Source organism: Populus trichocarpa, chromosome 4 (genome assembly GCF_000002775.5).
Source record: "Populus trichocarpa isolate Nisqually-1 chromosome 4, P.trichocarpa_v4.1, whole genome shotgun sequence".
NCBI classification, from domain to species: Eukaryota; Viridiplantae; Streptophyta; class Magnoliopsida; order Malpighiales; family Salicaceae; genus Populus; species Populus trichocarpa.
The window spans coordinates 14,699,424-14,771,512 of record NC_037288.2 but is presented as its reverse complement, the minus strand read 5'-3'; the positions used below and the strand labels follow the sequence as shown (position 1 = coordinate 14,771,512).

General features: G+C 31.7%; 2 protein-coding genes and 2 non-coding genes across 6 annotated transcripts; 3 read left to right on the top strand and 1 right to left on the bottom strand.

Moving 5' to 3' along the window:
• The first annotated feature begins 32,168 nt into the window (after positions 1 to 32,168).
• LOC7472566 (ubiquitin carboxyl-terminal hydrolase 2) lies at positions 32,169 to 37,029 on the top strand. 3 transcript variants are annotated; one of them, XM_024598661.2, is made up of 7 exons: positions 32,169 to 32,507; positions 32,655 to 32,696; positions 32,803 to 32,875; positions 33,755 to 33,801; positions 35,760 to 35,806; positions 35,907 to 36,009; positions 36,089 to 37,029. In XM_024598661.2, the coding sequence occupies exons 3-7, from the start codon at positions 32,845 to 32,847 to the stop codon at positions 36,863 to 36,865; spliced, it is 1,005 nt and encodes a 334-aa protein (XP_024454429.1). In that variant the 5' UTR covers positions 32,169 to 32,507; positions 32,655 to 32,696; positions 32,803 to 32,844; the 3' UTR covers positions 36,866 to 37,029. The 3 variants fall into 3 exon arrangements, with proteins under 3 accessions (XP_024454429.1, XP_024454428.1, XP_002305992.1); XM_024598660.2 differs by having other exon boundaries at positions 32,655 to 32,726; XM_002305956.4 differs by lacking the exon at positions 32,655 to 32,696 and having other exon boundaries at positions 32,173 to 32,507.
• Positions 37,030 to 56,957: 19,928 nt separating this feature from the next.
• On the top strand, positions 56,958 to 57,047 carry LOC112327381 (small nucleolar RNA U54). The gene has a single exon (XR_002981599.1). It is a non-coding gene; the product is annotated as a small nucleolar RNA U54 (small nucleolar RNA).
• Positions 57,048 to 57,138: 91 nt separating this feature from the next.
• On the top strand, positions 57,139 to 57,234 carry LOC112327382 (small nucleolar RNA R64/Z200 family). Its single transcript, XR_002981600.2, has one exon. It is a non-coding gene; the product is annotated as a small nucleolar RNA R64/Z200 family (small nucleolar RNA).
• A 6,056-nt stretch (positions 57,235 to 63,290) lies between these two features.
• Positions 63,291 to 67,339, bottom strand: LOC7494077 (beta-glucuronosyltransferase GlcAT14B). The gene is made up of 4 exons (XM_002305293.4): positions 66,534 to 67,339; positions 66,362 to 66,437; positions 66,162 to 66,277; positions 63,291 to 64,298 (listed from the first exon to the last, which is right to left on the bottom strand). Exons 1-4 carry the CDS (start codon positions 67,111 to 67,113, stop codon positions 63,784 to 63,786), a joined length of 1,287 nt encoding a protein of 428 aa, XP_002305329.1. The 5' UTR covers positions 67,114 to 67,339; the 3' UTR covers positions 63,291 to 63,783.
• Positions 67,340 to 72,089: the final 4,750 nt, after the last annotated feature.

Genomic DNA, 72,089 nt, shown 5'->3' with positions numbered 1-72,089 from the left:
ATATTAGAATATAGGACGAGATACAGACAGAAGAAGAGACGGGGAGTGGGGAAGAATCTTGATCAGCTTCGGTTATTTAGGTGGTTGATTTTTAAAAAAAATTTATTTGAAAATGTATTTAAATAATATTTTTTTAATTATTTTTAATATTAATATATAAAAAAATTAAAAAATATAAAAAATATAATTATAAGCAAGGTTGTTAAAATCGCAATTTTGACACGGCACGAAAAATACAGAACAAACTCGGATCGTAAAAACATATTGTAAAATTGTTATGAATTTTAAAATAGATATGGAAATGAATTAAATTAACAATTTTAATTATTTTGCCTTTACAAGAATCATTCTTTGCTCCAGTTAATTTCATGGCAGACCCTTTGTATTTCTTAGTTTTCTGTCTTGTATTGATTCTAGCTGCAACTGCCCATAATCTTCAATCCAGTGAAGAAGGATACATCTCTCTAGTATTATCCAGCAAAGGAGTTGACTTTGCTGAAGATGTACTGATAAACAAGGCAGTATCCACCATAATCCCACTTCAACTACCTGATATTAAAAAGTCTGTCAAATCCCACTGATTGGTAAAGTACATTTTTAGCGTCGATAATCGATATTTCTTCTTCAAATGTTGAAACTAGAAACCCGGGTTCTGTCAAAAGAAACCACCCTATTTGTCTCTTCTGCTCTGTAAATGCCAATAGATGGTCGACACTTGTCATCAACATTGCATTTTTATCTTCTGCGGGTAAACTCGTTCAATCGATGATGAAATCATGATTTTATATGATTTCACCTGATTTCAAAGATTTTACTTGATTTTAACCCGATTTTATCTATTTCCGAGTTTTATGAACGATTTAGCACGTAAAATCTATATTGAATCATAAAATTATATGATTTTACAAGTTGAATCGCGATTTTAACAATCTTAATTGTAAGTAAAAAAAAGGTCTTTTCATATGTTTTCCCAAACATTAATATGATTAAAGTTGGTCTATTCTTTAATGCAATTAAAAGTTCTTCTTGGTTTTGATATAGACCAATCCCCATGACACTAATTACTTTCATTCCGCTAGTAAGAAAAATTCTAATGTGAATTTAAAACTTGAACCGAATGTTTTTTATGTGCCAGTAAATGGCAATATTATTATAATGCTATATTTTCTTAACCTAAATACCAAATAAAAAAAATATAAAAAATAAATATAAATTAAGATACTTGATCTTGTTCCGCAAGAAACCATCAAAGATTTTTTATTTATTTATATGACAATTATATATATATATATATATATAAAAGAAGAACAATAATTTAAATTTAATTTAAAAAGTAATTTGATAGTATAAAGCTTCCTCCTATTAATATCTACTACCTTAGAAAAAAAAACATATTTTTTTGGTTTTCCATGTCATTCATTTAATATAATCCAAAAGCAATTACCATCAAAATAAAAATAAATAAATAAATTTGAAGGCTTTAAAATAAGGATTAAAAAATATTTTTCCAATTAAAACTTTTTTATCTCATTAGATATTGTGGGTCAACATGGAGGCTCTTGACCTAACTTTTAAATCGTATTAGAGCTGAACTAATATAATCCAATTAATTTGATAGGTCAAATCGTGACCAGATTAATTTGGTGAAATTTAGTCAAATTTTGTTTTGATCTAGTCAAAACTAGGTTTGACAAAAAAAAAATAGTAGATGTTATCATTTTAATTTTTTATAAATAATAACATGACAATGCTCGAAGTGAACTCGAGTCTTAAGGTATGGCTCGACTGACTTGGTCATCCAAGCCAAAACTTAGTGCCCGTTTGGTAACATGGCTGCGGGTGAGGTTCACTCACAACCACACATAATACCGTTTGGTTAAGAAGAAGAAAGTGCATTATGGTGGTAGGACCCACTAAAAACAAAGATGGTGCCGCAAGTTTTGTAAAAGCAGCATTTTGCTGCTTCTCGTGGGGGAGGAACCACAACAGTGGAGCATAGCTCTACTGTTCAGTGAATAGTGGAGCCATGCTCCATTGTCGCACCGTTCACGTGAATAGTTGTTTTTAAAAAAAAAAAAAAAACCAGTACGAGTGAATTAATTCACTCGCACTGTTCACGTGAAAAGTTTAGTTTTTTTTTCCAAAAAACCAGTGCAGTTAATTGATTTCACTCGCACTGTTCACGTGAATGTGAACAGTAATATTGTTTTTGTTTTTTTAAAAAATTAGTTTAAGGTGAATTAAATTTACTCGTACTGTAATCTCAATTTTATTCTTGATAATATTTTACCTAATTTTATTGCACGCTCAAAAAATCATGGAAACTGTAGTTCTTAAACGTAATGAAATTATATTTTTTTAAAAAAAAATTGAGTTTTACTCGAAAAACTAGTATTTAATATTATTTAATAACACTACATAAATTAGAAGGATATCGCATGATGACGTAGCATTTATGGAATTTGATCGCAATTCCAATTATGTTCTTGCTGGGTCCGACCCAGTTAAAAAAAATTCAGTTTTTATTTTCATTTTAATTGTGTTTTATTTGAAAAATTAGAAGGAGATCGCTTGATGACGTAACAAAAAATTCAGTTTTTTTTGTTGTGCGCTTAAGAAACCATGGAAAATATAGTCCTTGTTGGATAGATTTCGTATGTGATGACATTGTATATAGTTTAATGGAATAATAAAAAATATTTGATATCAATATTATTTATTTCATGATGTAATAATAGTAGTTAAATCTACAATATTTAAATTAAAAATTATTAATATATATATATATTAATTATTTTATAACCTCAATTTGAAAAGTATTTTTTTAACCAAACACATTAAACTACTTTTTGTTCAACCTCAATTTCAACCATAGTTTTAACCAAACATATATTTTTTCAAACCAACCTCAACTAAAAGTACTTTTTATAAAACAACTTTTTTAAAACCACAACCACAACAGCAACCTCAATACCAAACACACATTTGCTTTAAAAAATAATAATTGGAAAAATTATCTCGACATCCTATAGATTGGTCAAAATTACACTTACCTATCTAATATTGGAAAATTATGTTTTGCATGCTAGATATATATAAATTCAAAAATCAATAAAAAAAACCCAACTAATATATATATATATATATATATATATATATATATATATATATATATATATATATATATGAGGTAGTTTGGTTTATATATACTAGATACATGCCCGTGATCCGCTGCAACATTTTTTTTTCTGTTATTACATTGAACTAGGTTAATGTTTGTGCTAAAGATGTAAGATAATATAAACTTTAACAACTAATAATGTAAAGAGAAATTAACACAAACCATAAGCAGTAAGATAGATAGAAAAGTTTTAAGATGTAGAGGAATGAATACAAAACCATGAGAGCGATAGTGAAATCCAAAAAAAAAAAAAATTCAAAGTTTGTCCATTGCAATTTTTGAAGTCCACGTAACATGGGTTCAACATGCTTGTTAGACCCAAGATGCTGGACTCAAGTAGCTTGGGGCTGGCATGGGTTCAACATGCTTGTTAGACCCAAGATGTTAGACCCATGTCGTTTGGATCTGATTTGGTTGCTAGACCAATGGCGTTTAGACCTGGTGTGGTTGTTAGATCTAAAAATCTTATTATTTTCATTATTATTAATATAATTATTAATAAATTTGAAAAAAAAATATTATTACTGTTGAAAAAACCATAAATTTGATTTGAAGGGTAAAATAAAAAATTATTATTATTATTATTTTCATTATTATTAATATAATTATTAATAAATTTGAAAACAAAATTATTACTATTGAAAAAAACCATAAAGTTGATTTCAAGTGTAAAATTAAAAACTATAACAACTTTGAAAAAAGAGCCAAGGGAAAAAAAAAAGAAATCAAAAGTAGAAGAACTAAATTGAAAAAAAACATAATGTATACAAATTAGAATTGAAGGGCTAAATTGTAAACAAATAAAACTCACACAAAAGAGAAAAATGACTGAAATAATAAATCAAAACAAATAGGATGGATTCTGAAACACCAACTAAAAATAGGGACGAATTTAGGAGGACTGAAACTAAAAAGGAATAAAAACAAAATAAGAAATTAAAAGAATGAGGACTGAAATGAAAAATAAAATATATAAGAAATTGTAATTGAAGGACAAAATTGAAAAAAAAAACAAAAATTCTATAAAAGGAATAAGGATGAAATAAGAAATTTAAAGTATAAGGACTGAAATTGACAAACAACAAATAAAGCGGATAATTATGCACTTTCGTTGTCAAGAGAGAGAAAAGAAAGAAAAAACACAAACAATTGATCACTGGTGGCAATCCAACCATTATCCATTTACACGAACCACAACATGTGTAAGAAGGAATGGCTACGTATCCAGGGAGACAACGGATAAACATATTTGATCACCGGGCGGCGTCACACGCGCCACTTGAATGACACAGATGCCGCCTACTCGCTAATGCGTGTGGAACACGCGCTAGCAGCTTTTTGATTAAAAAATTACAAATAAAACATGAAAATACCAAAAAACTCCCCAGGGCCCTCTTAATTACACAAAATACCAATGTAAAAATATCAAAATACCTCCAAAGGCAAAGCATCTTTTTTGTCTTTTCTGAGGATAAAAGCATTATTTTACTATACATGGAAATTAGAAAAACCCGATATACCCTTGTTCAACAACCCATCTTTTTTTTTATCTTAGGGGCAAAGAAATATTTTTACTGTTACAAATATTGTGAAAAGTCAAGAAAGTCATTGATCAACAGTTAAGAATATTTTTACTGTGTTAAAAATTTTGGTATGGTTCTCAGACCCATGTCGTTTGGGTCTGGCGTGGTTACCAGACTCATGGCGCTTGGGTCTAGCTTGGTTGCGAGACCCGTGATGCTTGGGTCTGGTATGGGTGCTTGGGCTTGGCGTGTTTGCTAGACCCAAGACGCTCGGCCCTGGTGCTTAGGATTTGCATAATTTTCATGAGCAAGGCAAAGATAATGGTTTTGTTGAGGACCAAAATGCTCATGCTAATATGTTGAATGGTCTTATGACATTTAACTATTAATTCCTTGTGAACTTCTGGCGTATTCTTAAGAAAAAGCAACAAATACCTCTACCAAACACTGGTGAATTGCTATGTTGATACCAATTGTTCTTTGCAAATTCAACATTAGTCTTGCAAAATATCATAAAAGTAAGGTAATGATTTATCCATATTGAGCTAATGAATGCCAACAAAAGAGTTTCTAGATCATGGTAAAAACAAAGTAGTGTTAAGGCGAATAACGAATTAAAAATTCCTTTCCAAAAGTCAGGGTCAATCCATTTCGAGCTAGTTTCCTTGCGTGAATCAGGGAAGTCAGGCTAGTACGACGAACCTGTGAACTAGGTTATGGACTCCATTGGGATTATAATTTGTTTTTTTTTAATCTATTTTTTCTTAACTACATGATAACAAAAATAAATAATTGCAAAATCAAACACTAACTCAATACCAAGATGTTTTTTTAAATCACGATAACCTCATAAAAGGCAAAACGAAACCAATTATAAAACTGAATTCTCAATTAATCTAATATTTAAGAATGAATATAACATCGAATGATGAATTATCACAATTATTATTATAACAATTATTATTCTTATCGTTATTATTATCATTACTAATATTGTCACTATTATTACAGCTACTACCATTACTACTATCATCAATAAGTAATATCATAATTGTTATTAGTATTATTATCGTGATCACTATCACTATCATTATTATCGTTGTTATTATCATTGCTATTATTATTATTATTGTTGTTGTTGTTGTTGTTGTTGTTGTTTATACTATTGTTATAATTATTATCATTGCCACTATAACTAATATTATCATTATTTTTATTTTTATTACTATCATCATTATTATTATTACTGTTATAACCACAATTATTGTTGTTGTTGTTATTACTATTACTATTACTATTACTATCACAATCACATTTACTATTAAATACTACTACTACTACTACTAGTATTATTATTATTTTCATTATTATTAATATATTTATTCATAAATTGAAAAACAAATATTATTACTATTGAAAAAAAACTAAATTTAATTTCAATGGTAAAATTAAAAACTATAAGAACTTTGAAAAAGAGCAAGGGAAAAAAATAAGAAATCAAAAGTAAAAGAACCGAATTGAAAAATATAATATACACAAATTAGAATTGAAAAGATAAATTGTAAACAAATAAAACTCACACAAAAGAGAAAATGACCGAAATAAAAAATCAAAACAAAGAGGATGGATTTTGAAACACCAACAAAAAATAGGCACGAATTTAGGAGAACTTAAACTAGAAAGGAATAAAAACAAAATAATAAATTAAAAGAATGGGGACTAAAATGAAAAACAAAACATATAAGAAATTGTAATTGAAGGACAAAATTGAAAAAAAAAAACTTCTATAAAAGGAATAAGGATGAAATAAAAAATTCAAAGAATGAGGACTGAAATTGACAAATAACAAACAAAGAGGAAAATTATGCACTTTAGTTGTCAGGAGAGAGAAAAGAAAGAAAAAACGCAAACAATCAATCACTAATAACAATTCAACCATTATCCGTCTACACGCACCACACCATGTGAAAAAAGAAACGGCTACGCATCTAGGGAGACGGCGGATAGACATAATTGGCCACTGAGTAGCGTCACACGCGCCACCCACTCCCTGGTGTGTGTTCAACAACTTTTTGATAAAAAATTATAAAACATGAAAATACCAAAATGCCCCCATGACCCTCTTAATTACACAAATTACCAATGTGAAAATACCAAAATACCCCCCAAAGGCAAGCTTTTTTTTTGTTTTTTATGAGGATAAAAGCATTATTTCACTATACATGGAAATTGAAAAAACCTGAAATACCCTTGTCCAACAACCCATCTTTTTTTTTTATCTTGGGGGTAAAAAAATATTTTTATTGTTACGAGTATTGTGAAAAGCCAAGAAAGGCGCCCTTAGTAAACCATTCTAAATTTTATTGACTCTAGAGATAAAATAGTATTTTTACTGTGTTAAAATTTTTAAAAAGATGCATACACCCTCAAACAATCTTCTAATAATAATTGAGCTAGAGAAATAGATTCAAATACCTCTAAATCCAGGGCTTAACTTTAAATCACTCAAGGATAAAGGGGTAATTTTACTGTAACAATCCACAAGAGCTACAAAGAATTCCCCATGCCATTTAACTTTCTTTTTTTTAATTATATTAGAGATTTTTAGCCCCCCCCCCCCCCCCCCCCCCAATCCTAGCTACCAGTTACTGTTACAACAACTAGCAAAGTCACTGCCATTATCTTCCACTTCTTGACCCAAATCAATTCCACCCGAAACTAACAACTCTCCTTCAGTTTTGGTTTCTGCATCCTACATTTTTTAATTGAGAGAAATAATAATGAAATCAAAGAATATTTAAAGATAAGATTTTAATGTTTACGAGTTTATCCCATAATTAATTCAAACTCATTAAAATCAATCTTTCTATCGAAATTCAAATCTGCAGCCTTCAACATCTTCTGGGTCTGCTCCGTATCCCAGCATGTTCTCTTACTTCGCTGTAACATTTATGTTGCCTTTTTTGTTTAAAATCTTAACTTCTTCTCTTACTCCTCCTGATCTTGAATTATTCTTCTCTTACTTCCCTGAAAACTGGAAATGGCAATCCTTGGAGCTTCAACCACTTTGCTCAACAATCAGGCTTCGCACCTTGTCACATTCATACAGACCTCGCCTCCGATGTTCATGTCCACACCCATTATAGTAGGCCTCATCAGACCCAAAGTAATCAGAAAATGACTTGGTCGAAGTGCACCAAAACATGAGGGGCAGTGCTAAACCCTAACATCCATGCTTTATTTGGGCAAATATCTTAAAGACTTTTTGCAACAATTGATAGCATTCTAAACCATTTCCATTCATTCAACTTTACTTCAAGATTTGGCCATTCGGCCCAACCCAACTGAATATGATGGATGTGTTCATTTTTAGGGTTGGTTTAATTTCTGTAAATTGATTTTTAGGGTTAGGGTTAAGATTTAAATAGGAGAGGAGCAAAGATTGAAGGTGGTGGCTAAGGTTTTTTTTAATTTAATAGTAAAATTATAATATTTAATATAAAAGCTCTTTAGTTATTAAATGAAAAATAATTGTATTTTTGTAAATAATCATATATTTTTTATTGATTTTTTTAGAATGTTACGTGTGAGTGCTTACAAAATTCAAGATGTAAATGGTAATTTTTAAAATGTAGTTTTAACTAAATTATAGTTTACTAGGGATAATTTTTTCAAAATATTTTAAAATTATGTTTATCTAATATTTTTATTATAAAAGAAAGTACACATTTTGTATATGATTTTAGACAAAGATAGAATGGGCTAAAATTGACTAGCAAAGAGCGGCGACCTTATTATATGGACCAAATTAAGCACACTCACTAACATTTTGTTCCTTCTCTTTCAATTTCTTGTAAATTTTCTCAATAAATAAATTAAATGGAAAATTAAGCCTTAATTGTTTCAGAAATTACAGAAAAATCCTCCATCAATAAAAAATTTCAAATTGATTGGAATGACCAAAATAACTTTATTTATTATATCATAATAACAATCAAATAACAATGCAAACCTTCTTTATCTTAGATTTATGACTTTTCTATCTCCATAATCAAAACAATCGCTCTCTTCTGTAAATATCATTTCCTTCATATGACCAAAAAACCCTAACTTTCTTCATCTATGTCATTTTATTCAATTCAACCAAATTTCTTAAATTCATATTTAAATCTTCAAATCCATCCGAGCCCTATAATTCTCCCAAAATCTAGGGGGTTTTCTCTATTTTCTTATCTCTCAAAGGTTGTGTAAACCCCCACATAAACATAGAACCAAATGTATAAATAACCTAACAAGTAATAGAAACTCGGGAATGAAAAGAAAAATGACTAAGCGATATAAATAATAGAGAATATTATATGAAATGGAGAGAATGATCTCTATGATTAAATATAAAAGTATGGATGTACATGAACTATAATTTTAATTTAAAATTCATAATGACAGCGAAACCATTAATGAGTTTTGATGGATAAAAGAATAAGAAAAATAAGAAAATGATATCAAATAATTAAATAGATAATAAATAATAAACTATAAGAAAGGATAGTATATATATAAAAAAGAGAAGAGTGAAGGTGTAAGCACTAGTTAAAAAATTACTAACATTACTGTGAAATGATAATAAACTTGACGAATAAACAAAAGTGGAAAATATAAAATAAATATATTTTGATGTAATAAAATAAATTTGAGTGTTAAAAGAAATAATTGAGATGATTTATATAAGAATTAAACAAGAAAATTCAGATTTTTTTAAGAAAAATAACAAATCAACCAATCTTACGCTATTATACATAACTTTCAATCCGATTGTCAGATTGGACTGAAATTTTGCATAGAATCTCATGACATGCTTACCCACCTTAGGTTAGAATTTTAGGCAAATCAAAGTTTGGAAAGGCTTCATAACTTAGGTTGGAACCAGGTAGTTTACATGAAAAATACAAGGGACATTAAATAAAAGGCAAAAGTATAAATAATAATGAAATCAACATCTAAAGGTTATTTCTAGTAGCCATGGACATTCTTTTAGAGAGAGGAAACTTCTCTCCTTCAGTTTTCTCAAAATTTCCCTAGGAAATTCACTAAAAATGAGAGATTAAGTGAGATAATAGATGAAAAGAGGGAAAAGAAGGATTTTTAAGCTAGGGTTTGTGAGAAATAGTGATAGAAAGTTTCAGCTATTCATTCGTTGAATCTTGCCTTAAATGCTAGCCCCAAATCCCATTTGGTTTAATTTCTATTTCAAATAGGTTTGCCATTCGTTTTTTGATAAACAATATGGGAATTTCTAGCACCAATAACAGTTTTTAAGAGGTTTAATTCTAGGGTTTTGATTTTCGAACCGAAACCCTTTTTGAGCAAAATCATGTAACTTTGTCAATCATCAAGAGTTTTGTACTATTGATTCTTAATCTAGGAAGGTTTGCGAACAAGAATATGCCCTTTTTGTTCGAAATCCACTCTGGATTGAGAATTACATTTTGAGGGAAGACGAAGAATATTCGTCTATTTGTTTTTGTTTTTTCTGTTTTGATCCATCTCTGTTCTAAAACTTTAATGTTTTTGTGTTTTTTGATCCTTTTGATTCGTTTTCGTTTCCTTTCTATTTTTTGGTTTGTTTCTGGGTTGACTCAGTCGGGCCAACCCAACTAGATCAACCCAACCATATCAATCTAACTAGGTCAACCCCAATTGAGTCAACCCGTTCGAGTTGACCAAGTTCCTTTAATATATATATATATATATATATATATATATATATAATAGAAAAACAGAAAAGCCCTCTTGCTTTTCTGTTTCCTTCCTCTCTTTGTTTCTTTTTTTTTTTCATTAATTTTTCTTAAGCCTTTTAGAAGAAAAAGAAAAAGAAAAAACAATAAAATAATTTTTTGTATGTTGCATACGACCAAGTATCTTAAAAATACAAAGAAAATCATATTGCGTAGTATTTCCATACGAAAATTCAAAATACATATTTGCATGATGTATTTTAAGATTTAATAATCAGTTTATTAAATTCATGAGAATTTAGCCAATATTTCAATAAATCACTTTTTTTAATTCATGAGAATTAATAGCTGAAATTCCTGGTATAGAATGCTGAATCTACAAGTGAGGCTGGTATTTGAAATATCGGAGTTGACTAGAAAATTTTTAGAATTATTCTAAATATTCATCAATTTTAATTGGGAGTATTTTTCACTGTAATACACAAATTATGAAGAGCTTTTTCCTAAGAATGTATTTGGGTACACGAGTCCATAATAAATTCTTAAATACCATATTTATTCATATGAGTAAAGCTTTATCTTAAACCACAGATATACTACCAACTAGAAAGCTATCAAAACCCCTAAACCACACAAAACCACAAAGAAGCTTCATCTTAAACCACATATATACTACCAACTAGAAAGCTATCAAAACCCCTAAACCACACAAAACCACAAAGCAACTTACCTCATGTAGGGTGCGCTAGGGTACTAATACCTTCTCTAACCACAACCAGTCTCTCACCCTTGAATATCTGATAAGACTAATATACTCGGGTTTCCTAGCGACCCTAAACCAAACAACTAGTAGGTGACTCCAAATGACCCCTTTCTAATCCTCGTCTTTCACCCACGTGTGAAAAAATGACTACTTCAACTACGAACATATTTGTTTGATAATTTTGGACTGAGCTTTGTGTTTTGTGTGGTTTATGTATTTGCAATGTGTTTAAATTTCCATGCTTTGTTTTGTTTGTTTCGTTTCTATTTACGCATAACATGTTTTTAGCTTGTGCATGCATAAATATTAATTGTAAACACACATTTCATACATCTTTCACTACTCTAAGATACATGTGGAAACTTCAGGTTAGGTGGGGGAGTAACGATTTACCCTATGACTTTTAGTCAGGATTTAAGTTTGCGAAATCATCCAACTCTTTGTTAAGTGCTTGGACTGGTAGTTATTGGTACATAAGCCATCCCATTACCTATCGAGCCCCTATATTGCCTTCATGAGGGTGATCACTAGGACAACAAGAGACCATTTTAAGCCTATATAATGCCTTTTCCTATCTCATATAGAGAAACTAGAACCTATCCATATTATGTATCTCTTTTAAATAAACCTTGTTGTATTAGGACATACTTAACCCTAAGCATCTCGCCTTGTAGGATTCCAGATTGATAGCATAACCTACATTAAGAAAATGACTTATGTCGAATATGGGTTGGAATCTGAATCCCTACAATTGTTAGAAGGGGATTGTCTGAGACTAAATAACAGTAAATTGCCACCCATCAAAAGCACAAGTAGCTCCGAAAACGACCTGAAAAAGCTCCTCTCATATGTAAGAAACATATGCGAAGATGAATTTTCTAAGAAATTTAGGAGATTGGTGCAAATCACAAAGGTGCCTATTCAGAATTTAGCCATTAAAGCTCTTTTGTATTTTTAGAACCTCAAGTACCGTTGTTTTACCTTTGGGGACATAGATATGTGCCTCCACCTTGGACGAGTATAGCTTACTCACAGAGTTCCCTAGAGATCTATACAGGATTTATTTCCACCAAAAACCCAACAACGTGTTTACTAGATTGGCTAAATTGACCAAGATCCCATATCTGCACAAAATGTTAGAGAAAAGTACAGGTGGTTTAAAGTGGAAGATAATAGAATAAGTTTTTGAAGGATGAAGGGGTAACCATATATTCACTGAAGAAAATAGCAGAATACTCACCTTGGGAATCTTCGGTCTGGTGTTGTTTCTAAATTTAACCAGAGTAATCAGTTTAGAGGCAACCATAGCTTTCATTGAATACGAAAATAATCGGATAAATCCCACCACGATAATACTGGCAGAAACAATCTTGACACTCAATCATTGTGGGAAGGTTGGCAAAGGGGCAATAAGGTATTGTGAACAACTGTTATACATATAATTGATCAGCCATATAGAAACCAATAACCCATTATTTACAATTTCTGGTGGTTTATTCATAAACCATTAGAAATAGTTAAAGAAGAAGAGTGGAAAGACCCGAACAAAGAAAAATGAAAAGCAAAACTCCAAAAGATCTCGTAAAGAAAAGTCAAATGGAAAGCTCCATGGATGAGAGCAACAAATTGCTTGATGAGTTGTGGGCAAAGATAGTGAGTACCTTTGGTTAGGATAACCAGGTACATCAGTTATACGCTTGTTTTGGTTGCCAGACAGTTTGAGGAACAACCAAACTATTATAATTTTCCAGGTTATTTAAAGAGAAGTCCACTTTGGAGGTCATGGAAAGCATCAAACAAGACTGGAAGCTGCTAGTGTTGATAACAAAAAAAAAGAATCAGATGGTTTGAGGGATCCAGTCATTACCGAAACGTACCCGAAATGGAGAAGTATATCATTGGTCACTATCCCTATTAATCCTGAATTTGAAGCCGAGACTTTGCAAGCTGCTGAACTAAGTAAGAGGAAGAGGGTTAACAATGAGGAAGAGTTAAGAGAACAGCTGGAGAAGTTCCAAGTACAATTAGGCTCCAGTAGAACCTCAAGAATTTCTCTCAAAGAACAACTCATTACCGAAAAGAAATTGAGGAAGTTTGTGGAACATCAGATAATGGAAAAGGATTAGAGAATTGTGTCTTTGGAGAGGCAACTAAAAGAGGAAAGAATAGCAAAAAACCAAGCTGAGAAGGTGCAAGAAGAATTAGGAGCAAGTTGGATGCAAACTAATGCTAAATTTGAGACATTAAGGACCAATTTCGATGATTGCCAAGAAAAGGCCGACTTGTTTTCAAAGGTCCAAGCAGAGTTAGAAAGCCGAAATGAGCAATACGAGCTGTTATATAAGATACATATGATGCTTGAGGGTGAGCTAGCTAAAGCAAGAACAAAAGGAAATGTTGTTAAGAACTCCCAAATTGAAGAGATCAACTTGATAAAAAGAAAGCTTGACAAGGTAAAGATCAAAATAAAACAACTGGAAGAGAAGAATGGGTTGCTGGAACACCACGATCAGATGATCGATACCAATAACCATTAACTGACCAAGAGCAATATGATACTCTTAGAAAAGATAAGCAACACGAACGAGCAGATCGAACGAGCTTCCATCTACGTTAGAAAGGTCCGTTTTAATGCTCGGCAAGTAGGAAGAGATTTTCATCGATATCAGCAAAGTATAGCCAAAACTGATTTTCTTAGGGATATAGGGAATAAAGGCTTTGCTTTTTCCCCGGTAAATAATGATGAATAAATGTAATAACTAAGATCGGATATTAATGAAAGGGCTTGGACCAACCTTTTTGAAAACTATATTGTATTAGTGAGTATAAATGAAAGGGCTTGGACCCAACCTTTTAAATAGTATACCGTATTAATGAGTACAAACTTATTGAGCATCAACTTGGGATAAATTCCCTCGACGACTATGAAAAGATCAAAAAACTCACCCAAATAGCGACCATATATCAGTTCGAAAACTTGTATAACCCACCTCAAAACATACATCATACATAACAACGCATCTATGTGCATTTGTATTAATGAGTCTTGAAATATATCCAAAACAGGCATTCAAAATATAGGTCCCCTTGTCAAGGTCTATAACACAAGGCTTCGTAAAAAGATTGAGAATGAAGAAAGGGCCCACTTCGAGGCTCACTACCAGAAAAAGTTGGACACTGTCAAAAGTAACATGGCTCGAATGACTAGCTTGCTCGAGCAACTCCTGTGAGAGCAATTAAGGGAAGGGACATCCAGTTAACAACCGACTCTGCCAAAACCATTGGCAACCCCAATCATCATGGACCCATAAAATCTAGAGATAAATGTTGTAGCCAGACCACAAGGAATGACGAGTATTCTGATGGCTCGCCCGACTACACCTGCTCAAATGCTAACCACCTAGACTTAACTATGGGAGAATCCAACATGATTAAAGCTTCTGGTCACCATGAACAAGATAAGTGGGTTGCTTGGGAAGAAAGGTTAAGGGCAGTCGAGGGTTTCAACGTCTATGATCTGATCAAGGCAGTTGTCATATGCCTGGTACCAAATGTAGTAGTACCCAAGAAGTTTAGGGTACCGGACTTTATCAAGTACACAAGGTTGAAATGCCCTAATACACCTATAAGGTCATATTCTAATAAGATGGCGGAAGTTGTACACGATGACAAGTTACTCATACAATTCTTCCAAGATAGCTTCACGGGTTCTGGCATTTGTATTCATGAGTTTTAAAATATGCCCAAAATAGGCATTCAAAATATAGGTCCCCTTGTCAAGGTCTACAAGACAAGGCTTTGCAAAAAGATTGAAAATGAAGAAAGGGCCCACTTCAAGGCTCATTACCAGAAAGAGTTGGACGATGTCAAAAGTAACATGGCTCGAATGACTAGCTTGCTCAAGCAACTCCCGCGAGCATAATCAGGGGAAGGGACATCCAGTTAACAACCAACTCTTCCACAACCATTGGTAACCCCATTCATCATGGACCCATAAAATCTAGAAACAAATCTCGTCGCTAGACCACAAAGAATGATGAGCATTCTAATGGCTTGCTCGACTACACCTGCTTAAATGCCAACCACCATAGACTTGACTATAGGAGAATCCTATAGGATTAAAGCTTTTAGTCACCACAAATAGGATAAGTGGGCTGCTTGGGAAGAAAGGTTGAGGGCAGTCGAGGGTGTCAACGTCTATGACCCGGTCAGGGCAATTGACGTATATCTGGTACCAAATATAGTAGTGCCCAAGAAGTTTAGGGTACCAGACTTTGTCAAGTACACAAGGTTGGAATGCCTTAATATATATCTAAGGCCATATTGCAACAAGAGGGCGAAAGTCATACACGATGACAAATTGCTTACACACTTCTTCCAAGATAGCTTGACGAGTTCCACGCTAAGTTGGTACATGATTTTAGATAATGCTAGGATCAAGAAATGGAGCGACCTCGCAAATGCCTTCTTGAGGCAATACAAATTCAACATTGACATTTCTCCAGACCGAACAAGTTTAATGATAATGGATAAAAGCAACAAAAAGACAGTGAGAGAATATGCTCACAAACGGAAGAACAAGGTATTACATGTGCAACCATCTTTGTTGGAGAAAGAAATGGTGACTCTGTTCACCAACACTTTCAAATCTCCATACTATGAGTACTTGATGGGAAGCTTTGCTCAGCATTTATGTGATGTTGTTGTTATCGCTAAAAGGATAGAGAAAGGAGTAAGGGCTGACAAAATATCAAAACCCACCGAGAAAAATAGGGTTTGTAGGGAGAAAGAAAGATGTTAAAGTAAGCAATATAGAAGGAAGGTATAAGGGTAAGAGGGATTTCCAAGCCCGAAGCTATCACAACCAAGGCTACCAAGCCCAACCTCCTAAAATACCTAACATCAATTTCGCCAAGTCCTACCCAACCAACCAGCCCACCTACCTCATAGAAAACCAATTTGAAATTAACCAAAGTAGCTAAGAACAACTCCCGCCTTTACCGATGCCCTTGAAAGAAATGTATGTAAAACTACTAAGTATAGGTCATATAACCCCCTTCCTTTTCCACCGCTTAAACCCCTTTTCCTAATTTGGTATAAACCATAACTAGTTTACGAATACCATGCTGAAAATTCAGGTCACAATATTGATACTTGCTTTGCGTAAAAAAAAAGCATTTATAGTTATTCAAAGCAGGGTGGATAACCTTCGAGGATACACCCAACATCAATTCCAACTTGTTACCCAAACATGCTTCTAGTAGTGGGGGGGTGAATGTAGTAGAATGTGGAGAAAAAAAGCAGGTTCCCAAAGCAACCATGGATAGGCTATATGACATGTTGATGCAAGCCGGTTACTTACCAACAGGAAGCATAACAAGAAAGGGAAATCATTTTTGTAGGTTCCATGAGGCCATAGGACACAGTATTAAAGAATGTGGAAAGTTTCACCAAAAGGTGGCACAAATGATGACTCTTGGTCTTCTACGGATTGGAGAGAGGGAAATAGATGATTTTGTTAGCATGATAAGTTTCCAAGGAGGGAAAGCGAAAGTGTGTAGAATCTAGCCCACTAAAATCAGACCCCCAAAACTCGTCCTGACAAGGCCTTTTATTACCTATAATAAAAACTATAGTGTGTTACCACATCATTATGAAAGCTCCTCTCCACTTTTGCAAACCAAGATTGACGAATTAACTCAGAGTGGCAGGTGTTTTACACCTGAAGAATTGGAGAAAAAATAAAGGGCCAAAGGCAAGGAAGTTATGGAAACTGCTAAGGATATGAAGGTAAACAAACCAATAAGTGAGGAGGAGGCGAGTGATTTCTGAGCTCTAGCGAGTACAGCGTGGTAGAATAGTTGAAGAAAACCCCTGCTAAGATATCTCTCATGTCTCTTATCTTGAGTTCTGAGCTCCATCGCAACGCCCTGTAAAAAGTTCTGAACGAGGCATATGTCCCTCAAGACATGACCCAACAGACCATGAAGCATTTGGTTGGAAGAATCCAAGCGACCAACTATCTGTACTTCACTGAAGACAAGCTTGACACTAGAGGTCACAACAATCCTCTATACATTACAGTAAGATGCTAAGATTGCACCTTCGATAAGGTATTGGTGGATAATGGCTCAACTTTGAACATACTCCCAAAATATATAATGGACGAAATGTTGGTTGATTCAACACACATATTGCCAAGCACTATAACAACTAGAGCCCGTCTCCAAGACAAGTGGTAGGGACCATTGAAATAGATTTTTTCATCGGCCCACAAGCATTCCTAGTAATTATGCAAGTAATGGACATTCACTCATCATACAACATGTTACTAAGAAGGCCTTGGATACACATTGTTGCCGTTGTAACTTCCTCTTTGCACCAATGTCTGAAGTACATTGTTAACGGTGACAGTTAGGGCTGAAAAAACACTAGCAATGATATAGAAAGTGGTAGTACGTTATATAGAGGTCGAAGGGAGCAAGGATAGGAATCTTCATGCCTTTGAAATTGTTAACATGAACTAGGTTCTAGAAAATTTGGTGCTAAGAAAGTCAATAATTTTTATAGCCGTAAAGATGGCGGCTAGGTATTTCTTGAAACATCAGCTTTCTTTCTAGTACAACCCTGTCACTAGAAATCTGGAAAGGATAAGCTCGATAAGATGGAAAGTTGGAAACCAAAGATTTGGGCTTGACTTTAAGCCCAATAACAAAGATTACAAAAGAACCACCAATATCAGCTGAGAGAAGAGATTTGCTAGGCTAGAAAGAAGAGAGCCAAAAGAAGAAAAGATCACCATTCCCCCGATCCATATAAAATTTCCTAAAACTGCCTATATAGGTCACTTAAAAGACACAATGGATGTCCCTACCTGAGGCCTCGCTGCTTTGGGTATCAACACATTGGAGCGAGATGATGGTAAGGAAAAAGCCATAATGAAATAGCAAGAGAGGAATAATTGCTACCCTAACTGACTGTCTATACCATAGAGAAGATGCTTGCAATGGCCTTTGTATGGAAGTTGGCGAATGGTGAAAGATTCCTGAATTGGAAGACTCGGGAAGCTCTTATAGTCTTCAAAAAGTAAATGGCAATATTTTGTGCTTTGCTTTATGTTTTTTTTTTATGTTTTTATTTGTTTTGTTGTTTTCATACCAAGTTGGTCATCTAAGCTCAAGATACCAACAAATTGGGTTCACTGTGTTTGAGCATTTCCTTTTTATCAATGAGATCGTACTTCATTTCACTTCTTTTATCTGTCTATTTTTTTTTCAAAAAAACATGCATTTTCACCTTCCGTTATCAGGAAATATGAAAGCAGACCATCCACAAAATCATTAATACATTACACTGAGAATGAACAACCAAATTTTAATGAACACCAAAAGAAAAAAAAAGGAGGTCGAAGAACACCAAAAGAAAAAAAACTGAAGAAAAATATAGAGAAGTAGAGAGAAAGAAAAAAAGAGAGAAAAGAAAAGAAACTTAGGTTAAAGGGAAAGGGTCTTACCTAGAACATTTCCCAGGCTCCGACTTTGATCCAAGGAGGTTTGAAAATAATAAGAAAGGGAAGCAATACTGAGTTTTGATGGCCATGACAAGTTTTTGATTACTTTCCTGTCATTTCTTTATGTTAAACTTGGATCTGAAGCTTGCTGAGGATAGCACCAAAGGGGCAGAGGCACCTTCTGTTAATGAAAGGATAACCCCTACTTATAAGTATAAAACCTCACCATTTGAAGTGAAAATGGTCAAATTTTGAAGCCCTTTATGTGAAACCCTTATGTTATTTTGAGTTAATAGTTTTTTAGGCTGGGAATCAATCTTTTTTTTTTAGTTTTTGTGTTATTTTGTTGTTTCTTTAGCTTTAACCTTGTTCCATGTCAATAACTTGTTTTATGAGGATAGGAAAGACACACTTTTGAGCCTAGAAATGACATTTATAGGCTCCTTCTAAGCTGCTAGTTTTCTGAGCAGCTTTTATGCATTTAAGGCATATTCATCTGTTAAATCTTGTCTTAAATGCTAGCCCTCCGTTTGGTTTAATTTCTATGTCAAATAGGTCGGCCTTTTGTTTTTTATAAACAATCTGGGAATTTCTAGCATCAATAATAGTTTTTAAGAGGTTTAATCTTAGGTTTCAGTTTTCGAACCGAAACCCTTTTTAGGCAAAATCGTGTAACTTCGTCAATCATCAAGAGTTTTGAACCCTTGATTCTAGATCTAAAAAGGTTTACGAACAAGAATATGCCTTTTTTTCATTTGAAATCTACTCTGGATTGAGAATTACATTTGAGGGAAGACGAAGAACATTCTTCTATTTGTTTTTGTTATTTCTGTTTTGATCCGTTTCTGTTCGAAAACTTTTAAGTTTTTGTGTTTTTCATCCTTTTGATCTATTTTCATTTCCTTTCTTTCTTTTGGTCTTTTTCTAGGTTGACTTGGTCGGGTCAACCCAACCAGGTCAATCCCAACTAGGTCAACCCGTTAGAGTTGATCTGGTTCCCCTGAAAAAAAAGAAAAAAATAAAAAAAAAAGGAATATATATAATAAAAAAACAAAAAAGCCCTTTTGCTTTTCTGTTTCCTTCCATTTTTTTTCTTCTTTTTTTTTTCATTAATTTTTCTTAAGCCTTTTAGAAGAAAAAGAAAAAGAAAAAAACAATAAAATAATTTTTTGTGTGTTACATTGCGTAGTATTTCCATAGTATTTCCATACAAAAATTCAAAATACATATTTGCATGTATTTTAGAATTTAATAACCAGTTTATTAAATTCATGAGAATTTAGCCAATATTTCAATAAATCACTTTTTTTAATTCATGAGAATTAATGGTTGAAAATCCTAGAATAGAACACTAGACCTACAATTGAGGCTGGTATTTGAAATATCGGAGTTGACCAGAAAAGTTTCGGAGTTATTCTAAATATTCATCAATTTTAATTAAGAGTATTTTTCATTGTAATACACAAATTAAGAAGAACGTTTTTCTAAGAATTTATTTCGGTACACGAGTCCATAATAAATTCTTAAACATCGGATTTATTCATACAATTAAATCTCCATCCTAAACCACATATAGATCACCAACCAGAAAACCATCAAAACCCTTAAACCACATCAAACCACAAAGTAGCTTACCTCAAGTACAATGCGTTAAGAGTTCTAATACCTTCTTTAGCCATAATCAGTCTCTTACCCTTGAATCTCTAATAAGACCGATATACCTGAGTTTCCTAACGACCTTAAACCAAACAGCTAGGTAGTGACTCTAAACAACCCCCTTTTAATCCTTGTCTTTCACCCACGTGCAACATAAGATTTTGGGTTGGGAATTTTATAACACTTTCTTAACATTCTTTTTTTAACAAACTAGAGCTGAAAATGAAATACCAAATCAATTTCTACATTATTTTTAGCATTTCTAGCCAGCATTAATGCTTTGTAAAAATTTTACAAGTAATTCCAAGACATTCCAACATTATTGTGATTGATTTTTTATATATATAGTAGAGTAGAAAGAAGAATGTTTTGCAATTGGGTTAAGAAAATTATGATTGTGTTTTATAGCTACTAGTGCTTATAAGTGTTTTGATGTGTGAATATTTGAATTTTTAGTAGTGGGATTGGTGGAGAAAAAATGATTTTTCATTGTCTATTTTTTTTTTTTTTATAGGGAAGAAATGTGTGTTTTGCTAGGAGAAGAAAAATAGGTGTTAAAATATGTTTGTTTAATTATGGTGTAGAAGTAAAATTGTGTTGTAACTTTCAATGGCATTTTTGTTAATCTTTATGCACTAGGAGTTTTTTAGTTATTAAAAAAAGAATAATGATAAATATGTAAATAATTAAAAAAAAAATTGATTTATTTTTGTGCCATTAAAAGGGTTATGAACATAAAAAGTTCAAGATATTTATGTAATTTACAAAAACAAATTAGAGGCAAAGTATAAAATGGAGTAAGCTAAGATGCTTAGTGTGATTTTTTCGAAATTAAATTAACAGAAACCTAAAAGAGATTAAGATTTCACTATTCAAACATTGTATTCCAAGACTAATTTCAATATGGATTGGCACAATGTTTATCTTTATTTTTTTATTTTTTGTTCTTTGAATATTTTTTACTACAATCACTGGATTTGATTTTTCAAATTTGTCCTTTCATATCACGTTGATTTAGAATTTGACTTGATGATTTATTTCAATTTACTTTCTATAGGGTTATTGTAGTTGTTAAAAGAATATTATGGTATCAGGTCAATGCTTAATTTTGTAAAGAAAACTTTGGTTTATTGCTTGAAAAAAAATAAAAATTCTAGGATCAAATTTGACAATGAGGCAATGAAGTAGGGTTTTTATATTAATTATTTTTCAAGACACACCTTTTAAAAGATTTTGGATGAGGAATTTTTTCACTTTTATTTTTGGTCTTTTTAGTTTCAAAATTTAACGTTTTAATCCCAGAATTCATTTTATTCACATTTTAATCCCTAAGTTGGAGGAGAGAGGAGAGAAAAGGAGAATCCATGAAAAACAGTAGAGGAGAGAGAACATTATTCGTTGGCCATATTCTGGTAACAGAAAAAGGCAATCATGGTGTCAATAGATTACATTTAACGATGAGAGTTCCATTGAGGTGTTTTTTAGTCTTCATTTTGTTAGAAAAGTAGATATTTCTTGGTTCAATTTTGTGTTTTGGACCATTGTAGGGTTTTTTTTATGTGAGAAAATGGTTTATATAGATTTGAATGGTTTTTATTAGGTTTTTTAGATGAAAATAAGTTGAAAATAGTTTTTTGGATCCCAAAATCCAATCAAGATTTTCCAGCCAGGTCTCTGGTGGCTGAAATATGTGGTGGCTGAAATATGGGCAAACAGACAAACAATAGAATTTTGATATCACTTTAAGAAGAATAGAATTCTTTTCTCATGATATTTTCAATTGTTTTATGGATAATTATGTATTAGCTTGATATGAATAATTTTTTATAATAATTTGCTTATTAATATTGAATGAGAATAATTTTTTTCTTACTTTTTTATTATATAGTTTTTATATAATTTTTTTCAATTCTATTGCTTTTTTTTTTTCAAGTAGTTGCAAGGAGTTTGCCGATTCATTATTTGTTTTTAATTGAAGCTTGCTTTCACTATCATAATGATTATTTTCTTAAAACACAATGTTATATGCCTTTTCTTTTTTATTTCAAATTGATATAATTTCTTCGAACTTATTTTTCTAATTGTTGTCATTTTTTATTCAATGAACTATGCTACCAATGTAAGAAATAACTTTTTTTTGTTAAAATGAAAAACAAATGAATAAAAAAAACAATTTCAATGAAAAAAAATACATTTCTCCGAATTGATTTTTTCATAATATTATCCTAAATGAATTTATTTATTTTTTATTTTCTATAATGTTTATTTTTATAGTCATTTAATTAAATAAAAATGGATTCTACAATGCAAGGTTATTAAACCTAGTTAGGGCCATAACTAGGTCACGAGCTTGGCAGCTTAGACTGGTTTGACCCAGGTCAATATAAAACATCATTATTTCATTATTTTTCTTATAAAAGAAGTTAAATTGATAACATTTTTTTTAAAAAAAAAGTAAAGTTAGGTTTTTGCTAGATCAACTGATTCACAGTTACACCCGTCAAATCGACTAGGTTGCACTCGATCAAGACCCACCCAGTTTGTTTTGAAACCCAACTAGTCCAACGGCTAGATCAATAGGTCAACATGTTCATCCATCGGGCTTGACTAGGTTTAATAACATTACCAAAAGTTTTTTTTTTGTGGCAGCGCAACAATAATAGACAATTGGCATTGATGTAAGTAGTGCAAATGGAATAAACCCAACACATTCGTAAAATTAAGATTTATGACCAAATTAAATTGAGGAATAACATTTGAGTTTGGATCTCCATGGACTCAAATGGAGAACAATTGATTTATTAATCAAGAGAAATTAAAGATCATACTATAAAAAATACACTTAAGAATAGTGTTCATTCCAATTTTTCATTACCTTAATGGGTTATAACTTGACAAACCTTGCAAGAAAGCTCAAACTACTTAACGATCATGTTCTTCTCTCCATTAATGTTATAAGTACTAAACACAACCAAAAAAATCATAAACTTGCTTCTAGCATCATGACATAGAAGTGCGGTTCTATTAATGTTAAGCTACTTGAGTTTAGGTTAGCAATGTAAATGAGTGAAGTTGTTCGTGATGTTCACTGCCAGTCATAGGCCGACTTAGAGCCCAAATTTGCATCTCTTCATAATATGGGAAAATAAGTTTATCTTATATGGTTTTTAAGTTTAGAAAGTGATCTTTTCATATTATTCAATCATGCATACATTGGAGTTTTGTGTAAGAAGTTATGACTATTTTAGTTTTAAAGTTTTCTAATTGTCTGTTTTTGTTTTTTACAAGTCAAAAAGGTGTGTTATTTATTATTTGTCTACTTTTCTGTCAAAGTTATTTATTTTGGCCTCAATTCTATCATTTTGGTCCTTACTAGACCTAGAAAGTTGTTCCACGTATATAATGATCTTTCAAACCATGTATTAGGAACTTTTGGCAAGATTTGAATTCAAAGTCTTTGACTTGGTCTTTTGGCACCCTATCAAGTTTTGTATCTTTATGATTGGTGAACTTTTATCCTTCAACTTTATATTTTTAAAGTGGCGAGTGAATCTATATCCTTAGAGTGGTGGGTTATTTGCATTTGTATCTCCTTATTTTTTTACCTTAAAGTGGCAAGCAAAAACTATCCTTTATGTGAGTCAACTTTTTATTTTCAATATTATTATTATCCTGGTATCAAGTTGGTATTAAAAGCTTCGAATTTGCATTTATAACTGTCGATACACGACGTCGCGCGACAGCTCTACTTTTGTTATTTTACAAAAGGATTACTCGATTGAAGGAAATGAAGATTTTTTTTGTTTTACAACATACAAAGAAAATTTTACAGATGCTTATATATAAAAATATTAAAAATACCGTTAGGAATCCCAAAAAATTACCTGAGTGCCACCGTATAGGTAAAAGACTGAAATACCCTTGAATTTCTAAGAAAATTACAAAAATACCCCTGGTGGCGCGTGTAGCTCACGCCCGGTCACTGTTGGAGGTGGTGAAATTTTTCGGCGAGATTTCCGGCCCAAGAATGGTTGATTATGGTAGATCTGAGGGAGAGGATTCTGATGACGGTGGTTTCGATGACCGTTGATGGCTGATGAGGGAGAATCGTCGGTTTGAAGCTTCGGGTGGTCGACGAAATTGCGGCCTTTTTCCAGCCAGATGGGGAGGAGAAAACGCTGAAAACGGCCGGGGTTTGGATTTATAGGAGGCTAGTAGCCTTTCTGTGGTGGTTAGGAGGCTTCAAACGACCGGAAATGAGAGATCAGATGAGAGAGAGAGAATCGCCGGCGAGAGGAGAGAGAGAGTCTGAGGTTTTGCTACGATGTGAACGTTAGCATGGTACACCGGAACAACTGAAGGTTGTGAACCGTTGGATCACTTATGAACTGATCCTTCGGCTGTGATTGGCTTGATCTGGAAGTTGATCGGACAATCCGGATGGGCTGAGCTTTGATCTGGTGTGGCGCGGTGCACCGAGAGCTTGGTACACCGGGTGATGTGGCACAACAGGATCGAAGGGCAGATTGTTTTAAGGGCTGAGATGGATTTGGGTTTTAATCTAGAGTGGTAAGCCCTATTGTATCCTATTAAATCAAAGGTCCAGAACTAAACACTATTAAATCTAACAGTTATGATATTTTTGGTATTTTTCAAATTGTTTTTTTTTTAAATCAATATCTTACTCGCGTGAAGAAAAACTAAAAAAAAAAACCCTCAAATAGTAATCCAAATCTCTCCTCTCTCTTTTCTTTTCTTTTTCCCTTCCTCTTCTGGCGAATTTTCACCATCTATTTATACCCAATGATCAATGATGAGGGGACATCAAATCTCAGGAAGGTGGCACGGATCTGCTTTAAAGAAAAATTGCATCACCTCAACTGCACCGCCTACTATGATAAAAATTTCAACATATTGATTTTGTTTTATTATATATAATAATAAATATTTATATGGGTAAAACTTAAAAACTCAAATCAGTATTAGAAAAAGCCCGTTTCAACCTCTAAAAAACAATTTTAAATACCGAAAATTATGTTAAAATACTAAAAGAAACTTTCGATGGATATCAACCCGGTGGACTGGGTTTTGACCAAAAATAACAGTTTTGACCCAAAATGGCATGAAACTCATTTTTTATCCCGGTCGACATGGTTAAACCCGTATTGACCCGGTAGACTCGGTTTTGATCGAAAATGACGGTTTTGACCCGAAACGGCCTGAAAACTCGTTTTTTACCCTTGTCGACATGGTTTGACCCGTATTGACTCGATGGAATCGGTTTTGACCCAAAACGGCCTGAAAACTCATTTTTTACCCTGTTCAACATGGTTTGACCCGTATTGACCCGGTGGAATCGGTTTTGACCAAAAATGACGGTTTTGACCCGTAACGGCCTGAAAACTTATTTTTTACCCTGGTCAATATGGTTTGACCTATATTGACCCGATGTAATCGGTTTTTATGGAAAGATGCGGTTGACTCAAGAAAAATATATTTTTGACTTTTAAACTTTTTCTTAATTTTTTTGGATTTTTAAAAATAATAATAGAAATAAAATAACATTCAAGAAAATCTTGGTGAATCCAAAATTGGGTTACAACAATAACTATTAATGGATGTTGTGTGCAAGAATTTGAGATAGACATTTATGTTTTTGAAATGGATAAAATAAAAAGGCAAATCAAGCAGCTTCAAGAGCATCTTAAATGATATAAGAATTGAGACAATGATGATAAGAATGATTGTGAAAGTGGCTCTTCTAATAATAATTATTGATAATGATATACAAGAGAAATTTTAGAAACAAGAAAATGATGTTGAAGCTAAATTTTTTTATTCTTCTAGATCATTTGTGGATTGGAATCTACCATCAAAGTTCGATGATAAAGATGATGATGATTTTGAAAGAGAAGATTGTGGTGTATAAATCTCAGTTTATAATGATCCTAAGTATGCAAAAAAAGTTCATGTTATGTCAGTTGAGAAGCATGTTATGGAGGTGGTTCTAGAAGTGGTTTTTAATGAAGGAAATTATAGAGGATGTGCTTCACATTTAATTAAGAAAAGTTTTGAAATTGATAGGATTAAAATGGAGAAAAATAGAGTAAACCTGTTTATGTTTATGTCAATGTTCCAAAAACAATTTTCATTAGTTCAGATCATAATAAGGTTGATAATGGCAAAGTAGTTGAGTTGTTTTTCAATGATGATTCAAGCACCATCCAAGAAGGTAATATAACTAATGTTAAGGGATTTCAGTCCATGGCTTTCATAAATGATAGTGGAAGTGCTTTGATTAGACACCCATAAGATCGAGAAAATAACAATCTAAACTTGAGGACTAGTTTTTTTCAACTGAGGAAGCATGACATGAGAGTGTCCTCTAATGGTTCTATTGATGTTAGGCTAATTGATTTTGGGTTGACAATGAAAATAAGTAAAGTTTTTGATGATGTTTACTATTAGCTTAAAGGCCAACTTTGAGTCCAAATTTCCATCTCTTTATTGCATGGAAAAATAAATTTATCCAACGTGGTTTTTAAGTTTAGAACGTGATCTTTTTAGATTATCCAATCATGCATACATTGGAGTTTTAGTTTTTTAAGTTTTCTAAGTGTTTGTTTGTGTTTCTAATAAGTCAAAAACATGTGCTATTTAATTTTTTTTTTAATTTTTCTATCAAATTTATTTATTTTGGTCTCAATTATGTCATGTTGTCTTTTTCCTAAACTTAAAGGGTTGTGTTTCTATTATTTTTTAAACTTGTGGCCCGGGTCACGAAAATAGAATAATCACATAGAAAGCAAACTGAAAAAGATTTCGAAGCTCAATTCTCAACTAATCCAATATTGAAGAATGAAATCGAGAAAAACAATTGACATTAAAAAAGGGAAAAAAAAAAACTAACCTACAAAACCTTGTTTTGTTTTGTGAAACAATTTTTTATTTAATTATATGATAACAAAATAGACGCTTATAAAATTAAGAATCAACTAAATGCCAAAATATTTGTTTGAAATCATAAAAACTCTATAGAAAACAGACTGAAACAAATTAGGAATCCTAATTTAAAATCATTAAAATGTTAAAGGATGAAATTGGAAGAAAACAATTCAAGAAAAATCCAATATTGAAGGATGTAATCTTGAAAAAAATCATTAAAAATCAAAAAGAGAAAAAAAAAACACCCAAAAAAAATACCTCCAAATCAATTCTAGTTAATCCAAATTCGCAATACTAGTCATGAGACTAGAATTACCCCATGAAAAGAAAACAAAAAAATTACAAACCATAATCCCTAACTAGCTCAATTTCTAATGAACATAATGTTAAAGTATAAAAATGAGAAACAAATATTCAATTTAAAAAAAAAGTACTAAAAAAGGGTTACTTGAGTCAACCTATGTAACATCCCCATATCCGGGATTAAGCAACAATCTCATGTCGGCTGATATATATATATATATATATATATATATATATATGTGTGTGTGTGTGTGTGTGTGCGCGCGCGCGCGCGCGTGCGTGCGTGTGCAAGGAGTTCATATTAAATTTTACTGAAAATTTCACTAAAATTTCAGCAGAGTCTCCCCTATATTGGGAGGTCCCAAGTTATCGACATTTATCTGTTTATACTTCTAATATTTCATATCTCATAACTCAATCACGACCCAATCATCCTGGGTCTCAATCCCACAAACATCATCGCCATCACAACCATAATATTTATAACATACATTGAACAACAAATATCATTATATAGGAATAAATGAGATAAACATGTATACATGGACATAATCATATAAAATTCAGAGTTAAGATTATATATTCAAGTTTAAACATTGATTATACAAATTAAGTTATATAAAAGTTGTAATATTACAAAATACAAGAGTATACTCCCTAGAACCTAGAATTACAAAAAGTGAACATAAGCTAGGATCTATTCTGGTAGTGCATGTGATGGTCCTGAAACAAAATACATATTATTGAAACATGAATATCACAATAAATTTAACAACACAAATACCCAACAATTTAAAAAGGTAAACATGCATTCATATTTTATTCACTTCTCCCTTCTGGTTTTTATTGGAAACTCTTTCTCATTCAACTACTAAAAACCATTTTCTCTTCCATTATCAACCTTTATTCAAGATTTCATAAGATCAACCATGATTATTTCTGTTTAACACATTATTGATACCAATTTCACTGGTATCATCATCACTCCTAGAAGCCGATGCAAGGTGATCCATTTCCCCGGGATCCTAACATACACTAAATGTATGCTAGCCAATACATGTTGATCCCTTTACCCGAGATCCTAATATACACTAAATATATGCTAGTCCAAACATGGCGATCCCCTTACCCGAGATCCTAACATACACTAAATGTATGTTAGTCCACGCCTCATATCACACTTCTCATATTTTCGTTGTCAGCGATAATTTCATCACTTGAGAATTCACATAACAACCTTTCACCTTGAATACACATACATTCAGAATACTTTCCAAAATATCAACATCATTACGCAAACTTTCCTCCTTTCACATAATATCCAACATTCGATAATTCGCATTTTACATCAATAACATATTAAATCATGGAATTTAACTAAAAAGTATAGGTGTGGATCACCTACCTGCAGTAGAAGCTCTATTCGTGCTCCCCTGCTGCTGCTGCAGCACCACTCTGGTGGTCCCTCCTGCAATCACAGGTTTATTTCGTAAATTTTCCTCATTCAAGGATACATTTTATAATAACCATATCAACAGTCAATATGTCTTTCTTTCAATCATTCTTTTCTTTATATTTGGACTATTACTATTTAAATTTCGAACTGTTATTGTTTCAAACCGTTACACTTTCAAACTGTTACTCTTTCGAACTATTACGGTTACTCTTTGAACCGTTACTCTTTCGAACCGTTACTCTTTCGAACCGTTACTATCTGCAGAGGTCGCATTTTAACCTCCTCTCATATTTTTAACTCTATTTAGAGTTTGAGGACTCCATTTCAAACGAGGTTGGTTGCATTGGAAAGCTAAGACATGGGGCTACGAGTCCTCTGAGGAAGGAGAACCTAGTTCTGCCATAAAGATAGTCAAAATTGCTCATCGACAAATCAGACTTACTGCCCTATAGGGTCTGTCATGACCCAGTCTTGGTTGGTAACCCATAATTGGAGTTCTATAGCTCCAAATTAAGCAAGACCAATTTCCTTAGTTAGTCAACATCTAAAACTATAATTTCTATGAAGAAACATGATCTTAATTCCCTCATCCTCTTACCCAAAATCTCACTGAACGGGAGACAAACCTGTCCAAATTCGTCACCCCTTCCATTCACACATAACATTCACAAATTACATTTTCTAGGTAAATTATCATGGTTTCATGCCCCCAATTATATACAATACATGAATTAACTTAATTTTAACGTCTATAACTTTTTCTCTAATTCAAGTCTAAGAACCCTAATCTATAATTCAACATCAAGACATCAATTCATAATCGAATTTGAAATGAATTATAAGATCATGTTTAGAGCACCTTACTCGGTAAGAATTAAGGTTTCGATATTCAACCAGTTGAAGATTTTCAACTCCCTCCTTCCTTTTTTATAATGACAGTCGGCCCTCCTTCTTCTCTTCTTGTTCAAATTTTCTTGTTAGTGTTTTTCCATCTATAAACCCTTAATCTTGGATGAGTTCTTGAAATTTTTGTGTTTCTCTCTTGATTTTGTAATAATGAATACAAAAACTCCCTCTTTTCTTTCCTTTTGGTTGCTGCAGATTTTTAGTGAGGAGAGGAGTCTTTATACTCTATAATTTTTCTTATTTGTACTTAGACCTCATTTCCTTTAAGTGTATTATTTTTGCCCCCACATCTTTTTCTTCTTATAATCAAGTTATACCTCTTTTCATTTCTTATAACTCCACCTCAGAACTTTTCGTTTTAGTTTATTTTGTTCAATTAAATCCAACCCTCAACATTACCGGGTTAATTTATAATGTCTCGAATTATTTCACTCGGAAATTTATATCCAAAAATTTATGAATTCCTGTTTTATTTAACCATATGCATGAATTTCTTCACTTTTATTTCCCATGTAGTTGGTTTGAAATTTAAGCAACCTTTATTTTTCCAGGGGTTTACAACCTAGGTAAACTCGTTAAACTTACGACCCGGGTCATGAGAATAGTATAACCACATAGAAAAAAAATAAAAAAAAGATTTTGAATCTTAATTTTCAATTAACCCATGTTGAAGGATAAAATTGAAAAAAAAACATAAAAAAGACCTGAGCTAACCTGAGCTAACCTAGGCTAACCTATAAAACCCGTAATATAGGTCATGAGACCGAGATAACCACATAGAAAGAAAATAAAAAAAATATAGCAAAACTCAATTCCCAACTAACCAATTGTTGAAGAATGAAACAAATTTTTTTTAAAAAAAAAAGTATACCAAAAAAACTATCCAAGTCAAGCAAGACTAACCTTCTAAACCTGCGAATCAAGTCATGAGACCTAGATTACCTCTTAGAAAAACAAATAGCAATCATGAAAGATGAAATTAAAAAAATAATCAAAATCTAAAAAGGGTACAAAAAAAGTAAATAATAATTAAAAGAATGAGGGCTAAAATTGATATAAAATAAAATTAACAAAGCAAGGCAAGGAAACCAAGTGAAGGAGAAAAACATTGTCACTGACACACGTGAACCTCAATAACGCCACAAGTTGCCCTAAATAATGGATCTCGCTGAGACGATTCAAGAGACTGTGGAAGAGCTCATTTGGTTGAAGGAGGCTAAACATGACTCCATAACACCATGACTCTCCTCTCTTACTATCTCCTCCGTTCTTCCCTTACCCATTCTATTTCATCCATTCTCTTGTTTCATTTTCAAATCTGGTCCCTCAAGACTTAATTATTTTAGATTAATACAATTGAATTTTGTTTTGTGAAACCAAGTATTAATCACGTACCAGAATTTTTCCTCAACATCATGAGACCACAACCAAAACAAAACACCAAGTCCAATATCAAATAAATTTAATGTAAAAGGATCAAATAAAAAATAGTTTAGTGATAAAAAAAATTGGGATGAATATTTTTCATTGCCCGACCAATCTGGTCCCGAGTTTTAGCAATAAAAAGGGACTTAACATTTGTCCAATCTTTAATTTGGTTTCTAAAACTTTAATTGTTTTAAATCAATAAGATTTCAATTAATTGATGAGATTTTTTCTCAACATTGTACGATCTCCTAGTGTAGGCAACCAAAACACACAACTCATCCTAATCCCAAATATATGCAATGTCAAAGGAATAAATTGAAAAAAAAAGTCAAGGGACTAAAATAAAAAAAGTTAAATGAGTTTTTTTTTTTTTAGAAACCACTTTAAAACATTATTAGAATCCAGAATGTTTTCTCTCTTAACTAATAATAAAAATGCCACACCTTTTCGTTTTTTTTTTTTTTGTGGTAATTTGTAATATAATATAATATGCCACACCCCGTCATTCGTAGGTAGTGCATGGTGATCAATTATCCACGACATGGCTCCATCAATGTTTTTTTTTCTTTTTTTTTTTTTTTCTGGTTCCACAATATGTTTTTTTCTTTCTTTACAGCCTTTTATTTTTATTTATTATCAATTCCAGTTTCTATATTTAAAATCACTTTGAAAAAGGAAAATCTTACCAATTTTTTATATAATTGAGCATAAACCCAATGTGTTTTTTACAATGTGAGAGGTCTGTAAAAGAAAAAGAAAAGAAAAGATCAAGTTCAATTGCAAAAAAGAATGATAGAAAAGAATGGAATTAAAAAAAAAAAACACAAAAATTCGTTGTGCAAATCCAAAGCGCAATTGAGAGTAATTGCAAAGTGGATTTGCTAGGCCGTTTAGTCTTCATCAAAATCTTATTATGAAGGAAAAAGAATAATTAAATGATTTAAATGTTTGTTCATTAGATCACAGTTCAGAAGTACTAATTAAAGTTCATGTACTCAGTTATAATTAATCTTTTCTAATTAATAATATAGTAAATATTAATAGAAGAGAAATCTTGAGTGAGCAATAACGGAAAAAGCAGGAAGCAACTGTCACTGCGAGGTAACCTAAAACTCTCCTTTTACTAAATTTTGCAGAGCTGATGCTTACTTCTTCAACGTCGTCTCTTCCTTTTTGTATTCTGATAAATTAGTAGCTACGTGTGTTGATTTTACAAAGAGATAATAGGGTTATCGTTTGTTATGCTAGCGGTTTCTGCTGCTACGGAAATATGAAGCAATAGGAGTTAGGGTTTGTGATTTTTAAAGAATATATGATTTGGTATCTTTCGTCGCCTAATTCTCCATAGGGGTCAATTCCGCTTCAAAATTAAATTTAATTGTGTGTTTCCTTGCAGGCTTATAGTTACTGTTACTGTTATTGTGGCGAATCAATCATCATGTCTTGGTGCACTATTGAGTCTGATCCAGGTATTGTTTCTAAATTCTTATGAGTCTTATATTAGTTCAAAATACCTTAGAGGAGTTGCTTCTGTGTCAGTTTGAGGGTTTTGAAAAATCTAAAGCAGAAAGGTTTTGGGGAAGTGTGCTTTGATTTGTTTGATTTTGAGCATCTGCCAGGAATGCAGGGTCTTTCAATTTCTTTTCTTTTTTTGGATACGATATTATGGATCTATCATTTCACTTGTTACGAGCATTAAAAGAATAGTATCTCTTGCTTCTTAGAAGCCAGGGTTTTCTTTGTGATGCTTGTCTATTTATCCTGACAATGCTATTGAAAAAACACAACGCTGTTGGTGAGAATGACCGAGTAGAAGAACCCCCAACCACTCCAAGATCTTGAATATAGATTCTTGACTGTATCTATACATGGACTTTATACCCATCCAGATTCTTGAAACCAGTAAAAGACTCCCATGTCTTTGGATAATTGGATTTAGACTCTACATACCAGGCTTCCTGTTACACATACAGGGGAATCTCTAGCAATAAAGGATGCCATAGAATTTAATGTTTTGAATTTTTGTATTTAATTTTTGTTTTATACAAATGGGTGATACAATCCTGTTATATTTTTGATAGATTTCAGGTGTTCATGAAGAAAAATAATTTCATTTGGATTAATCTTCTGTCTTTAGATGGACATATCTGCCTGTAAATATTTCATGCTGCATTTGTAATTTTTAACTATATAGCTGACAATCTTAGCTTGTGGATTGTTAATTGCCAAGGAAAGAGTAGTTTATGGTTCTCACACATGGATACATGCATGAACATTTATTATATCCATACTGTGTTGTAGTTTTTGAATGGAAACCTCTTTGCTGAGACTCCTAGCTTGTAATCCAGGTGTGTTCACGGAACTTATACAACAAATGCATGTAAAAGGTGTACAGGTAACCTATAAATCTCGATTTTCTTGTTATGTCAAGTTCCTCTCCATTTTTATGCCATTCAGTATTTTAAATGCTCTGGAAATGCAAGTTCTAATTCCACTGTTTTTTTCTGTCAAGTTTAAATGTATTTTAGGGAAGGTAACATGGTTGATCTTTAGTTTGTCCTCAACTTTTTGGCACTTGGGTCATTTTTAAGCTCATTGGAAATGGGGTTTTTTTTTTTTTTTTTGTATTGGTTAAAGAATGTGATATTATTTCAAATTCATTATCAATTTCACAATTACCACAACCACATGCCAATCAAAGCTAATAAAATGATATATCACCTCTTCATATAATCATTACCATTGCTATAACTACCACCACTGCCTTCTATTGTAACTATCACCACCATGATGACCACTTTTCTATTACTAAACAACCACCTATCACTATAGCACCACCATCATTGAATTTTTCTTTCCCCTATTGATGTACTTTTAAAACTTATTTTTTAAATAGGGTACTTTTATACTTGTTTACTAAAATAAGGTATTTCTTACACACAAGCATAAAAATTGCTAATGATTTAATATGTGGAAATAGAAAATCCTAAAAATACTTACTGTACCAACACTTCAAAAATATTTTTGTAACTCTCTCACTTTTGTTCCGGGGGTTTGGGTATCATGCTATGCGAGTTTCTCAATTATTTTAGACCTCTAATCAATATGAATCTTTTGATAACTTAAGTAAGGCATTTTGGGCGGTTCTGCTTTCTTCTAGAGTTTGTTTGAGTGATCCTATCACAATATTAATTCCACTAGAGGTAACATTTCAAAATTAAGATGATAAGGAATAATCTCATGGGGTTCCTGATGTAGCTGCTTTTATCAAGGATTTGTTGGAGCAGACAAGCTATGTAAAAATACTCATTATTCTCCATTTGCATGTTCCATTATCAGTTTTATTGACTAACTAATTTGTGTCTGACTTTCCATCATAATTCTTGAATAGTAGTCACCAGGAATGAACTGTGTGATAAAAAATGCATCCTTATCTTACACTGTGATCACTCTTAATAAATCTTGTTTGACTTGTAATTACTGCTATCAAGGAATTTTATTTTCATTTTAGAATTATGCTATTATGGAATTTAAAAATCAGTGTTGGAACAACTTTTTTCTATCCAATGCTTAATCCATATTAGCTCAGCTTACTTGTTTGTATTGTGCATATAGCTTTTGATTTTTATTTTTCTTTTGATATATGCTTATGTAGCATTGAATTAATTACATTAATTTGGTGCTTATATGGAAAATTGTGGGAAATAAGTTACAAGTTCTTTGTCTGGGGAAATAAGTTTTAAAGTACACCTATTAAAAAAAAAAAAAACTCCATCTTTATTACCATCATTGTTGCCACTAACACCACCATGACCCATCACCACCACCGTTTCCATCAGCATTACCACCTCAACCATGCTCACGAACAACAAGGAAACACTGGTAAAAGGCTTTCGAGCCTAGTCACAAGTTTTTCAGTTTCTGTGGAGCCAGGGATTGCCATTTCAAGGTTCCATTCTGATTCTTAACTGTTATACCCAATCTAGTGTTTAGAATTTAATGCCATTCTCATTTTGTGTTACCATTTCGATTCCATTTTCATTCCTGATACCTATTTGTTATACCTACCTGAATGGTATAACAAAGACTCTATATTCAATGTTGCTAATTTAAATGATTATTCGGGACATTATCAAATATTGTATTTGCAGTTACCAAATGGGACCTTCTTAAGAGACTAGAAGTAACTGAAGAACAGGAACCAAAAGTACTACGTGTTTCTATCACTTAAGGCATAATCACTCTACTTGTTTGTTAGAAATGCAGAGTCTATGAGTTGTGCATTTTTTTTTCAATGAGGTCCAACCCCTAACCTCCATGAACTGGATATGATATCTTGATGCTTCTTTACAGGTTGAAGAGTTGTATTCATTGGACCTTGATTCTCTTGACAGCCTGAGGTTAGTTTCTGAATTCTATGGCCCTATATCATTTTATATCTTATGTTGGGTCGCCATTTTCTTTACGCTAACATGTGACTTTTTCTTACTCCTTTTGCAGACCTGTATATGGGTTGGTTTTTCTTTTCAAATGGCGCCCAGAAGAGAAAGATGAACGTGTTGTAATTACGGATCCAAATCCTAATCTCTTTTTTGCCCGTCAGGTATGTTTAGATGAGGTCTTCAATCGGTGGAGGATCATAAGCTCTAATTAATTTTCGAAAGGTTTTTCCTCTCTTGTAGGTTATTAACAATGCTTGTGCAAGTCAAGCAATTTTGTCTATCCTCATGAACTGCCCAGATATGGACATTGGTCCAGAATTGTCGAAATTAAAAGAATTCACCAAGAATTTTCCTCCTGAGCTCAAAGGGTTGGCTATTAATAACTGCGAAGCTATACGTGCAGCCCATAACAGTTTTGCACGACTTGGGCCTTTCGTTCCTGAAGAGCAGAAGGCAGCCAGCAAAGAAGATGACGTGTACCATTTTATAAGTTACTTGCCTGTTGATGGAGTGCTATATGAACTTGATGGATTGAAAGAGGGACCCATCAGCCTTGGTCAGTGCACTGGTGGGCATGGTGATATGGACTGGCTGCTTATGGTGCAGCCAGTGATCCAGGAACGCATAGAAAGGCATTCCAATAGTGAGATAAGATTTAATCTCTTGGCAATAGTCAAAAACAGGAAAGAAATGTATACTGCTGAACTCAAGGAGCTCCAAAAGAGGAGGGAGCGTATCGTGCAGCAGCTAGCTGCTTTCCAGGCAGAAAGACTGGTCGACAATGGCAACTATGAATCCCTGAACAAATCCCTGTCTGAAGTGAATGCTGCGATTGAAAGTGCTACAGAAAAGATTTTGATGGAGGAAGAAAAATTCAAGAAATGGAGAACAGAAAATATCCGTAGGAAGCACAATTATATTCCGTTTTTGTTCAACTTCCTCAAGATTCTTGCTGAAAAGAAGCAACTGAAGCCCCTTATAGAGAAGGCCAAGCAAAAAACCAGCGCCTCCAAGTAAAAGGTTTTTATTTATGTTCTTCGTAGGTGTGACACTGATTTTAAGTTCATGTTGCTAGTATATATGCAAACGTTTTCCGCATTGTTATTTGATCTCTCCTCCGCCTATGTGAAGCTGCTTTGCCATGTCGTAGACTACTTTCATGGAACTTTCTTTTTTTTCTAGTTCCAGCGTCATTCAGAAGTAGAGTATTATGCCAAATGATGGCATGTTTCTGTTCGCTCCAAAATCCAACTGGATTGTTTACTCTTTTTCAAATCCCCATTGAATCTTTTTCAAAAGTGCTTAAAAGGTTTTTTCTTTCCCATAAAATAAATCTATAGACAACTCTGCATTAATGGTTCTGGTGGCTCGATGCACTTGGAACAGCTGGTTTGCAATTAAATCAAAACAAAAGGCTGATGGGGACACCGAATCAGAAACATTGTTTACGCACGCGTATGATCATAGACGATGGAGGATAACCCAAAACATTGAGAAATTGGGCTTTAACTAATGTTTTTGGGTTTAATTTATATGAACTTTTAGTTAAGGTTTATTAATTTGGTTTTATTTATTGGGTTTGATTTAATTATTGTTAGGTATTTTATTTAGTGGGCCATAAGCCTAAACGCTTGTTCTAGTTAGGGTTTTAGTATTTATATCCCACTTTTCTAAATGTTAAACAGTTTTGATGATTAATGAAAAATTTGCAGACTTTGCATATCTCCAATCCCCTTTCTTCTTTTTTTTTGCTTTCTCTTCTCAGCTTCTTCTCTAAAAGCTTCTTTCTTTTCCCGGCTTTAATTCTTTTGTTTGTTGTTCCGCGTCAAATTTGGTATCAGAGTCAGGGTTTTAATTGTTCTTACAATTAAACGATCCACAATGTTTATGCTAAACCCTAGATCCGGTTTGATCTAAAAAAAACTGTTCAAAGTTAAAAAAAAAAAACATCTACTGTTCTGATTACGGAAAAAAAAAACTGCGCATTGTTCATTGTTCACTGTTCATCCTCAAAATGCAGCAATATGGAAACGCCGATCAGTCTGCCTTCAACGCCGATCACAGGTAATACCACCACATCAATCTATAGGAACACACCGTCAACTACCCGCAGCCACAACAGGTCGCTCACACCAGCAGCAGTAGGTCTTCGTCGGCGGCAGCGCACCTACCAGTTTCATCCTCTCCCCGCCATCGGCAGATCGGACATCCAGCCACCACCACCACTCCGCGCCACAAGAAGCCCACAGAGCCGCACCGAGTTGTTGTCTCCACAGTCCCACAGCGCCGCCACAGCAAAGTTGTCTTCAGCAACCCGAAACAGCGTTACAAACCATCTGCCGCAGCCACCACTAAATCGCACCCTCCAGCAGCAGCACCAGCCGCAGCCACCACAACTCGTCTTTCAGCCTTGGCGACGCCTAAACAGCAGTATCAACAGATCAGCAGTCACGCCTCGTCGCCACAAACAGCAAGAAGGAAACTCAGCGAAGAGGATTGAAGCACAGAAGACATTGGAGGCGAAATTAATTAACTGTGCCACGTCATCCGCCACGCCAGCCCTCTGGATCCACGTCATCCACCACGTCTGCAGTCTGGAGCCACATCTGTTCAGACAGCTACGCCACTGGCCGCCACGTCATCAACATCACCATGTCATCGCCTATTGCCACGTCAGCTACCACATAATCTGAGGTCCATCCGTGATCAATTCCACAGCTAAATCTTGGTCGGTAAATAACTCTACTTTTCAGTTTGTTGATTTTACCTCTTTGGTATTGCACTTGGTATTTGAAATTATCATTAATATTTCTTTTGTGCCAAAAAAAAAGAGAGAGAAAAAAGAAAAAATCTCACCTAGCTTTTTTTTGTTAATTTTGTTCATCAACCTCTTTCATCAGTGATAGCTAATATCTTATTCTATTTGATAATTATGAGTTCTTGCTTGTGACATCGTGTTTGATTAATCATTTACACTTAAGAATCTAGTATTACATGCTTACAATTTTATTAGTGTAATTTGTTCTTGATTAATCTCCACATTAAAAAAAAAAGATAAAAAAATTAGCTTTATTTTTGTATTGTGACTTCACTTGCAAGAACCATTTGTGATCTCAATTTCATTTCTAAGTGAGTGTTGCATGCTTTTGTGTCATGATCATCCAATATTCAAACTTAAGTTTACACTTACCGTAGACTCAACCCTTAGTCATATTCTTATGACCACTTAAAGGGCACTGCAAACTTAGGTGATCACCATGTTTAGAAGAATTGAGCCCCAAGAGAGTTTTCGAATAAGGCACTCAAAGACCAATAAATATCACAAGAATAATCATTATGGACAAGTTCACTCTGAGCGCCACCAATATGACTATCATTTAGTTACTCTAAACACGTGACTTTGATGAGCGAGTCTTGAGTCCTAACAAAATAGAAGCTCCCACTTTTGACGGTCGTCATGACCCTTGGATATTTGATATGTGGATTTGTGATATGGAAAAATTCTTTGAGTGGCATAAATTGTCTGATGATAGGAAAGTTAGATTTGCTAAGATGAAACTCATTGATGAAGCCAAAATTTATTGGATAGATGTTGAGGATTGTTTAGAGATGAGAGGTAAACCTCCTATAACTGATTGGATCAAAATGAAACAAAAACTTCAGGAGAAGTACCTACCCCAGTCTTATAGGAATAAACTCTTAGACCAATGGAACAATCTAAGACAAGAAAATAAGTCTATCAATGAGTATATAACGCAGTTTAACGATTACATGATTAGATGTGCCATAAGAGAGAATGAAACCATGACTTTGCGTAGATTTTGTAAAGGCTTAAATGATGATCTTAGAAGAGAAGTTGTATTTCAAGGTGTATCTACCCTTAACCAAGCTTATATCTTAGTTCAAGATTACAAGTTGGTCACGAAGAATCAGAGGATGAATCGTCAGGGCTCTTATAGTATCCATACTAGGTCCCAATTCAGAAGTAGTGATTTTTTGTTAGGTGTTCCACCCCACAGACCTAATCCTAGTAGCGCCCAACTTTGTAAGAAAGATAAGGGCAAACGAGTTGTCAATGAAGTGTCTAAGGTGAGTTCAAAGGTTAAATGTATTAATTGTTTAGGTTTTGGTCATATCTCTTTAGATTGCACCTCGAAATCCTTAGTCATCCAAAAACATAAGGATATAGGTAAAGAGGAATATTGTAGTGTTGAAGTGTATGAGCCTAATCTTGAGGATTTTAGTGACCTAGATGAAGAGGATGTGCAAGAAGAGGGACCCAACACAATGAGTCCACATGAGCTTGAGAATGAGGTTAAGAAAGAGTCTGATATGTCTGCTTTAATGGTAGAGGAAGTTTTAGGGAACTCTTCAGTGGAATCGCCTATAGAGATGAGTATGGTCTTAGAAGAGTCTCATGATATTAGTCCTCCTAAACTACTTGATTACTCATCCCACATGCTTGGTGTCCAGCACATCATAAGTTTAGAGCAACATGTTGAGCTTTTTGACCCCTTACCACATGCATGTGATGAGGAAGATGAAGATAATCCTAGTTTACTTGATTGTGTCCATACCATATCTACACAGGTTTCAAACAATGTTTGTCTCATTCTACATCCTCAATCATTTAGTGTTCATAATTACAAACCTGAGAAGCCTATAGAACACCTTCCCATATCTCCTCACGATAGGATGTCTAAGTCAGCTGAGTCGTTACCATGTAGGGTTCATAATTTGCATATTGAGATCATGAAACAAATTCAAGCAAGTAATGAACAATACAAATTTCAAGCTGATTTACTTAAGTATCATGATGCACTTAATGTTGGAGATTATTTCATGATACAGATTAGACCTGAACGGTGTCCTTTGGAAACCGATCATAAATTGCAAGTAGTGCTAGACCATTCAAAGTGTTGCAAATGATTAAATCAAATAATTATGTCATTAAATTGCCATTAAACTTTGATATTAGCTCTACTTTTAACATGAAAGACCTCAGTATTTATAAAATACAGCCTATCCCTGATGCTCCTTTTGATACCCCTACCTCATTATCCATATCTTTGGCACAAAAGGAACATATTAATGCTACTTTGAATGCACAAGTTGTTTTTACCAGGGATGATGAACTTCAACAAATCCTAGTATATGGGCTCGACGACCAGATTCAGATTATACTTGGATTATTAAAGAGACATCACAACAGCTTGATCCTTATCTTTGAGAGCAATATCGGAGCTGCCTTGACTTGTACTCGACGGGGTCGAGTTCTTCCAACCCTGGGAGAATTGATGGGGACACCGAATCAGAAACATTGTTTACGCACGCGTATGATCATAGACGATGGAGGATAGCCCAAAACATTGAGAAATTGGGCTTTAACTAATGTTTTTGGGTTTAATTTATATGAACTTTTAGTTAAGGTTTATTAATTTGGTTTTATTTGTTGGGTTTGATTTAATTATTGTTGGGTATTTTATTTAGTGGGCCATAAGCCTAAACGCTTGTTCTAGTTAGGGTTTTAGTATTTATATCCCACTTTTCTAAATGTTAAACAGTTTTGATGATTAATGAAAAATTTGCAGACTTTGCATATCTCCAATCCCCTTTCTTCTTTTTCTTTGCTTTCTCTTCTCAGCTTCTTCTCTAAAAGCTTCTTTCTTTTCCCGGCTTTAATTCTTTTGTTTGTTGTTCCACGTCAAAGGCGTTCTGTTCTTGGTCGTTTCATTTCACTTTAGCTATCGAAACATTCTCTCTCACTGAGTTCATGTTCGTTTTCGGTATAGTTTTTCTAGTTTTTATTTTTAATAAAAGAGGTCATGACTCTGTTTGAATTGATCAATACGTGTATAAAAAAATATAATGTTATGATATACCAAATCATTTCAGTATCATCATTAACTCTCATTCCTCATTTTATGTATCAAATTGGGTCAATTTGTTAGGTAAACGGTACTTGCTACGCTGCCAGCCGAGCCAAGTTTTTTCTAATATATATAAAAAAAAAGATGTTCATATGATAGCGTTTTTAAAAAAGCAAGAAAATTTTGAGACCTGAGTTATTAATTTGAATAAATTTAATAAGTTTGGTTTATTTAATAATATGATTATAAAAAAAAAGTCAACGACAATAAAAAAAAATGTAATGGCTAATCGAAAAAATAATCTATTATCAATATTATAAAAAGATATTCTCTAAATATTCTTAAGAGATTTCAATGATCTTATTTGAAAAAAAAAATAAAGTTAAATGATAACAGGATAATTTCATAAAAAAGAAAATTTTAAAAACAATATGAAACTTAATTATCAGTAAACCAAACGCTCAAGGACAAATTAAAAAAAACAAAAAAAACCTGATTCGAGTAAGTATGTCAAATTCGTAACTTGGTTGTGAGGTCGAATAAATTTTGAACAAAAGAAATTGAATAAATCAATGAAATGAAAGGCTAAACTAAAAAAAATCGATTAAAAAAAACTCGAGTCAACCTAAATTATCTCGACTAACCCACAACTCGACATATAAGATTAGGATAACCTTATAAAAAGAAAAGTTGTAAAAATCACGAAGTTGAAGACCCAATAACCTATTGTCTTATGATGAAATTGAAGAAAAAACAATTTAAACAAAAAGAACCTAAAAAACCCAAAGTCAAATCAGGTTAATTTTCAAAACCCGTAACTCAAGTCATAAGAACGGGTTATCCTATAAAAGGCAAAGCCAAAAAAATCATTAAGTAAAATCTTCTTTCATCCAAAATTTTTTTAAAAAATAACAATAAAAAGAATGAGGACCATCTATAATATTTAAATGAAATAAAACAAGACAATGATGGATAAAATTAAAAAAAAAAAAATAAATCAAGGAAATGATAAAAAATAGCAATAAAAAAATGAGAATCAAATCTGGTATAAGAATTAAATGAAATAAAATAACATGGGATAAAATTAAAAAATAACATAAATCAAGAAAAGGATAAGAAAACAAAAAAGTACCAATCAAAAGAATAGGAATCAAATAAGTTGAAAACTTTGGATGAAGAAATTGAAAAACAATTTTAATTTTATAAATTATTTCAAACAAAACAAATTGTTATAAAAAGAATAGGGACCAAAGTTGAAAAAACAAATTGAAGAATTGCTTTAAGAAATTGGAGGGGTTGGTATGGAAATCGAGGGGGAGATAAAAGAAGGAAAAAGAAAAAAGAAAAGGTTGTCAGCGCCAAACTAGAGGTCGCCACCCAGGGATGGAGGGGTCGCCGAGACAATTCGAATGCTGGCCTAGAAGCCACCGTAAGTTTGTCGTAAGACGTCTCACGCATCGCCCGAATAGCGTGATCGTCTCCCACCTATTGGTGCGTGCGTTGCATGCGTCAACCACTTTTCTTTTTCAAATAATATTTTATATATATTAAAATAGAAAATTTCTCCTTTTTCAACTTGATTATAACAAAAAAAAATCAACTTGAAAATATAAAAACACCAGCTTAATAAAAAAAATATATCAAAAGTAAGTATATATATTATATCAAAAAATATACATGGTTGGAGAACTAGGAAGTACATGCATATGATTTACAAAAAAGGACAGACCCCCTGAAGACATATACATCAAAGCCAATAAAGAAAAGCTATCAAACTAAAAGGATTAGCTGACAATGGTTAGATGAGGAATCAAATCTAAGACAGGGTGCCCAACCTAACTCATAACACAAAACAAAAATAGGGAGGACAATATAAGCATCCACCAGATCAAAAAAGAGAGACCCAACACCATAACAAGACAAGAATCAACAGTCTTAGCAACCGAAAAAGCGACATCAACAGCCTCAACAACCACAACAAGGAAAGGAACTGCAACCAAATAAAGCAGGTTCTCCAGCAAGACACCTATCAACAAAGAATCTTGAATAGCAAATGCACAGCATCACAAGCAGCTACAACCGAAGAGTGGACAACATCTAGTGAACCATGTATCCCCACCCGAGAAATCCATAACTAGCAGCAAAGAAAAACTGGCAGCTCCCAAAGCAAAGAAAGAAGAACAATTATATGAAACCACAACAAAACATCCATCCAGGAAACCAAAGAGATCAAAGCTAGCCAAAACTGGGAGAATCACCCAAAGATAGAATCCATCATATAAACACCAGCAACCATCCTGAATGATGAAGAATCTATTCGTGGAAATGCAAAACCATATAGAATAGAATATGGAATCTGCAAAAAACAAAAGAGATTGGATTACAAGAGTTATCAAAGACTCTTTTGTTTCTATCTTCCCAAATCAAATAGATAAGAATACCAAGGGAAACTCTTTGCATTATGCTATCAGTATTGTTCCTACCAGAAGAAGACCATGAATTGCACTATTAATGGTCGACATTCTTTTGTGCAGATAAAGCAAAGATTTTATCATCCTCCAAAGAAGAGAGGCCCATGGACAACTGAAAAATAGATGATCGTGGGACTCTTCATCAACTCGACAGGACACACACAAAGGGTCAATTTGCAGAAATCAAAGCCTGTCACGGGTGCGAAGCTTGCCTAAAACCGCCAGCCATAAAATGAAGTTATTTATTGGAATAGACCAAGATTCCCAAACCACCTTAGCCCAAGGAACCGAGTCACATTTGAAACGTAGGAAGTCATAGGATTGAGTAGTGAAAGAAAGTTCACCACCACTCTAAGTAGACATCAAAGCAATAGCTTGATGATGGCTATCACAGGCTGCAACAAATTGGTCCTTGAGAGAGATAATAGACTTTCATAAGGGCGAAGAAGTTTGTTGAGGTAAAGCATCCCAAATAACACAATTACCCTTAGAATATTTTTTTATTCTAAGGGTAATTGTGTTATTTTATTGTGCTTAAAAAAAAAGGAAGCCCTCAGATGCCAGTTTAATATTATTTGCTTTTAAAAATATTTAAGTAGTTTTATTGTGCTAAGAAATTGTGAAAAGACCAATTTGTCCTAATTAATATGGTAATGACTAATGGGTCATCTGAAAAAGACAATATTACTCTTATCATCAAGGCTATTGGTTTTTATTGAGAATGACAAAAACATAAAAAAACATTGTTTCAATCCATAATGTTTTATGTCTTGTTCTACATTGAATTATTGACCTCTTTTATTTTTTTATTTTTTTTAATATTAGAAAAATTATAATTCTCTGCAAGCATTAAAGAATTCTTAACCATTGACTAGATAGTAATGTTTGATGAATATTATCTTTTCTCCTAGTAAAAATGCCAAAACAGTACAGGTTGTAGTTATATAAATACTTTGTAAAGAACTAAGGAAGGAATATTGACAAAAAAGACTTGCTAGGATGAACATATCTCACAACTCTTCCTCAAATAACCATTATGCATAGAAAGAACCTACCATTTAAAGAGGGTTCTTTTCACACCATAAAGGGTAATTCTTATTCTCGTCAATACAATTCCATTTTTTTAATGCTTGACACTAATATAAGAATACAAAAAATTAGTTTGAGAAAACATGTGAAGAGAATTAGCTTGAGAAAAGGTGCGAAGAGAACTATAATCTTATAGTTGTTGTCTTGTATTCTTTTCAATAATAAACATGTACACGTGTATTACATATAGGAATGTAAACCATTAACCCTAGTTAACTCTAGTGGGCTTCGTATATTGAATCAATATGTCAATCATGACGATGAAGAATGCCATAATTATATAAAAAAAAAGGTGTGAAGTTTTGGAATACCACCAGTGTGCAAGCTTTTAATACTTGTATGAAATTGATTCTGAACAAGTTTTTGAAACTAAATAAAATTATCATAAACTTTTAATTTAATATTTATATGGTAAAACTAAATGAGTTTAGTAAAATGGTCCATAAAATAACGATACCCTTCAACCCATGAGGAATGGATCCAAACATCACTAATATTAAATTTTAATAAGTAGAGCTCACATGTTCTAAATGATGTAAAGTTGATATACTAGATTTTCCCATAAGACAAGGGTTATTCTATTGAAGAATCTTCCTCTGAATAAGATTGTATCTCTCTTGTTGTGCATGAGTTCACATTCTATTGATCAATCGCTTCTTTTTGATCGATTGTAACTTTTAGTCGCTTGGTTAGCTGCAACTTCGACCCATGTAGTCAATCAATGACTCATCCATCCCAATCATTTTTTCTAATTTATGATCAATTTGAATGCTCTAAACAATGCTCCTTATATTGCTTTATTTCTTAATGAATGAATATTAACCCTCATCACACTTGTACAAAAATTGATTGATCAAATCAATCAAGTACAATGTGGAAAATTACGTTGTTCACATAAAATTTGTTTATCATTTTAGAAACATGTATGACTTGATAAACGCTTCAACCAATCAGTTTAATTTAAAAATTATGTGTGCTCTGGCTTTTAGATATGATATTTAGGTTTTTTAAATTGCATTAAATTCCTTATTTGTTACATAAAAATCCCTTTTTTTATAAATATTCAATCAAGAACCTTAAACACTTATCTTCTTGTTAAAGACAAGAATGACATCTTCAAGATTTACTCCATCAAAACCTTGTAGATTGCAAGCATAACATTAATTGGTCTATAATTAGTGCCACACTAAAAGACATGAATGGAGATTCTATGCATATTTTACAAAAACATCCATAAAAAGTAAAAGACCGAACTTTGTTGTAGACCTCGAAAAAAAAAAAGAATTCCTTTTTATGACGACCATGTAAATCTTAAAATATGGATTAAATCAATCCCAATATGGCTAAGTACTGCCCCTGCTAATTACATCAGATGGTTAGGTAGGATGCAAGAAAGCTTTAGTGAACAATGAAAGCATTAAAATATCTTCGATGTCATTTAGCTATCTAGAACCACCATTTAACCTAACATGGAGCTGTTAACTGCTCTTTTTCTATTCTAGTCAAAATCCAACATCTTTGTGTTTTGGTATGAGATGCAAACTATTACTTTACACGATATGGACTTAATTGAGGGCCTATATATTAGTGTATAAGCTTTATAGTCAATCGGTTAGTTACATGTAATACTATATTTGTTCATGTGAAAGCATATTTATTATTAATAAAGCTTTTTTCATCTTTAATATGTATTTATATTAGATTAATGAGTGTAGAGTAATGATAAAATTCTTGGGACAAAAATATTTTGCAAATGAAATTATAAAATGGTTATAATTATGAGATTTTTATTGCATCAAAGTATTGTTACTAAATATTCCTGGTTGATGCTTTATTAATACTGTATATTAATTAGAGTTGTTAGGACTAATACAAACTATGTTGTTTTTTAGCAAATATATAAGTTGTTATCATAAGTGAAGGTATGATGGATACTTAGAACTAATACGTAAGGTGCTTATTAGATGACATGTATTTAACTGACCCACATGAAGATTCCATATAGAGAGAGAACATACGTGTTTATGAAAGGCTTATGTAACAGTTGTGTAAATGATCTTTAGATTTGAAATCACTAAATTATCTCATATAAGGAATGATATGCTTTGATCTTGACTATATGTTGACTTAATCAACGGTAACAAACAAATAGATATTAGATATAATATGAACTATGTGAAGGTACTTGAGTGATCAAGAGAGGATTCATCACCTTAGATGAATTAGAGAAAATATTCTACCTAATCTCAAATAATATTGATTGTGAAATCTTTGTACAATGTGGAATGAGATTTGAAAAGAGTTTCAAATCTTGTTTGATGAATTAATGACTATAGTGTTGAGAACAAATATGATTTGACAAAGAAAATATATTTCATGCTCAAATATCCAAAACAAAACATCCATAACAAAGGGATGACAATTACACAGAGAAACTGGTCACTAAAAGATTAGTCAAACCACTTATAAATTTTCTAATATTTGAGAAATCATGATGCATTTTTAGATGTTGCACTTAATCTTTAATATAAATCAATTATTTTATTAAATTGATAATAAATTAAATTGCTTAACTTATTTAGTCTTATTTTGATTAGGATTGTGATTTATATTTAGGCCAACATATTAAAAAAACTTAATGTCTCACAAACATAAAGAACCATGAGTAAGTAATTAAATTGGATAGATTAATCAAGTATGATTTGATTGTAAATAAGTTTTAGAAATTGAGTAATAACATGTAATTAATTCAGGAAATTACAATTATAAACCTAGAAAAAATAAATAGTGACTTGATTGGATAAATTTCTAAAATCATTTTGAAATAATATATGTGATAGTTTTCAAGAGGTAAAGTGATATTTTATCATTAATAGGGTTATCAGATTTTTCTCAATAAATAGATTATTATGCCTCATATTTTATATATGGTATAAAAACACATGAAAATACAAAAAAAAAAAAACCAGTACTCAAGGCATACCAATCCCTCTCATCTAAAAGGGTTTTAAGAGATTTCTGATAGTGTGGTCTGTGTAAATTATTATTAGAGGTCAGATATTTGAATGCCTTGTGGCAACTCAGCCTTAAAAAGATGATCGAACCTCAAAAGAAAGAATTAATCTTTAAGTAATCTTAGATCAAACCCTTAACAATCCTAGATTATCTAACATGATTCTTGGAATTCTTGAAAAAAAAGTTTAAATTATTGTTTTCACTGTATTTATTTTTAAAAAAAAAAACCCAACTCTATACACAATAGGTGAGGAGTTTTATACTTCCACCAAAATGTATACAAGTCCCTTCAAAGACTTCTTGCTAGATTCTCCTGAATGTGATGCGTTTTTAGAAAGAAGAAAATAAAAGTTAAACTTTTAAGGATAGAAATATAATTTTGCCCTTGCATCTTATACTTTATTACAATAAGGTGTTTGAGGTAGAATTAAGATTCTATCTATGTATATATAAAATATTGATTTTATATTAAGATTGGATTATAAAACTAATTTTGCTAATTGGATTAGTATTGAATTAAATTATTTAATGATTTTTTTTATTTTTTGAAATATCATAATTGGACTAGGATTTAATTAAAATATTTTTGTAAAATAAAAGGAGTTTTAAAGCCCAACTATTTTTATTTAATTAATCATAAAATAGTTTAGGATGTTAATAAATTTTAACATGATCAATTTTCTTATTAAATCTTGAAAAATGATTTTTCAAAGAGAATTAAAATAAATAAAATTTATAAATTTTGTGAAATTATGAATTGAGTTTGATTTAGTATTTCTAAATTTGGTAGAAATATTATGTTAGAAATGTTACTTTAAATAACACATAAAGCCAATAATTAGAATTGAAGCATGCCATATATTTATTTATGTATATGAATGTGTTTTTATGCATGATGGATGATTATGAAGATTACAAGACCAATATGATTGTGTTTTTTAAGGGTTGAATGGTTGTAATATTAAATAAGGTTTGCAAATCCTGTCTTTTCTCTATATTTTCTTCTGAAATGTAAACTTTTTTCCCATTTAATTTTCCTCAAATATAACTTAAGGTCTCTTATTTAGTTATATAAATGTTATGTAATATAGAAATGCAAGAATATGAATAGAAAAATTATTTTGTAATCCGAAAAAGAGAAAACGATGAACAAGGATACATTTGTAATGCTTATAAGGACTTATAAAGATTTGTAGTAGCTACCTAGGTTTTGACCATCTAATTCCCCTGATGGCTCAAGGAAATTAATTTAGATATGTTCATAATCATTCAATTAGAAAAGCATGCTAGGGATGTGTGTTTACATATAATTGTTATGAATGATATATCAATCATGTCATGGAATGAGACCTAATTAATTTAAAAAAATCCTTCGTTAATATATTAAGTACATATTGAGAATATGATTTGTTTCCTTTAAATTTTATATGCATAAAATCATAGTTTTAGTTATGGATAACTTGTTGAGATACTCAAAATCAATGTAAATCAAATATGTTTAATGTTGTAAAAATTAGGTCCTACTTAACTAAACTTATATGATTTGAATAAATCACTTATGATCATATAATATTAAAGGCAGTAGTTAGGCAAAACATATATCATATATCTAGATAAAAAGTCATCACCTAACTAATTTAATAACACAAAGAGATGTGATTGATAAGTTGTGCTATCTTTGTAATTTGATTTATTTTGATTTTTTTAGCTACTCAAGGTTATGTAAATTGAATGGGATCCTAGCCCATTAGAATATTTAAGCGAATCTTTTCAAATTAATAGGGATGACTATTAACTTGCATGAAAGTAGTGGAAGATTAAATTATAATTAAAGACCTTATCTTAATTTGATTTTAAATATACATACATGAAACTAATATTCGTTATCTTTATATGAATGAGTTGATAAATCAAAATGAGTAGCAATATAACATCCATAAAATTTCAAACAATATCAAGTTTAATATTATGTCATGGTTTACGAAAAACCAAGGAAATTTTTATTATTATTATTATCTTTACCAAAATTTCGACAGAATTCCGTTTGAAAACTCAATTTCCTTAGTGTTGACATCATATCTCAATAATTTTTCAATCCATTCAACTAAATCGTTCCTACAATAGTCATTAATGATGATACTTTATCACATTTTCAATAAAAAAAAAATTGAACAACTACATTACTTGCCACAATGACTAAGAGTTTATAATTACAACTTAATTTATACATTATAATAACATGAAGTTTATATATGCATTACATAATATTTATGGAAATATTACCCACAAATATCATATCATGCATATTTATCAAATGTTCATACTTTAAAACTATCTGATATTAGTTACTATTATATATTTTAATAGTCTAGGAATTTGTCACTTACATAAATAACCAAAATACATCATATAAATGGGTCCCTAATATATAATCTAAAAACCACCACAAAGACACCAAAGTAACTAATCATGTTGATCTTGAGATGTAATTGAAATACTCACACGGAAATAATCATGAATACTTCATAATTAATCTCCATCATTTAAACTAACTTAATTTTGGTACTTCATCGAATAAATGTAATTATCAAACATAATATCCTCTACACGTGCTCCATTCTTCTACACGTGCTCCATTCTCCATTTCCATGTTACAAAATACCAGCCATCTAGTATTTCCAATTTAAATTTGGCTACCTATATTGGAGAACCTACAATTTGGCTTTCCTTCTCGAAGGCTATTTATTATGATAATTCCTTCACTGGAATTCCATGTTACATGACAATTCCTTCAATGGAATTTCATAGTGTACAACAATTCCTTCAACGGGATTACACACCAAACAATAATTCCTTCAATAGAATTTCCCATTACATGACAATTCCTTCATTAGAATACCATCTCAATTATGACATTCCCTTAAGAAGTTTTAGTTCATCATTTAATAAAACTCTTTCGTCTTACATATGTTCAGCGGTATTACTATGTACTCTTACATTTAAGGAATTCACAATTTGAATGAAAATGCACAAAACAAAAAGTCAAGGCACATTGTACCTACATGCTGCTGTCTAGCACATAATAGTCCCTACTGCGTGCACAACTCTTGTAGCCTCGCCTGCATCATCATTACCAAACATATTTTTTATATCGATTCTAGTCATCTTATTTCAGGCAATTGAACTCTCAGTTCTTTAGTTAATCCAAATGTTACCCATTTATCTAACATGTTACGTAACACAAATCAAACACAACAAAATAGTTTATCATTCAATTTATATTCAATTTTATACAATTCACAATGTCTTCCTTCTAAGCCCAACCATTTAATTACTCCATATTTCATCATTTCATTAATTAAAATCAATAAAAATCATTATTTGCATGATCCTACACTCATTTATAACACAATTAATAGTCAATATCATAAATGCATAATTTCATTTTTTTTGTTGTCTTTATAGCCAACCCTGTAGTCCTTCCTTACCTATCAATTTTCTTCATCATTCTTCCATGATTTCACTCCCACAACTACTTACAAAAGCCCTAGAAACTCAATTTCTAAGAAATTTTTCAAGGCTTCTATTTCTTCCTCTTTTTTCTTCAATTTTTCTCTCTAATTCAATCTTCCCTCTTTTTCATCTTTTTAAATTTCTAGTATGAATGTGTTTCTCTCTCTCAAAACCCTCTCTTTTCACTCCTAAACCTAACTCTTTAGCATTTAAAATGAGAGGAAGGAAAAAAATGAAAATGTTCTTTTCTCTCTTGCTGCACACCATTGAGTTATAACAGAAACGGCTAGACTGTTTCTGCTTCTGTTAAAATATACATATCCAGCCATAAACTTTACTTTTCTTAACTCTTCTTTCTGCGTTTGTTCTATTCATTTTCTTATTTCATTTTATTACACCATAATGTATATTATATTATTCTTAATTGTATCTTGGGTTTTACAAGCAACATATCCCTACATGGTATATTTGATGCTAACAAATTGATTGGACCAAACTTTTAAGACCGATACGATAATGTGATAATTGTTCTCAAGCAAGAAAGAAAGTAATATGTTCTTAAAAATCTGATTCCTTTTGCCCTCAATAAGGATGCTAATGAAAAAGTAAAGAATGAATATCAAAGTCATATTGATGATGATGAGCAGGCTACATGTGTGATATTGGCCAGCATGCCACCTACACTTCAAAAACAACATGAGAATATGGATGCTCATACAATAATTATGCATCTCAAAGAGTTGTTGGATGTCGCTAGTATGATTGAGAGATATGATAATTATAAGAAATTGTTTAGTTGCAAGTTGAACAAAATCTCTTAATACGCTTAAAATTATTAAAAGGACTCTTAAGAAGAAAAATGTTATGTTCTCATAGTTTAGTCTTATAAGAAGTACAAGAAAAAATAAGAAGAATAAGGGCTCTACATCTAAAGCACAAAAGCCTATTGGAGGTATATCAATAAAGATAAGGGAACTTGAATCTTTTTTATTAGGAAAGCCACCAAATAAGGAATTGTAAGAAGTATCTTACAACCATAAAAGCTAAAAAACTTACCTCACAATATTTTAATCAGATCGAGGTGGTGAATACATGAGCAAAGAGTTTCAAGATTATATAAAATAAAATGGGATTCCCTCACAATGGACATTTCTTGAAAGACTATAACATAATGAGTTTCTAAAATGAGAATCACACTCAATTAGATATAGTGTGGTTTATGATAAGCTACGCACATTTTTTTTTTTTTATGAAATGTAAGAAATTGTATATATCAAAAGTGAAACAAAGCTGGAAACCAACAAGTCAAAATATACAGCCATGTACATACAAGCATGTTCAATGAACAAGCAAACTACCAAATTAGCACAAACAACGTGCTTAACAGAACAACAAAACCAATAACAGCCACCAAGGCAGCATACAACCAATAACAACCAGTAGCAGCAATCCAGCTAAAGAACAAGAACCCAGCCAACAACAGCCCACACCAGCATAGCAACTAGAGATCTTTAGCCAATAGATGGTCTACCCCAAAACAATAAGACAAGACTAAACCGAAACGCAACCTGCCCAAAATCAGGGAGGGCAGCACCACCATCTTTAAACCCAAACATAGGAACAGCAAATCAGACAACCAAAGGCCAACAACCAATAGGATCACATCAAAGCAAATTCGTAACAGCAACACTGGTAGAAGACCCAACAGGCATGGCCCAGCTATGCCTTACTACACACAAACATCCAGAACAGCAATGGAACAATGACATGAATTACAACAAAACCAACAACAGGAGGTCAGCAAGAAGATAACAACAAATGCCAGTTTTAAAAGACCAAGCAAACAACACGTCTGAGGCTAGCAGTAGCAAAGAGGCCAACCATTCCCATGCAGCCAGCACAGGATGGACCATCAGCATCCTATAGGCAACCCTGAGAAACCTGCAGGAAGACAAGTTGGCAATAACAGATATTGGGATCATATCCACTCCAGCATACAAACACTACGATTAGTAGCAGCCATAAGCGAAGCAGGCCACAAAAACCAGCAGCAAGCGGAGCACGAAACCCAGCATCCAGCTTCAAGGGCGAAGCCAGCACCCACCAAGCAAAATACCTCAAGACATCTACTGCTCACACAAAGGCAACACGTCTGATCCAGCACAATAGGCTCTTGTATTTTTTTTTTCTTTTTATCAACAAACCAAATTCATAAGCATTTAGTAGGAAGTCTTCAAAAAGACTAGTAAAATTTTAGGTTGAAACACAAAACTCCACCTTTTATGTATAAAGCCTTTAATTAAAGCCATGTCATGCAAAGTAATAGTTTACATCTAATTAAGAAATGTGTCATTGGATTTTGAATAAAGTAGGGAAAAAAGGCTAATATTTGCCTACTAGGTCTGATAGTGATTCTTGACAGCTAAATAATATCAAAGATCTTTTGATATTTCCATTGTTCACCTAAGATTTTTACTTTCTACCCAACCATATGATATAATTGATAGGGGTAGTGCTTGGCCACATTGGGATTTACTTATTCCATGTCTTAAGGTTTACATAGTCATTTTATAGGGGAATCCTTTCTTTCTCAATGTTTTAAGCAAAATGGCGATCTTCTTCTTATGCCACTTTTTTCATAAAACAAGATGAGACATTCTCCATCCATATCCATATCTCCTAATGCAACTCCAAAAACATACCAATTGATGTTGGACAAACAATCTACAAGGATTTGATAATGGGAGATACTTATAGATTTTGATGGACTATAGCTCAAGACTGTCAGTATTGCTTAAAGGAAGAAAAGTGTTTGGGGTTCTAGATTGAATATTTTTAGGAAAATATATAAGGCTAAAAGGAGAATTATAGATTTTTACAAAAGATGAGGAATTGAGAGTAAACTAAGAAACCTAAAATCTCACTTAAAAGCTAGAGCATTAGTAGTTTTAAAAATTAAACTAATTGGATGAGATGTTTGACATGACAGACATGTTTTAAAACAAGATTGACTAATTTTAGGGTGAACATTGTTATTTACCCAATCATACTTAGTTGATTTGATTGACCAGTTCCAATATAAGTGTAATGGAGTTGATATTATTTTATTTGTAAAATAAAGCAATATAAGGGGCATTGTCTGCACCTAAAATAAACATGCATGTGTCAACTTAAAGAAAAATGATTGTTCAATACAAAACAAATAAAACAAAGGGGAAAAAAACTGACATAATCAACCATGTTGGAAGAGTCCTTGGTCAACTAGAGAGTTGAAAGAGTAGTCGAACAAACGATCTGGAGCCATGATAAACCAAAAGGAAATGATCTACTAACAAAGTTTGAACATGTGCATATCTAGAAGATGCAGTCTTATTAAGAGCAAGAGTCCTCAACATAATAACCAATCAAAAGTCAGAGATTATCTAGGATTCGTGTGTGTATAGACGATGAGTTTAACTTCTATTAGGATTTAATAAACATTTTCATATGATAACAATATATGTTTATGATTAGAATTATTTACGCAAGTAGGATTAAAACTTCATAATAATATAAATATGACTAGCTACTATTGTAGATGATAGTAAGCTCCACATATTCTGTTCTTATAATTTTGTATAACTCATTTTTTCTTTGGAGGGTTTTATTGCTTTCTTTTTATTTATGATCTTGTGTTTATTGACTACACTTTAATTCATGGAATCACTTTCTTACTAAACTCCTGTCTTTTCCACGTGATGGTGATTCTTATAATAAACAACTATTTTTAGGGTCGAGGTCCATAATTTCACTGTTTCATCATATATTCAATAATAGGTAAATTTAATTGAAAGAAGTTAAGTAGTATTATAACATTAATGACAAGTAATTAAAGCAAACTGAGAGCAAAATAAAAAACCAAAAGATACTAATAATGACAATTAGCTAAGCGTAGACTAACCTTGGTGCTTGCTCACTGAAGTGTGTCAGGTTGTCGTTGCCTTAGTATATAATGATCCCCAGCACTGCAAAGCTCCATTAAGAAACAAGAAAACTTATCGGTTTGAAACTGTGAATAAAAAGTAGGTAAAAATGGATTATCCAACAAACCCAAAATGTCTATCTTAATTTGAGCTCTCAACAACTTGTTCCTCCCAGCTAACATTCCTCTATCCACTACCTTCATTGCATGAAATTTACATCAAGTGTTTCATAGGAGTGGTGGATTTCTTGGTTTTAAAGTTGCAACCAATCAATCAAATGATATCTGTTTAATAAGGTAGAAATTCAAGAATGATAGTAAATTAATAATAGTTATATTAATCAAGAGTAGTATTTTTAATAGTAGAGATGATGATGATGATGATGATGATGATGATGATGATGATGATGGTTATATTAACATCTAAGAAATTATTTTACTAGTGACGTTAATCTTATTAATTTTTAAGAAAAAAGTTACTAAGAATAAACAATGCTTTCACTATTTGCTTTCTCCTGTATTTGAAAAAAAATATATAATAAATCCTATCTTTCTTATCTTCCATCCATCTCTCTAATTTTATATACAACCTTCGATTTTAAATTACCAATCCATTAATTTCTTTTTTATTCAGTAAATAATAAATAAGGCATGATTAGTGGAGACTCATTGCTATTCGTAGGTTGTGCTAGGGCCCAAAAGAAACAACGGCTGCAGGCTGGGCCTCCACGGGAGGACAGCTGAAGGGTGAAGCACAGTGTTTGGTATTCCAGTGCCCATTAAAACACACGGTCTAGATTTAGGGTTACACCTCTATAAATAAACCACTTTTGTAGTGTTTTCTGGTAACCTAGCTGCGCTGCCAATGGAAGAAACCATACTCCGCTCTATTTCTTGACGCTGTCCCATCTGTCGATGGTGTGATTCTTGGTATTGAAGTCCCTGATGATGTTTTCTTTGTTTAAAAAAATACATGTCTTTTGGTTTTATTAATTTTTTTCTTCAATTATTGTGAGATATGATGAGTATTTTAATTGATCTGCGTTTCTGATTTTACCGTGACTGATATCCATTTAGAACACTCTGATATCTGTTGCTTTTTCTTTCTTTTTTTTACATATAAATGAAATTACTTGGGCTTTCATTTTGCATGAGATTTCGACTGTTTCTTTTAAATGAAATAATGGTTTGGCTCTGTGATTATATGCCCCATTTGGGCAATATACGCTATTCTGAAATCATTCTTACATGAGCTGAAATCTGAAGAAATTATGAGAGCTCTTACCATTGTAGTAAATCATATTTAATTTTTAACGCCCTATTATCTTTCTGTTTTTTTGGAAAAGAGTTTGCAAAGTTTTTCTTTCAATACTTCCGCAGTGATGAAGTCATGGAGTAAGATCCACATGTCAGACTTCAGAGATTTTTAATCGATGAGAAGAGACTTCCATAACTTCTGAGCAGAATTGCCTTCAACTACGTTTTTTATTTCATGGCTCCTCTTTTCTCTGATACGAATGTCTATCATGGATATATTGTGGGTTCACAGGTCTGAGTCCGCCTCTTGGATTTCCAACATCACTTTTACAAATCTTCTCAATGCTGATTTTGAAAGAAATTGCTATATAATCATCCTTAATATCTAAAGGATAGATTTCAGGCTCTTTATGGACGGATTCGTTATCGTTAATGTGTGCCTGGATGTATAATGCAGGCGCAAAGTTTCAGTCCTGAATTAATTAAATAACGCTCCCGCCCTAAACCACCACTTCAGATAAATGGAACTGTATCCCCTGATCTTAGCCCAAGAATCTGCAGACTGCTTTCTAGCAGAAATTCTTTTCGAGGCGGCACGTCGTGTCTTTTTATATAGGGCAACGCGTGTAGAGAAAATCATGATTGTTTCTTAGGTTTTTTGTAAAATTTAAAAGTGTTTTCAAATTCACTCTTTTGTAAAAATGTTGCAAGTTTTTTTATTTTATTTTTCAAAATTGGTTTTCATTCTTCTAGTTATTTTTTTTTTGTAAATTTTTTTTTTAATTTCATTCTTAAATAAAAAAAATGTAAATAGTTTTTTTTTTTTAATTTGATCCTTTTTTTTATTTTTTATTTTTTATGTTAGGTTATTTTATTAAATTGATTTTTTTTTTAATTTTATCATTCGGTATATTGTTTGTTGGAAATTAATTTTTTTTGTATGGGGTGATCTCATCTTAATGGGGTGATCTCGGTTTAATGACCTGTGTCATGAATTTAAAAGCTTAATCTACGTTCATATTTGTTTTTTTAGGGTTTTCGTACACTAATTTTTCTTTTCAGTTTCATTCTTTCATGTTCGGTTTTCTCTTTAGACCACAAGTTTGGTGGATTGGCACAAGTTGACTAAGAATTTTTTTTAATTTAATAGTTTCATCATTCAATATTGAGTTTTGAATTGAAGTTTGTAATTTTTCTTGGTTTGCTTTCTATTGAGTTATATCATGCGTATGCTTCGTGTCTTAGGGTTTGGTGGGCTTCTTCGGTTTGCTAGCATTTTTCTTTAAGTCTGTTAAATGATTTTTTTTTAATTTTATCTTTTTACATTGGATTTAGTGAGAATTAGATTTCATTATTTTTTTAGTTGTTTTATAGTGGTTTATCTCAATTTCATGACCCGGTTGTAGATTTGGCATGCTCGCTTGGGTTGGTATGGATTTTTTTTGCTTTTTAATTTTTTTTCTTCCTTATTTGGTTGGCTAGGTTCTGAGTGTTGTTGCTCTTTACCTTTTTGCTAAACATTCTTTTTATTCAAGTTCTAATGAAAACTATTTAATAGTTGTCTCTCCTTTAGTTATCTAATTTAATGATACTAATTTATTTAAAAAATAACTGTTGATATCCCTCGTGGAAAATTATTGGAAAAGGCTATATTTTAGGTCATTGAACTTGAACTTTTTTTTTTTTAATTTGATTCTCTTATTCATTTAGTTTGTTAAAGGTTGACATGTTTGTTATCTTGTGTAAGTGATAAAAAATGAGTTTCGGTCAACAAATTGTTGGAAAAAAAAAACAATAGAAATGAGAAGAAAAAAAACAAGGCTTGATTTTAGTTTTGCTTCTATTAAATCATTATTGTTTTTTTTATTGGTGTAAATGTTTAATTTTATTATTGAATAATGAACCTTAATCATAATAGAAAAAACTAGCTATGTGTTTTGTTGTAGGTTAGATTTTTTTTCAATAAAAAATTGGGGATGCAGGCATTTGCAACCTGTTTTTTTACATAAATAATATAAGTATCAATTAAAAAGCTTATGAACACATTTCATTAACTAAATTGAGAGCTTTTTATGTTAATAAATTTTTAAAAAATCATTGACGATAACTAAATATGTATCTTGAAAAGCTCTCAATTTAGTTAATTAAAATATTTGATCTCGTAACATTATTTATTCGTCTTATTATGTTCAATAACTATGTTTATTAAAATTATTATTTTTATTTAATCAAACAATAAAAGTAATACACACACATAAAATTAATTGGATAAAATCAAAGTGGGAAAAAAAATGTTAGTGTATATGCCCTACAGTCAATTGGTTGGTTACACATGATATTGATTTTATTCATGTAAATATATTTAATTTATTAATAAAAATTTATTTATCTTTAATATTAATCAAATATTTTATTATTCAATCTAGAGTAAAGATAAAGTTTTTGGGATAAAAATGTTTTGCAATGAAAATTCTAAAGTTATTATAATAACTTATTCAATATTATTCAATATTTTATTATTGAGATTTTTATAGCATCAAAGTATTGTTTCTTAATATTTACAATCAATATTCTATTAAGACTAGACATTAATTAGAGCTGCTGAGACTAATACATATTATATTTTTTTTTCTTTATGAAAAAAAAAATAATAATTGTTCTCATAAGTTAAGGTATAAGGAATATCTAGAACTAATATGAAGGTGTTTATAGGATAATATGTACGTTGAACTAACCAACATAAGAATCTCATATGGAGAGATTATTTGTTTCTATAAAAAGACTCATGTGACGGTTATATAAGTAATTCTTAAACTTGAGATCATTAAGTTATCTTATATAGAGAGTGTTGTGTTTTGATCTTATCATAAGTTGTCATAATCAAGGGTAATAAATGAGCAAATATTAGGTATAATATGAACTATATAAAGATATTAAAGTAATCAAGAGATGATTCATTACCGTAAATTAGAGAAAATATTTTATCTATTCTCAAATAGTGTTGATTGTAAATCCTTGTGGAAAAGAGTTTCAAATCTTATTCAAATAATCAATGAAGTGTTGAGAAGAAACATGATTTGACATCATAGACACACTTAATGCTATAATATCTTAAATGTTTTTTTAGGGTTTTTTCTTTGGGTGAGTATCTTTATTGTTTTATTTTTTTTATGGGAGAGAGAGAGAGAGTGTGTGTGTGTGTGTTTTTTTTTTTCTAACTAATTTCTCCCAAAATTTTTTTTTTAAAATGTGTGGTACAACCATCCTTTTCCTCCAAATTGCTTGGTATCCAAGCAACTAAAAAAACTTTGGTCCCTTTTTTTTTTTTTTGGACTTCCGGTCCCTATGTCCAAATATTTTTGTTTTTGAATTTTCTTATTATTTTTTTTTGTATCTTGATAATTTAAAAAAAAAACAACGTCAATGTCAACTCAATAAAATTGATCAATGATTTTGAAATGAGTATGTAAAAAATCAAACGCGTCTAAAGTAGATTTTTTAATTTTTAATTCTCTTGAAAAGATGTTGAAAATGTCAAAACGATGCAATACATCAAAAATATATTTTTTGTTGTTTTTTTACTACTTGTTTTTATATTTTAAAAAAAAAACAAGTAAAAAGAGGTCAAAACATATATGATCACATTCATCCACACAGACATTTTAGCTTGTTAATTAACATTCTAATTTATCAAAAATAAAATTGCCCTGCTTAAAAAGTTTTTTAGGTGGGCCACTAAATGTATGTTATATACACATTAATAGACCCCTTGTCTTATAGTTAAATGGTAACTAATTTTATGATTTCTATTCATCATGATATTATACATACTTATTTATCAAATAAATATTGTATTATTTAAGCATTACTTAATTGCATATTTATGTATAGTATTAACATACTATATTTGTGTGAATTGGGTGTATATTTTATTAATAAATTAAATATACTCTCTATTGGATACTTTAATTCTTATGCATTCTTAAGATACATAATAGAATAATAAGGTATATAAATAACTCATTATCATTAGAATGTATGATGATAGAATTCTTATCTTGCTGTATTAAGAATTATAATTATTTAAATTTATAGTCAAAAAGCTATGTATTTTTTTTATTTAGACGTTTTTATATAAATATGTACCAAGTAAGAGAAAATATAAAAAATATAAAACCCAAAGGCATAACTTCGTTGGGGAGAAAAGCTTTTGAAACCAAGTAAAATAACTTATTGCGCCTAGAAAAGGGAAATATTGTTTGCTTGTGTTTGCTTTTATTTTTTAAAATATTTTTTTATTTTAAATTAATATTTTTAAGTGTTTTTTTTTATGGTATTGATGTGTTAATGTCAAAAATAAAAAAATATTATTTTAATATATTTTCAATTAAAAAATATTTTTTAAAAGTACTAAAAATATTTTTTAAAAGTACTATATATTATAATATCAAATATGCACCACAATATTTTTTTTTTATTTTTTTACGTCTTGTTTGGCAGTAGAAAAGGAGCGAATGATGGATAAAAGGGGAAAGATTGACAATGAGGATTGAATGTGTCTTTATTTGGCAAGAAGGATAAAGATATAAAGAAAGAAAGAATTTGAGGGATCCCTCCCGTCCTTTCGCATTTATAATATTCAATCCTTCCAATATGAGTGGATCGACTCTTATTCTTTCAATGTGTTTAAGATATATTCAATATTTTTAATTTAAATGGATTAATTACCATCCTTCTTTTTTCTTGATAGCCAAACAATTAGAGAGAAAAACAAATCAACAATTTTTTACCTATTCATTCCTCCACTCTACCCAATTCATCCTTCCTCTCACCCCCTCACTCTTGATCAAAGTTGTCAATTATGTTTTGATTTCAGAACGTTTCGACATGCCGTTTTGAAATTCTACTGTTTATATATATATTCAACAAATATAATTTAAATTCAAGATAAATTAATTATAAATTATACAATACAAACACAATATCAAACAAATATAATTTTAAAATTTAAAATATTCATAAATAGTCAAGATTAAATAGAACTTTAACTTAAATCAAACCCGAACTTTTCACTTCTAAAAGATAAAGGGAAGCCACACAAGTCATTCACGTCAAAACACTACGACAATTAATTCTTGAATGAAGATAGAGGGAGTTGGAATCTGAGTGTCACATTTAGATTAACACACAAACACCACCCAATTAATATTTTTTTAACCCTTAATTAAACTATAAGTTTTGTTTATCATCTTTTTAAATTCCCTCCAGTTTACTCATTCAATATCACGAGAAGGTCATGCTTTTCTTAAGGAAAATAAGAAATAATTCAGTGCTTTTTATATTATAATCGTATTGCAAAATATATTTTTATTGTGATATTAATGAAGAATGATTTTTGATCTCTTAACATTTTGTAAAAAAGATGTGCAACTCATGTTTTATTCAACCAAAAAAATGGAAGGAATGTAATAGATATTGGTGTCAATGAAGGTTTGTTAGGAGATGGAAGTTCAATGAAGATGGATTTGCCCTTTGACCATGCCGAAAAAATAGATTAGGGTCCATAAATTTATTATTATTATTGTTTTGTTTGATTTTTTATTTTTAGATTGATTAAAAATTGTTTTGTAGTTGAAAATGGAGATATTAATATTTATATGGTATTTTTACACTTTGTTTTGGTTAAAATAAGTTGAAATTTGGGTTCGATTTAATAGTTTTTCAAGCTCGAAACGAAACATATAAAATAAAACTGAAACATTCTAACTGAAATTTATCTAGAAAATCCAAAACGAACCAAAATTTTAAATAAAATAAAAATTGTTTCATTTTTTAAATTGATACAAAATATTTCAACCATTTTAGACAAAAACAGAACTGTCTTGATAAACATACCCTTAATGTCTTTTCTTTTCCCATGAGAAGCATAAAGGATTATCGACAAAGGAATTGAGTCGATTGACTCGTCCATTTAATTATTGATTCCTCGTGGCATCGTTTCATTGGTATTATTTTGACACATTCGTTCAACTTGCTGAGATGGCATCATCGTAATATAACGGGTAATCTATTCATTTTCACTAGCAACGGTTCACTAGCATCACCCATGATTTTTCATCTCACATGCCTTGTTGTAAAGCACACAAATTTTGAAACTAACCACCCAAATGGTCACTTTTTATTGCATTAATTTCCAATGAGTACACATTTAATCCAAAAGAATGCCTAGACATCGTTGAGAATGAATCAGTGACGAAGGCAACAAATGATTTCAAGAGTTTTCTTTCCCGATATGCACCACATTGTAGCAGTTACAAGCAAAGCAGTTTGATACAAGGAATCATACAGTAAAATTCCATGGAATTCTCCCTCCTCTTTTCTAACATTATTTTTGACAAATGTGCTTCGATCTCATCATCAATCCAGCACAAGATATAAAGATAATGAGTGATTCAATCATGGAAAATACAGATGTTAAGAAAGGGTAAAGAACAAGAAAATTGGGCTGCCTAGTCACAAGGATGATTCGTCATCTATACCGTGATACTACTGTGTTAAAGTAATCCCAGCTCTATAATTGACATATCCTCCACACAATTCATTCTGCCAATATCATTCTATAAGAGAGACTGAGTATACCTCCGCATTTCTTTCATCCTGCTAGAGGCAATATATATTACTTACCTGAATCAGAGTCTCCGCTCTTCCCAAGAAAGTAACCCCATGGTATCACAAATATATCTTTGCTTTACATATACGTTACTTGCACTGCCTTGGTTGGAAATTTTCATTTGATAGCAGAGAGCTGATCAATGACTGCAACCTTTTAGCTCCAGGGCCAGGTCTCAGGACAGTTGTGTTACCAATAGCAGAGCATGGATCAGTTCCATTCTCCCTACTTCCTATGCACCAACCACCAGGAGTAAACATGCCTGGACCACGAGACAAGAGCTCAGAATCAATTTTGTCAAGCACTGGATCTTCATGGGGGAACTTTCTAGCAAATGGAGCATTGCTCTCAATCATCCTTTGCATGTCAGCAAGGTTGAGGTGGTGTGGATGCTGCTTAGGTGGGTTGTCCCAAGATATGAAATGCAGATCGCTATTCACAGTGGTATTGAGAAATTGTGGAGAATTGCAAATGACAGTGTGGAAGTAACCTTCTGGGGAAGATATAAAGTTGGCATAGTACATGAGTACAGTTCGAGGTATATTATCCCATCCCCATATGGTGTAATCAATAAAAGGTCGAGATAGTGCCATCCAGGCAGAACCTAAAGCAGAAAGCAGAAACTCAATTATAACGGGGCCCATCTAAGCAATTACTATCATGCTGACATTAAATTCAATAAAGGGAATCATGTGCAAACTTAAACCATCACATGAGCAATTCAGTTGTGATATAGAAGACAGACGCTAGATGAAAAATACTTGCACACTCTGGCGCCCCAAGAAATCAAACAACGGTTTGCTGTGCATCAAATATTGAATGTAGTGTGTTACATAACTCAGGGTCAACAATAGCTAGGTTCTGTTTAGTATTAGGGCATGGTCCAACATCGTAGAACTAAACTGGTGTCGTCATCATAGTGTACAACCCTGTGGTCTATATTTCCACATATTATTTCCATCTTCTGAAAAAGGAAAAAAAGATCTCAGCAGTACTCCTGTAGGCTATCAGAATAATATACAAGATGAAGAAGAGAGCTGTTCTATTACCATGATAATAAATAAATAAATAAAATACTGCACTTAAGACTGCAACTTGTGCTCTCACTCATGTAAAACAAACATTTAAAAGACAGTTACATATTGTTTTGCAACTACTTGACCTCGGCTCGCTACAAGTGCTTCCATTTGCTAAGGCACTACAGATGCCAGTATCATTATTTCTTTGTGCCATGAAATACCAGTTGAAAATTAGTAATATCGAAACATTCCAGGTCTTCCTAACTTGTGTTCTATAATATAGATAGCCGAAGATGGCCTAACCTAAAGAAGAGTAGTCAATCTTTCTAAATGCCTATGCTTACCCTTCTCTTCCCTTACTCCATCAATAAATAGCATCTTTATAGCCACACCCCTGTTTCCCTTTGTGCTTAAAAATAGAAAGATCCCTAGAAGCCTATGCCTGTAAAACCAGAAGTTGCTCCAGCTAAAAAAAGTGGAATAGGCACAGCTGGTCAGGCAAAAGCTCCTCCAGCTACTAACTAAATTGTCTTGAGCAACAGAAGCTGAATCTAGGTCAGATCTCTATACCGCTTAGATAAAATATGAACACTTTTTGGAAAACATTTCAATCGACATACTTTGGGTCCAAGGAAATCCAAAAAAAAAAACACAAATTACTGATCAGGCAGCCCGTGTTCCATCTCAAGTTCCAACCAACAAACTGATTTCAAATGCAGCTAAATTTTAACAGAATCCAAAGAATAATTTCAGGATAACATAAATCCAAAAACCAGCGATTTTGCTGGAGGGTTCAATAAATCCAGGATCCTCCTCATGGATCCTAATTTAGATTTCTTTAACCTGACTACACAAAAATTAAGCCAACAGGTATTAAAACACTTCACAAGTATCCGTAACTGCAATACCAAGGCTGAACAGATAGTATCTTCTTGACCTCTCTTGCAGTAATACAACTGTCAATACCACAAAAACCAAGGCTACAAAATTATATCAGAATCTATAAATGAAACTGCTAGGAAGAAGAGGCACAACTGCTCTCAGATTGCTTGACATGTATATACCCTGTGCCTGTGGACTTGTTATTGAACAAAGGGTGTACTGAAGGATTTCTAGTTATGTCAATTTTGATATAAAGCTGATTGCAAGCAGGTCATCTTTTTACAGTTATTGATCCATTAGTAAGCAATTGCATGTCAAATCCTGGCATTTAGAACATGTTCGTTCTTAGGAGTGTTCTAATCATACGACGAAGTGTTTCTAACTAAATCGTTCCAAATACTGGTGGAAAAAGCAGTAAAAGAAAAGGGAAATCTTGAATCATGTGCTGAAGACAAAGATCAACCATGGAACTTGCACTTGCCACATCTAAAGAATCCAAGAGAGGAAGTTTAACAAAGCAGGTAGAAAGTGACATACTTTAAATTCAAGATTAAGAAATTATGTACCTGTAAATAATTTAAATGCTGTTGGGACACTCCTCCTCTGTGTAATCCAAAAAACATCAGCTTTCTTTGTCATATACAACCCGGGATCTATAATTATTGGCTTCGCCCTTTGAAACCTATAAAGAATCATCAAAAACCAATTAATAATCCCCATGACTAAAAAATAATAAAAAAAACAACAAGAATGAAACTATACTAACTCTTTCCATCCAATGTCACTTGTATGATCAATAAAATTAAGATCCCGTGGCAGATATGAAAATGTATGCAACAGATCTACCAAGAAAAACAAAAACCAACATCAAAATCATCCAAACTTGAAAAAGAAAAAAATCCCACCTAAAAAAAGAAAATCAGAGCCACTAAGCTTACCATCCTGTGTAACAAGTGGATAATCAGATGCACTAAGATTAATAAACCAATCCCAATCTCCACCTTCTCTCAACAAGATAGCAGCAGCATGTAATGTATTAGCAACCATAGTGGGTCCTCTATAAGTAACAAGATTAGCTTTACTGATCATTCTTACATTACCGAACCTGAGAAAAACAGGATGGTGTTTAACAAAATTGCTTAGATCTAATCTCTCCTGAGTCGAGGATTCCCTGTCCAAATGAACAACATATTGGTTGTTGGGATGGTAAAGAGCTTGTAAAGTCCTCTTCAACATATTGGCATCACCAGCAGAACCGGATATTACGTAGGCAAATCGAGGGGGTGGAGGAAGATTCGAAATGGGTAGTGGGTGGATCTTTGTTTCAACAAATTTAGAGCTGAGAGAAGAGAAAGAACGGTAGAAAGGGAACACAGAGATGCCGTCAGAGGTAGTAATTGTTGTAAGGAAGAGAAGGAAGAGAGAAACTAGAGAGCCAATTGCTAATGGAAAGATCCATTTTCTTTCCATGTTTTGGTGGTGGCGTAAGTGCATGTAGTAACTCTTCAATCTCTTCATTATCCTTTTTGCTTTTGAGTTTTATCAGAGAAACCCAGAGAGGAGCAGTAGTAGTGATTAAGGTTCTGGTAAGGAGTGCAGTTTCGGAGGGTTTATTTTTAGGTAAAGGGGAAGTGGAGAGTAGAAGGGACAGAAGGGGTGACTTTGATCCTCGCCGTGACACGAGGAAAAATAATATTCGTTGCAGAAAAAAGGGTTATGAGGATGACTTGGTGGATTATTAGAGATAACCTCAATTTAGTCACAAACTTACTTGCTCATTCTCAATTACTTCTCAAAACTATAAAATTTTGTCGGCATTTGAAAACGTGACTGTGATTTTTAAAAATTTAATTTTTTTTATATTTTATATTATTTTGATGTATTAATTTTAAAAATAATTTTTTTTAAAAAAACATTATTTTAATACATTTTAATACAAAAAATATTTTAAAAAACAAATTCTACTAAACTTTCAAAGAAACTTAACAATTATTTCCCAAACTTATTTGTGTTCTTTTATTAATTTGATAAATTTTATATACTAAAACCATGTCGAGGTTAATCAATATTAACATTTCCGAGCTATCACGCTTGTTTATGCACTAAAATAGCATTAATTTATTAAAAACAGATTGAAAAACATATTGATTACCAGTAACAAAAACACTTGATTGAGGATTTTTTTTAAAAATGTCTGGGACCTAACAGACAAACTTTATAGATTTAGGATTTAATTGAAAACAAATATGTAAATCTATGGCTAAATCGAGGTTTTTCCTAATTATTACTACCGTTATTGCGTTATAACTTGTACGGATGGGTGGATAATGGATTGTAGTAGCATTTATTCAGGTATTAAATAGGTGGATTTTGGTTCCATTAGGTTGGGTAGATGAATGGCTATATTTATTTATTTATTTATTACTATTAGCATAATTAGGTGCTAAATAGGTGGATTTTAGTCCATGGATTTAGGGATTAGGATATGATCTTCTGTTTTTAATAAATTGGATTAATTGAATGTTGTTGGGACCATTAATTGCTTCTTTCTACTTAAAAGGCTACTTATTTGTTAGGGAATTTTCGTCCGAGATAGAGATAGAGATAGAAGATACACAATTCAAGTCATACACACGTACACATGTGGCCGTGGGTCGGGTTCCTACTGTTAAAGAAAAAAAATGTTTATGTAAGTATTTTAAAAACAATTCTAATACTCAAATCATTGACTTAATTAAATTTAATAAACTTAATTATTTTAATAATATGAGATACAAATAGTAATAATTAACTATAAAAATGAGTTATCAATATCATACTCGGGATGAAAAAAAAAAAAACTTATTGGAAACTCACCATCGCTCTGTTATGGACACTGCTTCATTATAAAAAAGAGTTCACTGAGACGGTTCTAACATCACTATAAAAGGTTGCACAATAACACCAAAAAAGATCGCACCTGTTACCAAAGCAACAACCCAGAAAGTAAACCAAACAAAATATCATTAGCATCTTATGCTTATAACTAATTAATTAGTTTAATTTAATTCTAAAACAAAATTTCTTTTAAAAAAAGGTAAATTTAACAAAGAACAAGAAATAAAAATATCTAATATAACTCAGGTTATTTTTAAAATCACTAAAAAAATCCTACATAAAACAAATAAAAAAACAATGGAGACCAATTTATAATTAAATAAATGATAAAGAATAAAACTGAAAAGACATGAGTTTTAGAAAAGGAAAAAAAAACAAGCAAACATATGCAAATGTTCCAAACCTAGTTTAATATCTCAAACTTGCAACTCATTAAATCCTAGACCCTAACTTAATCAAGAATCTCAATTCTTAACCAATTTAATATTTAAGGATAAAATCGAAAAAAATATCAATTAAAAAAATTTCTAAAGTAAAATAATAATAATAATAATAAAGATCAAATCTGACAGAAAAATAAAAACTAGAGGAGGATGAAATCGTAAAAAAATAATTTTAAAAATCATCTCAAATAAAAAAAATCAATCAAAAGAATGGGGATCATATCTAACATATGAAAATTTTGAAGGATAAAATTAAAGAAAATTATAATTTTATAAATTATTTTGAATAAAACAAATAGTAATCAAAAGAATATAAATCAAATCTAAAAGAAAAACAAATTGAAGGGATGCTTTGAAAAATTGGAAACCACATGTGAATATTGAGGATGAGAGAGAAAAGAAAGGGGAAAAATAAAAGGCATTTGACGCCAAACCAAAGGTCTATTGACTACACGTGTTGTCTAGACATAGAGGGGCCACTAAGGCCATTCCAACACCACCCTGAAAGCTAGTGTTTGGCTAACCGGAAATGTTGCATGGTCGCCCAAAGAGTACAACCACCACCCACATGTCGGCCACTTTTTTAAAATAATATTTATATTTATTAAATTACCAAATCATCCCTAAATAGAGCTAAAAAAAAAGAGAGATGAAAATACCCCTTGATGCAAGTTAAAGAAATTTTGATTTCAAGGGTAATTTAATTATTTAACTATGTTTTTTAAAAACAATAAAAATACAAAAAAGCCAATGAATGTATTTTTTTTAATGTTTTTAAGGGTAAATTAGTCATTTCACTAAACTACTAGAATGTTTTATAGACTAATTTATCTCCATTCAATATGATAATGAAAAATGAATCCTATAAAAATACTATATTGTTTTCAATAACGAGTTAAATGATTTTGTTTGAAAAAAGCAAATGATTATTATATTGTTCTAATCCACAGTGAATAGGATAAGGGTCACAATATTAATATTGAAACATTTAAATTGTTTAGAGAAATAAGATTAAAATAGATATAATGTTAGATAAGCTGTTTTGTTTTTAAAATTTAGTAGGAATTTGTTTTAAGTAAAATATTTTATGAGAAAATTAGTCAAATGTAAAATATTACATGATCAACTTATAAAATTAGTTTATTTATTAGAAAAAAATTTCTACTCTTAAGATTTTGTAAAACACTTTATGAAAAATAATTAACTTATAATATCATCTAATGATTTCAACTATTATCACCATCTTCATTATCGTTATTATTTTACCTATTATGATGTGTTATTTTTTGAGATGCATATGAAAAGTTTGTTTAATGGATTTGGAGACGATATGTTAGAGTAGGTGCCACTAAAAATCAACCTCAATATTGCATCATCGGACGGAAGTTAAGAGCTTATGAAAGTTAACATCAGATTTTCAAAGTGGATTATTTGCCAATTGTGTATTTCTTGAGATCTCCCAAGTCTTCGTCTGATGATGTTGGTCGGATTGCTGAAGACATCCTCTATTTAGGATCTTGTTTTAAATAATAAATAATACAAAAATTGATAATAATAAATATAATATATATTTTTTAATATTATCATTTTTTGTATTATTTATTATAATTCATTATTATTTTAATTTCTTTATGATTTATTGGTTTTTTTTTTACTGGAGTCTTTATTTATATTGATTAAGTCATTTTACTCTTCTTCTTCGTCTTCTTCTTTGGTAAAGATCCCTTAATCATATCGTTCTTAGTTAATACCTTTACATGATACCTTTCTATCAAAGTACTAAGCTTAATGTTTGACACAATTTTATTTTTTTGGGATCCAAAATAAGTCTTCTATTTTTTTTTTCCATTTAAGGAGAAAATTAAATAATTTAAAAAATTAAATTGATTAAGAAAAAATAACTAAACAAACCTTATTAATTTAAATAAATTATTTTTCACATGTTTATTTTTTGTTATATCAGTTTTTAAAATATTTCTTATTTCTTTAATTATATAATTTTAGAAATGGAAAACTTACTCTAATAGAAATGTATCATATAGGTATACGAACTAACAATATTAAAATAAAGAGGAGAGAAACTCAATCGGTATAAAAAAGAGTAGGAGACTCCAATAAAAACACATTGGAAAAGTATAATGATCAAATGTAGGTAACCTTGTATGCTTTCCTTTAAACTCCTCATTTAAAAAAAAATAAAAAACAATTATGGAAATGTACCATCTCAATTCTGAATAATATATGCGTTAAATAACATAAGCTTTGTCCATAATCAGAAAATTTGAAAAAGAAATTTGCTAATTATAATTTTGTTCTGTTTCTTTTTTACAGTAACATAATAGCATGCATGGTATGATAATACGAAGCATGTCTGAATATTATGGTATATTTAATGCAAACATATTATTCAATAGTTTTACCCACATTTACCTAGTATTTTGCCTATATTTTATATATATAATATTTTGATATTCTTTATTTTATGTTTTAAAGACACTTTTGGATGTAAGATTCAAAAAGATGTAAGATTCAAAAAGAAATAAATTGGAGATAATTGACAGATTTGATCTCCGATCGATGTTTTGTGCAGAGCTTGAGTTCTAAAGGTCGAAATGAACTGATTCTAGTGGCATTAGAAATATAACATTCATACCTTTCTATACGTATATGGCAAGAAAAATAAAAAGAGAAAGAGCATGGAAATCGCAACCTTCAAAGAAAAATCTCATATTCTGTCAGTGATGATTTTCAACCATTCCGACTTGAATATCTTAAGCAAGAGAGGTCCATTTGATGCAAACTTAATTTTGTTGGATTCCTAACTTGAAGGCTTATCAGCCTACCAAATTTCAGCACAAAAGAGCTCATATGAGAGATATGATTTTTCTAAGATCACACATGAATTCTGTCAGCAGACAAGTTTTATGAAGAAACAAGTTCAAAGTACTTCTCAAAGCATCCAAACCGACATCCAAGTCTTTGTTTCAGTAATTTAGCTCCTCTAAGTTCAAAGTCAAAGCTTAAAAGATTTTATGCAAGACTATTTTTCATTTTATAGGAAAATAGTTATTGAAATACTTAAATGTAAATCATCTACTTAGAAAAGGATTATTTTGTAGGAAAAGGGAATTAAGGTTTCCTATCAAATAAAAAGAAAGAGAGAAAGGAAAGGGG

Coding starts and splice junctions, on each gene's coding strand:
- LOC7472566 (XM_024598661.2), top strand. CDS start 32,845: ATGTCTTGGTGCACTATTGAGTCTGATCCAG. Junction 33,802..35,759: donor TGCATGTAAAAGGTGTACAG/GTAACCTATAAA, acceptor GCTTCTTTACAG/GTTGAAGAGTTGTATTCATT. Junction 36,010..36,088: donor ATCTCTTTTTTGCCCGTCAG/GTATGTTTAGAT, acceptor CCTCTCTTGTAG/GTTATTAACAATGCTTGTGC.
- LOC7494077 (XM_002305293.4), bottom strand. CDS start 67,113: ATGAAGAGATTGAAGAGTTACTACATGCACTTACGCCACCACCAAAAC. Junction 66,438..66,533: donor TCCACTTGTTACACAGGATG/GTAAGCTTAGTG, acceptor TTTTCTTGGTAG/ATCTGTTGCATACATTTTCA. Junction 66,278..66,361: donor AGTGACATTGGATGGAAAGA/GTTAGTATAGTT, acceptor GATTCTTTATAG/GTTTCAAAGGGCGAAGCCAA.